This window comes from Podarcis filfolensis (assembly GCF_964270895.1).
Source record: "Podarcis filfolensis genome assembly, chromosome: 2".
NCBI classification, from domain to species: domain Eukaryota; kingdom Metazoa; phylum Chordata; class Lepidosauria; order Squamata; family Lacertidae; genus Podarcis; species Podarcis filfolensis.
Window position 1 is genome coordinate 115,163,212 of NC_139605.1, and position 72,089 is coordinate 115,235,300.

At 45.5% G+C, this 72,089-nt stretch overlaps 3 long non-coding RNA genes across 3 annotated transcripts; 1 reads left to right on the forward strand and 2 right to left on the reverse strand.

The window, feature by feature from the left end:
- Positions 1-6,314: 6,314 nt before the first annotated feature.
- LOC310756002 lies at positions 6,315-17,725 on the reverse strand. The gene is made up of 2 exons (XR_014544629.1): positions 17,575-17,725; positions 6,315-6,965 (listed from the first exon to the last, which is right to left on the reverse strand). It is a non-coding gene; the product is annotated as an uncharacterized lncRNA (long non-coding RNA).
- A 77-nt stretch (positions 17,726-17,802) lies between these two features.
- On the forward strand, positions 17,803-31,114 carry LOC310756015. The gene is made up of 4 exons (XR_014544645.1): positions 17,803-17,861; positions 26,625-26,747; positions 29,938-30,149; positions 30,691-31,114. It is a non-coding gene; the product is annotated as an uncharacterized lncRNA (long non-coding RNA).
- Positions 26,853-36,213, reverse strand: LOC310756019. Its single transcript, XR_014544650.1, has 3 exons — positions 36,128-36,213; positions 32,617-32,759; positions 26,853-26,962 (listed from the first exon to the last, which is right to left on the reverse strand). It is a non-coding gene; the product is annotated as an uncharacterized lncRNA (long non-coding RNA).
- Positions 36,214-72,089: the final 35,876 nt, after the last annotated feature.

Consider the following 72,089-nt stretch of genomic DNA (forward strand, 5'->3'; position numbering starts at 1 on the left):
GACTGAGGCCTTTTAGGGCTTTAAAGGTCAGCACCAACACTTTGAATTGTTCTCGGAAACATACTGGGAGCCAAAGCAGATCTCTCAGGACTGGTGTTATGTGGTCCCGGCGGCCACCCCCAGTCACCAGTCTAGCTGCCGCATTCTGGATTAGTTGTAGTTTCCAGGTCACCTTCAAAGGTAGCCCCACGTAGAGCGCATTGCAGTAGTCCAAGTGGGAGATAACCAGAGCATGCACCACTCTGGCAAGACAGTTCAAAGGCAGGTAGGGTCTCAGCCTGTGTACCAGATGCAGCTGGTAGACAGCCACCCTGGACACAGAATTAACCTGCACCTCCATGGACAGCTATGAGTGCAAAATGACTAGTTTTCTACATGCAGGGTATGTGTTCCAAAGAGGGAGAATTCCAAGATGTAATTTCCCACTGCCATTCTAACCGTACCTTTAAAGCACATGACTTTACCCAAGGCATCCTGGGAACTGTAGTTTGTTAAGGGTGCTAGGAATGGTAGCTGTGTGATGGGTAGCAAACTACATTTCTCAGGATTCTTGGGAGCAGGGGCGCAATGCACTTTTATACGGATGATGTTCAAGCTGCCTATGAGATACAATTCCAGGAGGGTTCTACCGCTTGCTTCCTCTGAATATGGAAACTGCTTCTCTTCCAACCATTTGAGAGGACACCCTTGAGAGAAGAAGGAAAGTCTGTTGTGTAGGAGTCAAAAAATAAACAGGAGGAGATTGTTCTAGCACCACTGCCATGTAACCTAACCTACATCTTTTGTACAGTTTCTTCATGCCACTGGAATGTTGTAAAGTAAATGGAGCCATTGTCTAAATAAGAACATTAACAATTTCCTTCCCCCTATATGGGACTTACGATTTAAAACCCAGAGGATTATTTTGGGATTCTACAGCTCGAATTCTTGCTACCAGGATCTAAGTGCTAATGTGTTAATTAGTACCCAAACCCACTTCCCCTTCTCCGTAATTTTATTAATCTAGATTTTCAAGATAGCCTACAAAAGAGAATCAGAAAAGAAATACAGTGGTACCTCGGGTTAAGAACTTAATTCGTTCTGGAGGTCCGTTCTTAACCTGAGGTACCACTTTAGCTAATGGGGCCTCCAGCTGCCGCTGCTGCCGTATGATTTCTGTTCTCATCCTGAAACAAAGTTCTTAACCTGAGGTACCATTTCTGGGTTAGCGGAGTCTGTAACCTGAAGCCTCTGTAACCTGAAGCATCTGTAACCCGAGGATCCACTGCATAAAACAGATCAAAAACATCAGAAACAAAAGCAATTATCATAGCAACAGTAAAAATACAAAAAGCAGTAGATATAAAATCAGTTAAAATCCTGGGCAATATATACATGAAAGTCTAAAACGTGGCTCTCTTGACAGCCCAGTCACATTGCGGCTTCTAAATAATAGTAATTATTATTATGTCTGGAAATAGAGGTCCTTCTCTAAATATCCCTGCCTCTCTGTAGGCTTTTCTCAAAACCTACCTAAAGTTTCTCCTAATCACATTGCAGCGTGGGGAAGCACTGAACGGGATTGAGCAAATTGATTTCCACCACACATACATAGAAAATAGCTCAGTTTATGCTAAGCCCATAGCCAAGCCCAACCAGACCCCATTGTGCCTCTCGTGATCTCAGCAGAGACCTCAACAAGGTCTAATCCTTCCCTCAAATGCCGCACAGTGTCCATCCCTCCCTCCTCCCTATCTACCTGCCCCCATTCCACCCAAATCCCTACCCCCAGTGGTGTCCAAACTTAAACCTATTGGCAGGCTGGATTAGGCCCCCCAAACAGATTTTGGACATACCTGCCCTACCCCGTCCCCTCCACCAGCTTAAAGGTAAAGGGGACCCCTGACCATTACGTCCAGTTGTGGCCGACTCTGGGGTTGCGCGCTCATCTTGCTTTATTGGCCGAGGGAGCCGGCATACAGCTTCCGGGTCATGTGGCCAGCATGACTAAGCCGATTCTGACGAACCAGAGGAGTGCACAGAAATGTCGTTTACCTTCCTGCCGGAGCAGTACCTATTTATCTACTTGCACTTTGATGTGCTTTTGAACTGCTAGGTTGGCAGGAGCAGGGACCGAGCAACGGGAGCTCCCCCACGTTGCAGGGATTCAAACCACCGACCTTCTAATCGGCAAGTCCTAGGCTCTGTGGTTTAACCCACAGCGCCACCTGCGTCCACCAGCTTATTTTGCTTGTTTCTCTGGTTATTGCAGATGGAGCAAGGATCGACTCTGTTTCCCACCCTTTCTCAGTACAGGAGCACTGGGAAATGCCTTCCATAGCAGGGCAGGTGCTCGGAGTGCTAGGAAATATATATAAATGCAGAGGGGTAGGAGGCAGAATGGTCTTCCCCATCCCAGCTCTGTTTTTAACAATACTGGATGCAAGCTAGGGCTGCCATACATCCAGAATTTCCTGGACATAGCCGGGATTTGTCTGTTGAAAATAGTGTCTGTTATAGAACAACAAACCCCTGTGTTGCAAACTTAACACAACAAACAACACAAGCAACACAATGACCAGTATACTAGATAGCACTGCATTTCTTATTGCATAATATACATAATTTAGTACAACAAAAACAAAAACAAATTGTGTACACTTGTAAATTCTCTACTATATTTGAATGACCAGTAAAAAGTTTTACTGCTTAGCCCACAGATAGCATCTATTACTTTGTTTCAACTATAGACTTATTATACTTCTACAGACTTTCAAAGATTGACAGATTGAAAAATTGACAGACGTGTGTTCATTTAATTTCAAATATATATTTATAGCGGGAGTAGATCTGAAAGTTGGACATGTCTGGTCTAGGGCATAGGCCTCTGTTCCTGGATTTTCAGACCACTTCCTCCTGCCCCTGATACCTGGCACTGTTTCCCAAATTGTCTCCAAAAGGCCACAACTCTTATAACTGTCTCAATTAAGTTGAGACATCCCATTTGGGGGGACCTATACTGTTGTCTCCCGTATGTTTCCAAGCACAGTTCAAAGTGTTGGTGCTGGCCTTTAAATCCCTGGCCCAAGATACCTGAAGGAGCGTCTCCACCCCCATCATTCAGCCCAGATACTGAGGTCCAGCTCTGAGGGCCTCCTGGCAGTTCTCTCACTGTGAGCAGTGAGGTTACAGGAAACCAGGTAGAGGGCCTTCTCAGTAATGGCACCCTCCCATCAGATGTCAAGGAAATAAACAACTATCTGACTTTTAGAAGACATCTGAAGGCAGCCCTGTTTAGGGAAATTTTTAATGTTTGATGTTTTATTGGATTTTAAATATTTGGTTGGAATCCGGCCAGAGTGGCTGGGGAGGCCTGGCCAGATGGGCGGGGTATAAATAGATTAGTATTAGTATTAGTATTAGTATTATTAGAGAGTATGCTGTCCAAAAACGTGGGAGATTGCGGCCCCCAAAAGACACACGTGTATTTGGGTGCTGTGCTCTCATGCAGGTCATGCAACACACTGAAGAGTAAGTTATATCCTTCAATTCCTCCCTCAACACACATCTTTTCTTATTACCCATCAGCACAACCCCCTAGTTCACACTTACCTTTTGCCGAGTTTGCACCTATAAGCTCCGTGTCTGAGTGTGGGGTTTTCTTGCTCCAAAGACTTCCCTGTGAATATCGACTCTAAAGCACTCAATTGGAGCAAGAGTCCATTTGAATTTTCAGTGGGTTGCCGTTTGCTGTGATTGAGATCGATTTGCTTGATTGAACCTTGCAGAGCCCTAGCACCAGGCAGTGAGGCATGGAGGGGGAAGAGGGGGAGATTATTCAGGCAGATACTTATTCAGACACGGATACTTTTGAACGGAAGCTGTCAGGAGTAAGTGTGTTGTTCAGGACTTGGAAAGGGTCTGGGTTAGGTTGGATTATGCATGGAGTGATCTGGTCTAAATCAGCAGGTTAGACCTGAACCCTGGTCTGCCAAGTTCTAACCACTGGACCACACTGGCTGGTATATAATAGGTTAATAATAATCATTTGGCACAAAGAATTGCCAAAGAACAGGATGCTGCAGTAGATGAGCATTGGCATGATCCAGTAGGTTCTTCTTTTGTTTGCACGTTCAAACATTTGCTAAACAGTCCTGCTAGACTGCAGTCTCAAGCTTGAGCCCGTTGTTTTCTCTGTGTGAATTACCTTTGGATTTCTATTTACAAAACCACAATCGAAATTGCACCACTCATCTATGCCCTGTTTCCCTGTGTGCTAGAGGACCTGTTATACAGTACTTCTTCCAAAAGGGTCAGTTGTGCTTTTATGTTGTTGTTGTTTAGTCGTTTAGTTGTGTCCGACTCTTCGTGACCCCATGGACCAGAGCACGCCAGGCACTCCTGTCTTCCACTGCCTCCCGCAGTTTGGTCAAACTCATGCTGGTAGCTTCGAGAACACTGACCAACAGTCTCGTCCTCTGTCGTCCCCTTCTCCTTGTGCCCTCCATCTTTCCCAACATCAGGGTCTTTTCCAGGGAGTCTTCTCTTCTCATGAGGTGGCCAAAGTATTGGAGCCTCAGCTTCAGAATCTGTCCTTCCAGTGAGCACTCAGGGCTGATTTCCTTAAGAATGGATAAGTTTTATCTTCTTGCAGTCCATGGGACTCTCAAGAGTCTCCTCCAGCACCATAATTCAAAAGCATCAATTCTTCAGCAATCAGCCTTCTTTATGGTCCAGCTCTCAAGCACATATTGTGTTGCCTTATTGTGCACCATTCCTCTTCTCACCATGTTGTACAGCAGGGGTCAGAAAACTTTTTCAGCAGGGGGCTGGCCCACTGTACCTCAGACCTTGTGGGGGGCCGGACTATATTTTGAAAATAAAAATAATGAACAATTTTCGCCCACCCGCAAAGAGGCCTGAAGATGCTTCGCTTTACCTGTCCCAGTTGTCGTCCCAATAGCCGCAGTTGGGCTTCTCCAGCCACCCAGGCGCTGTGGCGGGGTAGGAGGCTGTGTTGGCCAGCGAAGACAGATGCAGCAGCCCTGGCGGAGGAGCCATGGATGGAGGTAGGGGAACCAGGGTGTCACCAGAGCTTTTAGCCACCACCTGCTGCTGCTGCTGCTTCCCGTGAGGCACCGTGGAGAAGACAGAGCTGCCCGCCAACCTGCAAGTGGCAGCCATGGCCACTGCAACAACCCACCTGAATGCCATGGGAGGAATGAAGGAGGCAGGCAAGTGGCGATGAAGAAAGCACGTGAGGAAGCGGTGTGGAGAAGGAAGGAAGGGCGGACTGAGGGAGAAGGGAGGAGGAGCAGGAGGAAAAAGCAGCAGCAGCTGGCAGCCTGCCTCACACGCCGCTTTCACAGCGCCGCCCTGTTGATGTGGGTAGGTGGGTGAGCCGACTCTCACCGTCGACGGTGCCTGGCGTGGGACAAGATTGCTCCATCCCTGAGGAGAAAAGCTCCACCTTGTGAGGGTGAGGGAGGGAGAGGAAAAGAATGTGTGCGCGCTGGCGATCCATGCGGCGATTCCCGGACCATCCGCGGGCCGGATCTAGAAGGCAATTGGGCCTGATCCGGCCCGCAGCCCTTAGTTTCCTGACCCATGTTGTACAGGGTGCTCAACAACACAAGGTGATAGTTTTGCATTTGTCATATCTATGCTTAAGACAGTTGAGCAACCAACAATCGTTATGCTTAACCTGTAGAGGTGAGGATAAGAATCACGAAATATGTCTCATACAAAGACTAGGGCCCTGTGGGACTTGACATCTTTCCTCAGGGCCTGCAAGACAGAGCTGTTCTGCCTGGCCTTTGGTTTGGACTCAGTCTGACCCTTATGTTTCTCTCCCCTTATGGCTTTGATCTATGGGCTACTTTAAAATGAGGCTGCATTTTAAATTGCATTTTAATCTGTATTTTAAATTGGTGTTGGTTTTTTTCTTATTATGTTTTTACTGTTAGCCACCCTGAGCCCGGCTCTGGCCAGGGAGGACGGCGTATAAATAAAATTTATTATTTGTTATTATTATATTATTATTATATACTCCAAGATGTCACTGCAAAAAACTGGGACATGCTCCTGCACAAGTCACATGACCCATGCAAGATTGCACCTTGAGCTCAAACCCCGAAGTCTTTCAGGGCCACAGCGCCCAAAACCAGGATGTCCCAATTTAACTGGGGCATTTGAGAGGTATGATATCTCGTTCCTTCTTTTGAAGGGAGGCAGGATTAATTTATCCTGTGTGTGTACCTCAGGGTAGCTGCTTATCTATTATGCAAATGGTGTTTTTTAGATGCTTGCAATAATAGGGATTCTACAACTTCCACAAGAAAAATACCCCACTGCTTTGAGCTGCACAGGTTTCTTCTGTCTTCGACATTTAACCTGAACAAAGCAAAGCCTGAATGTAGAATTGGACAGACGTGCACATAGGTTCCTGCAACGTGTTCTTGGTCTTCTGACGGCCCATGACTTTGTAAGATCATTTTCAGAGCAGGGATGATTTCTGAGCAAATGACAAGTGAGCGGAAGGAGTGAGTGGATTGGCATGAGTACCCAAGAGGGCTTTGAGTCTGCAAGGCAGCCGGTTTTTAACTTTCCTCTCTGCTTTGTCCCTTTGACACTTGCAATAAAAATGGAGCATCCTCTTTCCTCCCCCTGCCCTCCCCATCTCTGCTGTTTATTTCCATCTGTCAGTCAGCCAATCAATCACTCCCACTCTGTCCCTTGGAAACATATGCATCAACTTGCATAACCCGGTGGTGTTAAATAATTAAGCTGTAGCACATAGTAAAAGCTAAAAAAAAAGAAAGATGCAAGATGCATCTTACAGCTGGAGGATAAGATCATTTGGCAACATTGGAGGAGATCAAATATCTGGCATGAGCAGAAGGAGGCGCAGGATGAGCTGATATCCATTGCGATGGCTAGAGCCTCTTTGGAATAGTCATTTCTCAATCTTCCTCAATGGCTTCTTCCTATGAAAGGTCAGCATTAAAGAGCTCTCTGGGTCCCCCCTCCTGTTTTCTTATGAAAGCACTTCGGATGTGAAGAAATTGTCATTCATTTTTTAGTTTCTTTTTTTAAAAAAGGAATAAAATAACAGCAGGAATCACACTATAGTACAGTGGTACCTTGGGTTAAGTACTTAATTCATTCCGGAGGTCCGTTCTTAACCTGAAACTGTTCTTAACCTGAAGCACCACTTTAGCTAATGGGGCCTCCTGCTGCCGCCACACCGCCGGAGCACGATTTCTGTTCTCATCCTGAAGCAAAGTTCTTAACCTGAGGTAATATTTCTGGGTTAGCGGAGTCTGTAACCTGAAGCGTCTGTAACCTGAAGCGTATGTAACCCGAGGTACCACTGTAATCTGAATCTATCGGTTCATCCATCTATCGATCCCTATTCAGGTAATGAAAAAATGTGTGAATAAAATGTCACACAATGTGTGAATAAATACAGTGGTACCTCGGGTTACAGACACTAGTTATCTCCCACTTGGACTATTGCAATGCGCTCTATGTGGGGCTACCTTTGAAGGTGACCCAGAAACTACAATTAATCCAGAAAGCGGCAGCTAGACTGGTGACTGGGAGCGGCCGCCGAGACCATATAACACCTGTCCTGAAAGACCTTCATTGGCTCTCAGTATGTTTCCAAGCACAATTCAAAGTGTTGGTGCTGACCTTTAAAGTCCTAAAAGGCCTCGGCCCAGTATACCTGAAGGAGTGTCTCCACCCCGATTGTTCAACCCGGACACTGAGGTCCAGCTCTGAGGGCCTTCTGGCGGTTCCCTCCCTAACTGTGAGAAGTGAGGTTACAGGGAACCAGGCAGAGGGCCTTTTCGGTAATGGTGCCCGCCCTGTGGAAGGCCCTCCCATCAGATGTCAAGGAAATAAACAACTACAGTCATACCTCAGGTTGAAGTCGCTTCAGCTTGAGCGTTTTCAGGTTATGCTCTGTGGCGACCCGGAAGTAACGGAACACGTCATGCGCATGCTCAGAAGCGGCGAACCACAACCTGTGCACGCACAGACACAGATTGCGTTCGCTTCAGGATGCGAACGAGGCTCCAGAACGGATCCCGTTCACATCCAGAGGTACCACTGTATCTGACTTTTAGAAGACATCTGAAAGCAGCCCTGTTTAGGGAAGTTTTTAGTGTTTGGTGTTTTATTGTGTTGGAAGCCGCCCAGAGTGGCTGGGGATAGATGGACAGGGTATAAGTATTATTATTACTACTACTACTACTACTACTGAATTATTATAATTATTTCCTACTCATCTGCGAAGCACTGAGGGAGATTCAAAGAATGTTCACCTGAGAGTGCTTAGAATCCTTCCCGTGTGCGGGAACTGTGCTCAGGATACCTGACTGCAGGGAGGACTCTAAGAATTTGTGCAAAGAATTTCCCTTCAGACCGTCTGCCTTAATGTGCAAATATTGGGGGTGGAGTCTGCAGGGATGAACACCTGAAAGGGTGTCTACTCCTCCATCCATGTACTTGTTTTTTTGTATGTATAGCCCACCTTTAGCTATTACTTATTTATTGCATTTATATCTTACCTTTTTCTCCAAGGAACACAAGGTGTACACATGGTTCCTCCTTCTTCCTCATGGAATCCCCACAACAACCCTATGAGGTAGATTAGGCTGAGAGGCAGTGACTGGCCCAAGGTTACCCACTGAGCTTCATGGTCAAGTGGAAGGTTCAGCATGTCCCGTTTCACTGCTCTTTCGCTGCTGCTGCTGCTGCTGCCTGTGCCACCCGCACCCGACCATCTCTGTCTCTGGTGGAGAAGTGGTGCCAGGAAATATCAAGCTTAAATCTCATGTGCTCTGCAGTTGTTGGTGTTTAGTCGTTTAGTCGTGTCCGACTCTTCGTGACCCCATGGACCAGAGCATGCAAGGCACTCCTGTCTTCCACTGCCTCCCGCAGCTTGGTCAAACTCATGCTGGTAGCTTCGAGAACACTGTCCAACCATTTCATCCTCTGTCGTCCCCTTCTCCTTGTGCCCTCCATCTTTCCCAACATCAGGGTCTTTTCCAGGGAGTCTTCTCTTCTCATGAGGTGGCCAAAGTATTGGAGCCTCAGTTTCAGGATCTGTCCTTCCAGTGAGCACTCAGGGCTGATTTCCTTCAGAATGGATAGGTTTGATCTTCTTGCAGTCCATGGGACTCTCAAGAGTCTCCTCCAACACCATAATTCAAAAGCATCAATTCTTCGGCGATCAGTCTTCTTTATGGTCCAGTTCTCACTTCCATACATCACTACTGAGAAAACCAAAGCTTTAACTATATGGACCTTTGTCGGCAAGGTGATGTCTCTGCTTTTTAAGCAGATCATGGATCACTGCCTTGTTGTGGCAAAGGGGCTTGAATAACTCAGAGAAGCTATGAGCTATGCCGTGCAGGGCCACCCAAGACGAACAGGTCATAGTGGAGAGTTTTGACCAAACGTGATCCACCTGGAGCAGGAACTGGCAAGCCACTCTAGTATCCCTGCGAAGAAAACTCCATGGACAAAGACAACAGGCATATAAAAGTGCTCTGCGGTATCTTGTGCAATTTTGGCAAGAACTTGCCAGAATTGGCACGGATGCCAGCACTGCTTCCCCACCAGTGGGGATTTGAACCCCAGTCTCCCAGCTCCTAGTCAGACACTCTCACCACTACACCATAATGGCTCTCTTTTCCGAGGGAGAAAATAGAAAGGCAGGTAACAGAAGTGTAGAATACAGACGGGTCAAAGGAACAGCAGCAACCTCAGAAAGTGCTTCTCTGCTTCTTCTTCTGCAGCTTTCTTCAGCTGCTGGTGGAGTCTGGAAGGCGGAAGGCGAGGGAGGGCCCAGTGGCAGCTGGTCGAATGGACTAATAAGGGCATAATGCATTTTGTGTGCCAGCCCAGCACTGGGAACTGAAATTGATATGTAGAACAATAAAGGGCTATAACAACCTGTCAGGGACCTGTTTCCACAGCTCCACACTTAATAACTGAAATAAAACAATGTTATTAGGTACTTGGTTACATTAAGCATCTTGATACAATGCTTATTTTTTCTCCACTGATGTGGTGACTGGCTGGGTTGCCATACCTTGGTCAGGTTAAAAAAGGGCAACCCAGGTGGTCAGGTATGAGATGATCTACACAACACCGGATAGTCTTGAGCAAACTGATTTTGGAAAAGCAGGAGGTAGGCGAAGGGGTGGATCTTGTTGTTAGTTATTCCATAGATGCTCTTATGTTCTCATGATTTTATCCTGACAACAGCCCTGCAAGGTTGGCCAATATTACTATTTCCCTATCACAGTTAGGAAGTGAAAGCTTTAGTGCAGGCTTGGGGAACCTTTGGCCTTCCAGATGTTACTGATCTACAATTTCCACCATCCCTGGCCCATTGGAGCAACATCTGTAAGGCTAAGGGTTCTCTACACCCCATTTAAATACTAGTGGCTTGCCCAAAGCCTTTGTTCTCTGGAGGACTTTTTAGCTGCCTTCCTCCCTGGACCCCATTTTTCAGACTTAAGGGCATGGCATGCATTATCATTCACAGCCTTAGTTTACATGTAGCTTAACATAGGTCAATTTATTTTGAAATCACTTTTTTATGGCTCTATTGAACTATTTGCCACATTATTTATACGTTAATGCGATGGATCCCTCCGGATATCCCACCGTCTAATAAATAATGTGACAAATCATTAAGCAAGGTGATAAAAATCAAGCCATTTAAAAATACATCAACCTGTGTTGCCTTCATGTAAAATGAGCTCCAGGGGCCTATCACAAAGATGTACACATTCAGAACTTGGCGAAACTTGGCTCATTGAGTAAAATAGACCAGAGAAGCAGATAGCATGAGCTATGGGAAGGTTTTTTTGGTTAAAGAAACACGATCGAATCCCATGGTTGACGCCCAATGCCCTGAGGTTGGAGAACATGGTTTCCTAGTGCTGGCAAAGGGTTCGTAGTGTGGTGGAGTTATATACTGTGGGGCAAGAAGCACATAAGCAGGTCTCACGTCATCTAGCCCATCTGGAGATTCTTGCAGGCACTCTTATGCAATTAATGAAGGTTCTTCCATCTTTATTTTTGTTGCTGCCCTTGCTCCCAATATTAAGAAAGCTGTTTGTCCAGAGATGGAAGGGAAGGGGAAGCTGATATCTTCACCAGAGGGTCGGAAAGGTAAAGGTAAAGGACCCCTGAACAGTTAAGTCCAGTCAAAGGTGACTATGGAGTTGTGGCGCTCATCTTGCTTTCAGGCAGAGGGAGGCGCTGTTTGTCCACAGATGGCTTTCTGGGTCATGTGACCAGCAGGACTAAACCGCTTCTCATGTGACGGGAACCAGAGCACATGGAAATGCTGTTTACCTTCCCGCCACAGTGGTACCTCTTTATCTACTTGCACTGGTGTGCTTTCGAACTGCTAGGTTGGCAGGAGCTGGGACAGAGCATCGGGAGCTCACCCCGTTGTGGGGATTCAAACTGCTGACCTTCCAATTGGCAAGCCCAGGAGGCTCAGTGGTTTAGACCACAGCGCCACCTGCACTCTGGATGCAACAGTGCTCTCTCTGCTTGCGATTTCCGGAAATTGACATTCAGAGGCATGCTGCTTGCAACAGTGCAACTACGGTAGAACCTAGCCGCTGTCCATTTCTTATTTTCCAAATTTTTCACTCTCCATGTTTCCATGTCACTTGGCAATCTTTTTAAAAAGTCCTCCTGAAAATTCACCAGCATTTTACTGCAAATTTCTCCTAAATTACATGTTTGTAAAGGCATGTTTGTAAAGGCATGTTTGGAGACTCAGGCCTGGATAAGTAGTAGAAGGAGATGCATTGAACAATTCATCCCAACAAAGGGATCAAAACACATTGGAAACCATTTCTGAATTACAGTTGTTCCTTGTGCTCTTGAAATGTCCCAGTTATCAGTTTGGCTTTCCTCCGCTGCTTGAAATGTTTGTTGAAAAGGAACTAGTTTGAGTTCATCCCTTACCAAAACAAACTATGAGTTCACGTTCATGCAAATGAACATTTTAGTTCATAAAAAGTTGATCCTTTCAATAAAAAATGAAAAACCAGTATTCGGAATGGTACAATCTGCTGTGTAAAATTATAGGGCTTAAAAGTAAACAAGGGGCCACACACAAGTAATAAGATGTCTGACAGACAGACTGTTAACAAGTGAAACTTTCCCCATAGTTGTGTTTCCATACTATAAAAGGCTTCACCTGTTCAAATTGTGCCAGCCAGGCACCATCCTAAAGCCCTTTGGCTGTTGTTGGACTACAGCTCCCATAATCCCTGACCATTGGCCAGTCTGGTTGGGGCAGATGGGAGTTGGAGTCCAATACCTTGTGGACCACAGATCCCCTGCTCCTGGTTTTGAAATGAGCTATGTAAACTCTTTGTTCCAAACTTTGTTCCAAACTTTGTTCAAGTTGTATTTACGGTGGTGATTTACTGCTGCTGGGTTTAAAAATAAATAAATCTGCTTCTTGTTTTACATGTATGTTGTTTTATGGTGCTACTGTGTTATGTGCTATTGCTTTAATTCCTTTTCAGCATACGAATGTGTTTTAGATTATGTTTTTCTAGTTTCACGGCCTGTTATTTGAATGGTTTTAATATTGTGTGCCGCTTTGGCAAAGGCGACCTGAATTTTTTGAAAATAAATTAAATACTAGAAAATAACATAGCTGTCAACGTTTCCGTTTTTTAAAGGGAAACTCCCTTATTCTGAATAGGATTCCTCGCAAGAAAAGGGAAAAGTTGACAGCTATGGTAAATAACCCTGACATCTAAGGACATAACTAAAGATGTTACCAACAAACATGGAGCCAGCGCTGCTCCCAGATTTGTTCTCTCAGGTAAAGTGTGGTTCAGGGGTCAGCAACCTTTTTCAGCTGTGGGCTGGTCCACTGTCCCTCAGACCATGTGGTGGGCTGGAATATATTTTTTTGGGAAAAATGAACGAATTCCTATGCCCCACAAATAACATTTTAAATAAAAGGACACATTCTACTCATGTAAAAACATGCTGATTCCTGGACCGTCCGCGGGCCGGATTGAGAAGGTGATTGGGCTGCATCCGGCCCCCGGGCCTTAGGTTGCCTACCTCTGGTGTGGTTCTGTATAAGACAACAATTGATGTGACATAATCACTCTGTGTGTTCTCCATCCCTTGCCTCACCTAATTGGCTGCTGGCACCAACCCACATAGGTAATGTTTTGGTTAGGAACTTTACCTCTTAGTCTGGCCTTCAGGACTCTCCCCAGACCACATCCACTCCCGAGCCACACCCCTTCTCCTCTAGCCACACACCTCACCAACCCTGATTTGCACTCTTGCTGTGTGTTTTTGCTTACTTGGATTGTGTCCTGGAGCTCTGATCTTCCTCATCTAGATGGAGGACGGAGAAGGGTGTGTGAGTGTGGGTAGAAACTAGCTTACCGTACACAGGTAAAAATTTCTATTTCTATTACTATTATTTCAATTTATATACCGCCCTTTATCAAAAGATCCCAAGGCGGCGTACAACATTAAAAACACATTACAGAACATCATTAATAAAAACACAATGAAAACATAATAAAAAGCTGACTGACTGACAGCCTAATAATTAAATACAGTGGTACCGCGGTTTGAATCCCTGCAACGGGGTGAGCTCCCATTGCTCGGTTCCAGCTCCTGCCAACCTAGCAGTTCGAAAGCACGTCAAAGTGCAAGTAGATAAATAGGTACCGCTCTGGTGGTAAGGTAAACGGTGTTTCCGTGTGCTGTTCTGGTTCGCCAGAAACGGCTTAGTCATGCTGGCCACATGACCCTGAAGCTGTATGCCGGCTCCCTTGGCCAATAAAGCGAGATGAGCGCTGCAACCCCAGAGTCGGTCACGACTGGACCTAATGGTCAGGGGTCCCTTTACCTTTACCTCAGTTTTTGAATGACTTGCAAGTTGAATGTTTCGGTTTTCGAATGCCAAAAACCCAGAAGTAACTGCTTCGGTTTTCAATTGCTTTTCAGAAGTTGAAAGTGCCACACGGCTTCCGTATTGAGGTTTTGTAAGTAAATGCTTCGGTTTTCAAACATTTTGGAAGTCGAAGGGTCTTCTGGAATGCATTACGTTTGAAAACCGAGGTACCACTGTAGTTATCATAATAATTGTCCTCTCCCCGACATTTTCACAGGTCATAAATTATTTAAAGAGCCATAGGGTAAAGAAGAATGTTTTTGCCTGGTGCCTAAAGATATGTAGCACCAGGTGAGCCTCTCTGGGGAGAACATTCCACAATCAGGGAGCCACCACAGAAAAGGCCAGTTCACTTGTTGTCACCCTCCGAACCTCTCTGGGATGGGGGACATAGAAAAAGCCCTCAGATAACAAGTGCAGAGTCTGGGTTAGTTCATATGGGGAGAGGGAATCCTTGAGGTATTGTGGTCCTGAGCCATGTAAGTCTTTATAGGTCAACACCAGCACTTTGAATTGGGCCTGGAAATTAATTAGCAGTCAGTGCAGTTGTGCCAGGATTGGTGCTACATGATCAAATTTATGTTCATGGCTCCATCCTATTTTCCTTCTGGCTTTACTCACCACTGCCCAGTGGCCCCCAGAACATTGCTCAGAATGGAATGTGGCCCTCAGATGAAAGAAGTTCCCCACCTCTAAGTTTGATGAACAGACAGTTATTAACCTAAACAAGGGTAGAGAGTGTAGGGTATGAAACACAGAGCAGTCAAATACAACATTCCTGGAATGGACATGTTTAGACAAGAAGAGGGATGTTTGTCCAGCCAGTAGATAAACTTTCTGTTTCCTCCTGTGCTGGGACAAACTTCCTCTACATGTGACCAGAGGTGGGTGTGACCTCACCTGTGCAGGTAAACAAAAGCACAGGACTGGCCACCACATCTCTCTCTTCTCCATTTTGCTTTCGTAGAAGAAGCATCAGCCTGAGATGCTTCCAGCCAAGAGAGGACAAAGGAACTATCTCCTTATGGGATAGATTACAGGTGTATATATTTTGTAACTTAAGTCTGCCTTCTGGGATCCATCTGTGAACAGAATGAGTGAGTAAACTATTTTATACTTTTATACAAGACTGTGTTGCGTCTATTCTTTTTAGGAGGGAATGAAAGGGGAATTACCAGGAAACTTACTTTAGAGGCTTAAACAAGCCTGGCAAACCTATCTGCTGTGTAAGTTTAAAAAGGAGAATGTTACTCTGCTAAATTACAGAACTTGCTAGCGCAGTTGGAAAGGATATAATTAAACAATATATTCTCTCCTGACTCCCTAAACATTCCCACAGAGAGCACCTCATTTTAGTACCCACCAAAATTCAAAGGTTTCCCACCTGAAAGGCCAAAGACAAAAGCAGTTTCATCCCAAATCTCCCCATCATTCGAGCTGAACTTCCCTTGGGTAAAGGTAAAGGTAAAGGGACCCCTGATTTTTAGGTCCAGTCATGACAGACTCTGGGGTTGTGGCACTCATCTTGCTTTATTGGCCGAGGGAGCCGGCGTACAGCTTCCGGGTCATGTGGCCAGCATGACTAAGCCGCTTCTGGCGAACTAGAGCAACACACAGAAACGCTGTTTACCTTCCCACCAGAGTGGTACCTATTTATCTACTTGCACTTTGATGTGCTTTTGAACTGCTAGGTTGGCAGGAGCAGGGACCGAGCAACGGGAGCTCACCCCGTCGCTGGGATTTGAACCACCGACCTTCTGATCGGCAAGTCCTAGGCTCTGTGGTTTAACCCACAGTGCCACCCGTGTCCCTTTTCCCTTGAGTAGGAGAGTTTTAACCCAACCGTGAAATTCCACACATGCATGGAGGAATGTGGGCTGTCCTCACACTTGCAATGATCTTCCACTTCCCTCCATTTTCAGTTTTCATTAAAAGAAAAGCAAGGCATGGCCCTCTTACTTAAAGAGTGATAGGACAGAAGATGGATGGTGGGTGGAGTGGGGTGGAATCATGCAAGTTGGTTTTGATCCAGCTGTTTGATAAGAAATAAACCTGCTCCTGGCTTCCAAGATCCAGATTGATTACTGTCAAGTATTGGTCATTTAATTAAACTTCATTACAGTTATGTAATAAATGAAACAATTTTAAGCATCCCCGGCTACTCACATTTAGGTTTCCCACTGACTTACAACACTCCTTACCTCCTAGAAGTTCTTTATACCTCCTTCTCTGTGTACTAACCCACCGTGAAACATCGAGATCAGGCTGAACGGTCAGGCTTAATTAATTGGTTACATTCAGCAAATTGGCAGCAAGCATGTTAAATTATACAAATTGCAGGAGGCCAGTATTTTTTGTAATTTAATCTAATGAAATAATTTTTTTGATTTATTAGATGCAAATGCCAATCATGGCAAACAGCAAATGGGAACCATTTATTTAAGACCATGAGATGGAGTCAGTTCTCTGACTTCATGGCTACAGAGTGGGACAGGCAAGGAGGAGGAGCAAGAGGTAGGGGCTGTGGCCAAAAAAAGGAGGGCGTACATTGCCGAAAAAAGAGGTCAATTTGCATGTGGTAATTTATATGGAAGGACACACATTTTAAAATAAGTATAATAATTTTAAAATAAATGCAAAGCATAGTGGAGAAAACACCAAGCGACCAGTAAAACAGGTTTAAAGTCCATATTGTGATATTGGTTTCATAGATTTTGACCTGGCAATACAGTGGTACCTCGGGTTAAGTGCTTAATTCGTTCCGGAGGTCCGTTCTTAACCTGAAACTGTTTTTAACCTGAAGCACCACTTTAGCTAATGGGGCCTCCTACTGCTGCCGTGCCGCCGGAGCACAATTTCTGTTCTCATCCTGAAGCAAAGTTCTTAACCCAAGGTTCTATTTATGGGTAAGCGGAGTCTGTAACCTGAAGCGTATGTAACCTGAAGTGTATGTAACCCAAGGTACCACTGTATATCACAAATCATGAGGTGTGTGAGGGCTGGGCGATATATCACCCAAAACTAGTTTCAAATCCATATCATGATATTAATTTAATAATTTTTGACCTGGAAATATATTGCGAATCAGTCTGTCTCTGTTTCTTTCTCTCTCTGTGTGTGTGTGCTATGCAAAAATCACAATGAAGCCAGCCAATCCATAGCTCCATCTGCATAGCTCCATCCTTATTTCAGACATGGTGATATATCAGTATATCAGGATGTTTAGCTGGTGATATGTCATGGACAGTGCCGGTTTTACGTAGAAGCTAAACAAGCTATAGCTTACGACCCCACTCTCCTGGGAACTCCCAAAAAATTTAAAGGAAAATAACAACACTGGATGTACATTTCAAAAAACCCTAAAACAAATAAAATAAAACATGCATGCAGAAAGAGTGTTTTGTGTTGTGTAGGCTTCTATGATGTAAGTCATGGGCCCCGCCTGCTAGCCTGCTCCCTAAAATGTCACATATAAAGGGCCCCATTACCTTCAGTAGCTTAGGCCCTCATCAAACCTAAATCCGGCCCTGATCATAAAGTTGAAAACCAGATATCGCCCAGCCCTAGTGACCAGTTCTGCCTGTACCTTGTGCTCACCAGGTGCTACTCACTGTTGGTGGGATCTCGATCTCCTTTTTTAAATGGTTCTTTATCTCTAAACCAGACTCAGACTGGATAAATAGCTCTCCAACAGAGGACACCTTCAGAGAACTGTTCTCTGATAGTCCATCAAAACAGGAGGCTGTGCTTTTCAAAGCAGGAGATCTGGCTATCCTAGCAACAGGACTCACCATGAATCATAAAGAAGTGGTGGGATATGTCACCATGTTATGTCACAATGTTACTGAAGGGGAGGCCATGAAGGCAAGCGGCCCCAGCCACTTACTTAAGCAGAAAGGTGAGGAGCTTGCATCATTTAAAAGCAAACGCTGGCATTTTTAAGGGTGTGATGAAGGGAACTATCCTAAACTTTGTGGTAAGATAGGAAGGCCTACACAATGTGACTTTGGTGTCTGATTGAGAGAAGCTGATATGGTGGCGGCGGCAGAGAGAGAGACATACAGGCTTTTTGGGGGGGGGGTCTCATAGTGCCAAGGGCCTTCTGGTGGTTCCCTCGCGGCAAGAAGCCAAGTTATAGGGAACCAGGAAGAGGGCCTTCTCGGTGGTGGCACCTGCCCTGTGGAACGCCCTCCTACCAGATGTCAAAGAGAAAAACAACTACCAGACTTTTAGAAGACATCTGAAGGCAGCCCTGTTTAGGGAAGCTTTTAATGTTTTATTGGAAGCCACCCAGAGTGGCTGGGGAAACCCGGCCAGATGGGCGGGGTATAAATAAATTATTATTATTATTATTATTATTATTATTATTATTATTATTATTATTAAAGAAGCTGGACACAACATCTGGAATAGGTCAGCTGGTAAAGCTTGAGACTCTTAAGCTCAGAATTGTGGGTTTGAGCCCCACATTGGGCAAAAGATTTCCGCATTGCAGGGGGTTGGACTAGATGACCCAGCGTGGGGCTGGAACTCACGACCTTGAGATTAAAAGTCTCATGCTCTACCAACTGATGCCACCTTGTACCACTTTCACACTGTTATAAACTTTTTTTGTTTTGTTATGGTCTGATGAGTAGGTACGAATAAATGAATCTGAATCATCTATACGGATATTGTGGGATGTGAAACACAAGAGCAGTCAAGTACAACATTCCTAGAGTGAACATGTTTACACATGGGGAGGAATGTTTGTCTAGCCAGCAGGTAAACTTCCTGTTTCCTTCTGGGCTGGGACAGACTTCCTCTGCATGTGACTTGAGGTGGGTGTGGCCTCACCTGTGCAGGTAGTGACAAAAGCATAGGGCGGGGCAACCATCTCTCTCTCTCTCTTGACTATATGCGTCGAAGAAGCAACATCTGCTTAGCCAAAGATGCTCTCTTGGCTTCCAGCCAAGTGAGGACAAAGGGACTGTTTTCTTATGAGATAGTTTCTAGGTATATGTTACTTTTCTAAGCTAAGTCTGCCTTCTGGGATCCTATTGTGAACAGAATGATGTGTGAGTAAACCTTTTTATACTTTTATAGAAGACTGTGCCGTGTCTTATCTTTTATGAGGAAATAAGGGGAAAATACCAGAACAGTTATTATAGAGGCTTTAGCGAGTCTGAGCAAACGCATCCGCTGCAAGTTTAAAAAGGGGAATATTACTCTGCTAAATTGTGAACTTGTTAACACAAGTTGGAAAGGCTATAATCGAACAATATATCCTCTCCTGCATCCCTGAACATTCCCACAGATATAACATAGGCTGGGATCAATTTCATATGTGCCACTTTAAAAGCTTTCAAGCCTTTCTCCCTCTATTGGTGTGCATGTGTGAAAGACAGATACACCATTTTAAATAGCCTTCTATACCAGTGATTGATGGTGATGCAGGAAAGTAAATTTACAACTGCATTTCAACTTCCCTGCACTTTTGGTGCTGCCTGCGAACAGATGTTTTCTATCTGAAGCACATTTTTTAGTTCTCCACCCAGCATTCCCCCACCTCCTCCAGAAATGTACACACTCAAGAATGGTTTCCCCCACTCGCTTCACATTTTGACCTCCTCTCTCCGTACAGAAGTGCCTCTCCTTTGGTTACAGTGAGCAAACAAGACTTGGTTCCCTTACAAAATCCTCCTAGCTTTCCATGTCAGTGTGCATGTCCGTGCCTTCTGCCCTGTGATATGCTTTCCACCCTTAGTTGCACTCACTTCAATTTTCAGAGCTTAACTGAGGAGCCGAACTTTTGAAAAAGAGATGGGGAAGCTGTGCCCTTCCCTATGTTGTTGGACTCCAACTCCCATCAGTCTCAGCCGGCATGGCCAAGAGTCAGGGATGATGGGAGTTGTAGTCCAGCAACACAGGGAAGGGCACAGGTCCCCCTTCCTGGTTTTGAAACAACATTTACAGGGGAGATTTGCAGATCCTCCAAGTGTCCCTATTTTCCAGGGACATCGTTGATTTAGAGAAGCCATCCTGGTTTCTGATTTGATCCTGGAATATCCCGCTTTTCCATAGGATGTCCCTATTTTCATTGGAGAAATGCTGGAGGGTATGGTAAAGGTAAAGGGACCCTTGAGCATTAGGTCCAGTCGCGGACGACTCTAGGGTTGTGGCGCTCATCTCGCTTTATTGGCCGAGGGAGCCGGCGTACACCTTCTGGGTCATGTGGCCAGCATGACCAAGCCGCTTCTGGCGAACCAGAGCAGCGCACGGAAACGCTGTTTACCTTCCCACTGGAGTGGTACCTATTTATCTACTTGCACTTTGACGTGCTTTTGAACTGCTAGGTTGGCAGGAGCCGGGACCGAGCAACGGGAGCTCACCCCGTCGTGGGGATTTGAACCGCCGACCTTCTGATCGGCAAGCCCAAGGCTCTGTGGTTTAACCCACAGCACCACCCGCGTCCCTTGGAGGGTATGGTAGGATGCCCCTATTTTCACTGGAAGGTATGGAGTTATCTGACCCCCCATGCCGCCTGAAGGCAATCCTGTACAGTGGTACCTTGGTACTCGAATGACTTGACTCCCAAACAAATCGGCTTCTGAACGCCGCAAACCCAGAAGTAAGTGTTCTGGTTTGTGAAGATTTTTCTGAAGTCGAACATCCGACACGGCTTCCACTTGAGTGCAGGAAGCTCCTGCAGCCAACTGGAAGCCACACCTTGGTTTTCAAACATTTCAGGAATCGAACGGACTCTTGGAATGGATTAAGTTCAAGAACCAAGGTACCATTGTATAGGGAAGTTTTTTTAATGTTTAATGTTTTATTATGTTTTTATATATTTCGGAAGCTGCCTAGAGAGGCTGGGGCAACCCAGAAAGAGATGTGGGGTATAAATAGTAAAATTATCATTATGGAATGGGATGTCCCTATTTTCATTGGAGAAATGTTGGAGGGTATGGATTTGATAGGTGGGAGAAGGGTTAAGCACCCCTGCAAACTTGTCAGTTTTCGTCTGCAAATGCTGCTCCCTGAATTATAAACAAAACATTACATTGAGGACCCTGCATTTCCCTTGTAACATCATTGTACATCTCCTCCTTGAATATATTTTAAAATTATAAGTTTCCCCTATAAAACCTGTTTAGTTGATTGACCATGTTAAATTAGCAAGATTTCTCTAGAAGTCACAGTGGTACCTCGGGTTAAGTACTTAATTCGTTCCGGAGGTCCATTCTTAACCTGAAATTGTTCTTAACCTGAAGCACCACTTTAGCTAATGTGGCCTCCTGCTGCTGCCGCACGATTTCTGTTCTCATCCTGAAGCAAAGTTCTTAACCCGAGGTACTATTTTGGGTTAGCGGAGTCTGTAACCTGAAGTGTATGTAACCAGAAGCATATGTAACCTGAGGTACCACTGTATTTGATTTTTCCCTTAGCATCAGTGAAAGGAGAGGCTAATGACCAAGATTAAGCCACAAAAAAAGTATTTTTGGGGGTGGTTGCTTTTCTATATCTTGCAGATGTAGATGAATAATTGCATGCAATCTAAAATGGGGTGTGGGGTAACTGCCCCTTATGTCCTCCCCAAGTAGTACCCCTCATTTACAGCCCCATTTTCCCTGTGCTAGGATTCCACATTCTTCAAGATGTTTCAGGAAGTATCTTACAGATAGAAGGGTTGTGCGTGTGTCCTTTTAAACTGGTGGGTGGGTAAGGAATCATTCCACAATAACATTTGCTATTCTGAAACATTTCCACTGATTCCCCATGCTGACTGTTGGTGAAGGTATTTGCATGTGTTGGCAAAGTTAGCGTAGTCTTAATTCCATGCATGTTTCTAACATTAAAACTGTATTTATCTTGGAAAGATGCAAATGTTCTGTGTACTCAGTAAACATAAGTGACCTCCTCAGTATGGAAAAGGACTTGCAGTTCAGCAAACGTGTCAGAATAAAACAGCAACCCCTTAATGATTTATTTGGGCTTCCCAAAAGTTTCAAATAATGCAGGTACTTTCCTGGATGCCTTAGGAACTCCCCCATTATGCTTCTATATTTCTAAATCAATGGATAGCCAGTAAAATTCTATATATATCTACTCAGAAGTAACCCCTATTTTAATATTGCATCTACTACTTGTTTTATAAGCCACCCAGCAAATGTGTGCAGCCAAATGAACCCAGTAAAAAATAAGCTTAACTAAATAAACGGAGTTCAATGGGAATTTCTCCCAGGAATGTTTGTATAGGACGGCTCCCGTACTATCCCTTTATTTAGAACTATGGAAGCTGAGAATGGGGGAACGGATAAGGTACACACACATACCAAGGCCATTTCTCTCTGTGCACAAGAAATATACAGTGGTACCTCGGGTTACATACGCTTCAGGTTACATACGCTTCAGGTTACACACGCCGCTAACCCAGAAATAGTGCTTCAGGTTAAGAACTTTGCTTCAGGATAAGAACAGAAATCGGGCTCCGGCAGCGCGGCAGCAGCAGGAGGCCCCATTAGCTAAAGTGGTGCTTCAGGTTAAGAACAGTTTCAGGCATAGCTGTCAACTTACAGATATGAAAATAAGGGATCAGCAGACAAAATAAGGGATTTTAGTCAACCAGCAGCCAAACAAAGCCTCAAGTGGTGGTTCCCATAGCGCAGCAACCCGGCAAGGGGATGCAGCAAGGAAAACCACCATCACCTCTCTGCTGGGAAGCGCTGAGCAAAGGTGAGTCCCCAGGCAACGCGGCCGATTTGATTGGCACAAGGCATGCAAGCTCCACCCCCCAGTCGTTCTTAGTCTCCTTATTGGGTGAGCAACACAGCCAAGCAGCACAGTTGGAGCCTCTCTCCTCCCTGGCTGGCAGGGAGGGAGGGAGGGAGAGGAGCTGCTTCCTTTGAAACCCGGGAAATTTAAGGGACATCATCAATAAGGGACAGCAGCGGGACACAGCGCTGGGATAAGGGACTGTCCCGCCAATTAAGAGACGCTTGACAGCTATGGTTTCAGGTTAAGTACAGACCTCCAGAACAAATTAAGTACTTAACCTGGGGTACCACTGTATCCTGTAAGATAGCTGCCCGTGGAATATCCTCGAATCTGTGAGTGCTTGGAAGACCTGCTTATGGTGGGAAATGCAGCAGTTCAGCTCTCAGATAACTCCTTCATGTGAAATCCAGAGCAAGTTAACTGAGACTTTGCTTTCCCCCACCCTGAAAAAGGACCATTGGCAGATTTCCCACCAAATACCCCCCCCCACTTCCCATTTTATTTACTTATTTTGTGGTCGCCCCTGTTTTGCATGCTTCCTTCCAGTAACTCTGGCAGCCAAGCTGGTGCCACACGCATTGCTCTGCTTTCCTTTGGATCGCATCAGTGGGGCCGAGAGGAGGGAATCTTGTCATCTGGGCAGCCCAGGGCCTCCCTACGCACTGCTCAGGCTTGCGTCCCCGAGAGGTCACTGTGGTGCTGCCAAAGCAGCAAAAGCAACTCAGGAGGCAGCAGTTACGAGTTAGCAGTCTCTGCAGCCACAGCAGGTGCTGTGAAGTGGTTTGACTTCATCACCCCTGAAGGCACACTCCATTGTCTCTCGAGACAGGTGGATGCCAACAATAGGTAGCTACTGCCAGTGTAGTGTAGTGGTTAAGAGCTGTAGTCTCGTAATCTGGTGAACCGGGTTCAATTCCCCGCTCCTTCACATGCAGCTGCTGGGTGACCTTGGGCTAGTCACACTTCTCTGAAGTCTCTCAGCCTCACTCACCTCACAGAGTGTTTGTTGTGGGGGAGGAAGGGAAAGGAGATTGTTAGCCGCTTTGAGACTCCTTAGGGTAGTGATAAAGCGGGATATCAAATCCAAACTCTTCTCCCCTATGGTGTTCCAGAATAATGCTATTTACAGTGGTACCTCGGTTTTGGAATGCCTCCGTAGCAGAACGTTTTAGAACTCAAACGCTGCTTCCGTTTCGAGTCTTCCGTATTGAGGCTTCGGTTTTGAGGCTTCTGTTTTCAGTTTCCGAATGTTTCAGAACTCGAAAGGACTTCTGGAAAGGATTACGTTCGAAAACCGAGGTACCACTGTACTACCACCCTTTTGCTCTTCCTCTTTCTCTCCCCACTCCCCTAATTGTTTTCTGCCGCACCGTTGGCACTCTTATTTTCCATAAACTGCTTTATTACAATCAAGCAGTACATAAATCTTGTGAAATAACTACGTTGTGCAACAAATATTTCAAGCTCCTTGGGGCAAGGATCTGCCTTTTTGCACTGATGGTGTAACAAGGTCGCCGTTTTTCTGAACCTTAATCCGTACATGTTCACTCCTTGTGTTCTAGGCTTACAGACACTGAATGAGTGTTTGGAGAGAAAACGTAAGGAAAGCACTGTAGCTGTTTCTGGGCTGTGCCCCTTAACCTACATTGTAGGGTAATTGCGAGGCCCTGAAATGTCCTCGCACGGAAGGCTGTGCAAAAGGTGAATGTGCCAACTGGGCTGATTTCCTGAGCAAAAAAAAGATATTCTCTCTTCCATTACATTTACGAGGCCGTAGGGAAACCCCCGTCAATGCACACATTATATTTCATTATGCAAATATAAAAATCTTCCGGGTTTGTTGCCTGTGAATGTTGGCAGGTATGAAGGGGATTTAATAGAAATGAGGAAGTGGTTCTCACCAATGAAGTATATTTTGGATTGCTTGCCACCCCTCGCCCTGCACTGTATTTTAAAAAATGAACCGTAAACCCACTCAGGGTTTCGAAACAGCTGCAAGAATTTGCAAGGCGTAGGCTTGTTTTGCCTCCCTGGCGTTTACTCCACCATCTTGCCCTTGGGTTTTTGCTGTGAGCGTTTTTTACCTAAGGTCTTGTGCAAGCATTCATTGCTTCCATGAGATGTAATTGCCTTTTGGCATTCTGCGAGAGCGGCTTTGCCAGAACAGTGTTGCAGCTCAAATCCGTGGCTCATTCGTTACTCCTCTGCAGGTTAACTGACCACCCTTTAATAAGGAATTGAATTAATTCAGATCTGTATGCTAGGCAAACGTGTTCTGAGATGACTTTATTTGGAAATCAGCACAACAAAGGTAGCTGAACAGCCTCTGATATAGGTAGAAAAGAGGTACCAGAGCTGCTATAATAATAATAATAATAATAATAATAATAATAATAATAACAACAACAACAACAATTAATTATTTATACCCCACCCATCTGTCTGAATTTCCCCAGCCACTCTGGGCAGCTTCCAATCGAGTGTTAAAAACAATACAGCATTAAATATTAAAAACTTCCCTGAACAGGGCTGCCTTCGGATGTCTTTTAAAGATAGCTGCTTATTTCCTTCACATCTGAAGGGAGAGCGTTCCACAGGGTCGGCACCACCACCAAGAAGGCCCTCTCTCTGGTTCCCTGTAACCTCACTTCTCGCAATGAGGGAACTGCCAGAAGGCCCTCGGCGCTGGATCTCAGTGTCCGGGCAGAATGATGGGGGGTGGAGATGCTCCTTCAGGTATACAGGACCGAGGCCGTTTAGGGCTTCAAAGGTCAGCACCAACACTTTGAATTGTGCTCAGAAATGTTCTGGGAGCCAATGCAGATCCCTCAGGACCGGTGTTATGTGGTCCCGGTGGCCACTCCCAGTCACCAGTCTAGCTGCCACATTCTGGATTAATTGCAGTTTCCAGGTCACCTTCAAAGGTAGCCCCACACAGAGTGCTTTGTAGTAGTCCAAGTGGGAGATAACCAGAGCATGCACCACTCTGGTGAGACAGTCCGCAGGCAGGTAGGGTCTCAGCCTGCATACCAGATAGAGCTGGTAGACAGCCGCCCTAGACACAGAATTAACCTGCACCTCCATGGACAGCTGTGAGTCCAAAATGACTCCCAGGCTGCGCACCTGGTCCTTCAGGGGCACAGTTACCCCATTCAGGACCAGGGAGTCCCCCACACCCACCCGCCCCCTGTCCCCCAAGAACAGTATTTCTGTCTTGTCAGGATTCAACCTCAATCTGTTAGTCTCCATCCATCCTCCAACAATCCCCATTGTTGCGACGGGAGGGGTTGTGTGTGTGCCTTTTCTGTATATTGTAAGGACTGATGCAAATCCAGCTTGAATCTCCACATAAGACTACCCTGTGTGATCCAGTTCAGCAAAAGCCAGGACCTTCTGTACTGGGAGTGGGAGGCAACGTTTGCTTTCATTGCAACAGCACCCTAAAGCACAGCTATACCATTTCCACATAGTGGTGAATGGTATCCATTCAGTTATGTGAAAGACAGTGAAGAGGTACACACAGAAACACTCCTGGGGTGTGGCTAAGCCAGCCCTCTGTGTAAACAGTAGTTAAGAGCACGAGCTGAAGGTTAGAATCTCTTTTTTGCAACCTGATCCTCTATTCAGAAGGCACACTGATTTTATTTAAGCTTCCTTTGAGATTACAGTCTCAGTCAAGTTAGAGTGTGACAAAATGAAAATGTTGGGTGTATGCATATATCAGAGGTTAAGGGCCACTTTCCCTTCTGGGGAACCTCCTAGGTACCATGGGCCAGTGCTAGGGTTGCCATGTGCCCTCTTTTTCCAGGACATGTCCTCTTTTTCAGGGGATAAAATTTGAGACAAATTGCATTTATTTGCTTTGAATGGCCATCATAGCGTCCTCTTTTTTTGCTCTTCAAAGTATGGCAACCCAGGATGAAAAAGTGGCCTCTTGGACCATGCCCTTGGCCAGAGCCTAATCTGTATCAGAACGCTGCAAGGAGGCTGTATTCTTCTGGAAAGACTGTATACTACAACTCAGCTGGTAAGATGCTTCTGGGACAACCACAAGCTGGACGTGATAGAATTGGCCATTGTCTGTTGCTTCTCCCCAGGCTGATACGTTTTAGGTCATCTCCTCCTTGGAAGGTAATGGAACAAGTCACCATACAGCCCTATAAGGGTCTGGTAGCCTTTGAGGAGCTGGCTGCGTATTTCTCTAAGAAGGAGTGGTCTCTGCTGGGTCGTGACCAAAAGACTCTGTACAGGGGTGCAAAAGTGGACAGAGCGATGAATGTAAATTTAACTTTGTACGGTAGGCTAATTTCTTTTCTTTTCTTTTTTTGAAATAATTTTTATTTGATTTTGCAAGTGTAAGATTATAACAATACCAAATACATATCCCTATTCAGAGATTTCTCCAAATCTCTAGACTTCCCACCTTCCCCTCCATTGGTCCTATTATCAACCTCTTCAACTGCATATTATTTCCTCGTCTAAATTTTATGTCTCTCCATTTTGTCCATAATAATTTCTATATGACAGTGGTACCTCTGGTTGCGAACGGGATCCGTTCCGGAGGCCCGTTTGCAACATGAGCAGAATGCAACCCGCGTCTGTGCGGGTTGCGATTCGCTGCTTCTGCGCATGCGCACGGCGTCATTTTGCGCGTCTGCGCATGCGCAAGTGGCGAAACCCGGAAGTAATCCTTTCTGGTACTTCCGGGTCGCCGCAGGACGCAACCTGAAAACGCTCAACCTGAAGCAAACGTGACATGAAGTATGACTCTACATGTGTGTCAGGGAACTGCCATCAGTGCCGGAGGGAGAGAGCAAGCTCCAGAGGGATTCCAGAGAGCGTCCCGGGATGGGGGGAGGCAGCCCATCTTCTGGGGAAGAGAATCAGCGTAGCACCAGTGGAAAAGGGGGGCAGATGGGGGAATCGGCGAGGCGGTCCCATGACTCCTTGCCGGGGACCAGCGGGGAGAGTAAGGGTCCTCCGCTGCCTACGCCCTCATTGCGCAGAAGGCTTCCGTGCAGGGAGAGTAGGAGGAGACTAGGCGTCAAAGAGCTTCTTTGCTGGAAGAAGTTTAAGAAACGCCCACTGACGGATTCTGCCAGCGACTGAGACAGCCACGGGTGAGTGGCTGTCCGGACAGAAAAGGTTCACTCAGGCAACCCAGCCAGGTGTTGGCACCGGCTTACGCACGAGCAACCCCTAGAACCATTACAATGTGTTATTGCAATCCTGCTATTGTTTTCATCTGCTTACAGTGGTCTCTCAAGTAAATTGAAATTTCCCCCCATTCTTTATGAAAGTTTTGGTCTTCTTGGTTCCTGAGCTTTCCGGTCAGTTTTGCCATTTCGGCATAGTCCAACAGCTTAGTTTGCTGTTCTTCTCTGGTAGGGACTTTGTCTTCTTTCCATCTCTGGGCAATGGCAGGCTCATTTCTTCACACACTCCTCTCTGTCCTCCAGTCAGAAGAGCAAGAGGCGTCCAAGTTCAAGGACACATTCAGACCAGCACCAGGGTTTGAATTACGGCTGCCTAGGGACAGTCTAAGGGACGCGGGTGGCGCTGTGGGTAAAAGCCTCAGCGCCTAGGACTTGCCGATCGCATGGTTGGCGGTTCGAATCCTCACGGCGGGGTGCGCTCCCGTCGTTCGGTCCCAGCGCCTGCCAACCTAGCAGTTTGAAAGCACCCCCGGGTGCAAGTAGATAAATAGGTACCGCTTTATAGCGGGAAGGTAAACGGCGTTCCGTGTGCTGCGCTGGCTCGCCAGATGCAGCTTGTCACGCTGGCCACGTGACCCGGAAGTGTCTGCGGACAGCGCTGGCTCCCGGCCTATAGAGTGAGATGAGCGCACAACCCTAGAGTCTGGCAAACTGGCCCGTACGGGCAGGGGTACCTTTACCTTTACCTTTAGGGACAGTCTGGAGGGCTAGATAGAGAAGCCCCTGCACCAGAGGCCCCCACCCCCGGATATGCATAGCTAAGTTACCCTGAGATGATACCATGAAATAGAACTGAACTTGGCTGGCAAAAATAGATCTTCTGACACACCAGCCACCTTACGCAAACTAGAAAACTGGCCCCCTTCCATTGAGCCTGCTGTTGTCGGTCCTCCTAGCTTGCCTCCGGCACTTACAAATGATGTAATGGGCTTGCCTTGTATGACAAAAAGACTAATAATTATGATTAACATCAGACAATTAGCTTGGACCAAAGAGTCTTTCAAAATAGGCCTATCTCATTATGCTACTTATTCTTTGCTATGTACTGAGTTGAATAGGATCCAAACTGCAGCAGTCTGATTGGTCCTAGAACAATAGGATCCAAAAGGCAGCAGTCTGATTGGTCCTAGAACAATAGGATTCAGAATGCAGCAGTCTGATTGGTCCTAGAACAATGCAGCAGTATGATTGGTTGGCAGGAACCACCCAATCATGCTCCAGATAGAAGTGAATCCACAACCTGATTGGCTTACAGTAGAATTCCAGAATTAGCCAATCATGTGCAGCCCATTGTGTAAATAATGTATATAAAGCAGATACTTTGAGGGGACATTCATTCATTCCTCCTCACCACTATGAGCTGAATAAAGAGCATGAAATCACTTTGCGACTCTGAGTATATTTCATTCTTATTCTTTTTAAAACAGCTCAACAAGGTTCTAGTATTCCTGTCATCCCTGATTGGCTATACAGTGGTACCTCGAGTTACACACGCTTCAGGTTACAGGCGCTTCAGGTTACAGACGCTTCAGGTTACAGAAGATTCAGGCTACAGACTCCGCTAACCCAGAAATCGTACCTCGGGTTAAGAACTTTGCTTCAGGATGAGAACAGAAATCGTGCTGCGGCAGCACGGCGGCAGCGGGAGGCCCCATTAGCTAAAGTGGTTCTTCAGGTTAAGAACAGTTTCAGGTTAAGAACGGACCTCCAGAACGAATTAAGTACTTAACCCGAGGTACCACTGTACTGGCTGGGGCGTATGGGAGTTGGAATCCCAACACCATCTGCAGGGCCACAGGCTCCCTGATCCTAGTTAGTAATGAAATAAAACCTCAGGCACAATTTTTATTTTTGAAGGGAACCGTCTACGAAAAGCCAGCTATGAATTTGGCTCTGCTAGCAGGAGAAGGTAGCAAGGCAGGTCATTCTGTAACATTTCAGCGGCTGAAAACAGAAGGATGTTGGGTGATAGTCTTTTTTCTTTTCTTTTTCTTTTAAAAGATATTTCATGGTGTTTGAGCAAGGTCTGAGAAAACATGCCTGCAATGAGGCCTAAGCCAGAAGCCACATTAAAAAAAGAAAAAAGAAAACAAGCCCTCCAGAATATAATTTTGGAAAGCCTCAACATATTTTTGGAGGCAGGCTCAGCTCGTGGGTTTGGAATATTTGAGAACAGCCATGCTGCAGGTGAGGGTTGTTTTCATTGGGATTTTGTGGTAGCTCCAATTCTGCATTCAGCTTTTTTTTTTTTATAAGATATTTATTGTGATTTTACAAAAACATAAGTTTACAAAATAGAAAAAAGTCACATAGAAAGAAAAAGATACAAAAAAGAAAACATAGAAAAGTACATAAAAGAAAAAAAGAGGAATAAAAATACAAGATACAAAAAACAAATAGATAAAAAAGAATTAAAAAACAAATCCGTTTTTAGTAACTTTAAACTCATTAGCTTATTTCCTTGGCCTCCTCACACCTCCCCTTTTTGTATTCCCATTTAAATAATCAAATCAGCAAATCCTTACCTTCTTTCGTTTGTCTTAACTCTATATCTTAACATATTATAACTCTATATTTTCATCCATTTATCAATTCATTTTTGCATATTCTTATTAACTTTGTTGCTGATGCCACTTGTTTTCAGTCCAACATCATTTTAACATTCATTAATTTTACAGTGTTTCTGAAGGTAGTCTTTAAATTTCTTCCAGTCTTCTTCCACCAACTCTTCTCCCAGGTCTCGGATTCTGCCAGTCATTTCCGCCAATTCTGCATTCAGCTTTAAAGCATATGATCCCATAGGAATTCCCCATATAACCCGTGACGGTATGCCTTTATATCTGCTTGCTAACCCCAACCCTCCCAAATTCCAGCATCAAATTAGAGACCAAGTGTCAAAGATATAGGAGTGCCATAGACTCCAGCAGAGCAGAAGTGGTGTGAATTCACATCGAGAAATGTTTTGGAAAATAAATGATTGGCATGGACCCTGGGCATTTTCTAGGTGGCATTTGTTAGGTGAGATTTTAACTTTGCCACTTCCTACCTTGCAACATTCCCCCCACATCCCCTAAAGCATGCTCAACCTCATCAGAACCATTTGGAATGTGGTAGAATTCCTGTACTTTTAATGAGGGTGAAAGAGGAGAGCGCAAAATATGGACTGAAGCTCAACATCAAAAAAACGAAGATCATGGCCACTGGTCCCATCACCTCCTGGCAAATAGAAGGGGAAGAAATGGAGGCAGTGAGAAATTTTACTTTTTTGGGCTCCATGATCACTGCAGATGGTGACAGCAGGGACGAAATTAAAAGACGCCTGCTTCTTGGGAGAAAAGCAGTGACAAACCTAGACAGCATCTTAAAAAGCAGAGACATCACCTTGCCAACAAAGGTCCGTATAGTTAAAGCTATGGTTTTCTCAGTAGTGATGTATGGAAGTGAGAGCTGGACCATACAGAAGGCTGATCGCCGAAGAATTGATGCTTTTGAATTATGGTGCTGGAGGAGACTCTTGAGAGTCCCATGGACTGCAAGAAGAACAAACCTCTCCATTGTGAAGGAAATCAGCCCTGAGTGCTCACTGGAAGGACAGATCGTGAAGCTGAGGCTCCAATACTTTGGCCACCTCATGAGCAGAGAAGAGTCACTGGAAAAGACTCTGATGTTGGGAAAGATGGAGGGCACAAGGAGAAGGGGACAACAGAGGACGAGATGGTTGGACAGTGTTCTTGAAGCTACCAGCATGAGTTTGACTAAACTGCGGGAGGCAGTGGAAGACAGGAGTGCCTGGCGTGCTCTGGTCCATGGTGTCACGAAGAGTCGGACATGACTAAATGACTAAAAAACAACAACAGAATTCCTGTGCATGCTGAAAATATATTCTGCATGCACAAACTCATACATTATACAGGCGTATCTTGGATCCCGAACGCCTTGCGAGTCAAACGTTTTGGCTCCCGAATGCTGCAAACCCAGAAGTGACTGTTCCGGTTTGCAAATGTTCTTTGGAACCCGAATATCTGACATGGCTTCCGCGGCTTCCAATTTGCTGCAGGAGCTTCCTGCTGCCAATTGGAAGCCGCTCCTTGGTTTCTGAACATTTTGGAAGTCAAACGGACTTCCGGAACGGATTCCGTTTGACTTCCGAGGTACCACTGTATAGTGCATTTCTATCCAACTAAGGAGGGACGCGGGTGGCGCTGTGGGTTAAACCACTGAGCCCAGGACTTGCCGATCAGAAGGTCGGCGGTTCGAATCCCTGTGACGGGGTGAGCTTCCGTTGTTCGGTCCCGGCTCCTGCCAACCTAGCAGTTCGAAAGCACGTCAAAGTGCAAGTAGATAAATAGGTACTGCTCCGGCGGGAAGGTAAACGGCGTTTCCGTGCGCTGCTCTGGTTCGCCAGAAGCGGCTTAGTCATGCTGGCCACATGACCCGGAAGCTGTACGCCGGCTTCCTCGGCCAATAAAGCGAGATGAGCGCCGCAACCCCAGAGTCAGTCACGACTAGACCTAATGGTCAGGGGTCCCTTTACCTTTATCCCACCAAGGAACTCAAGATAGCATACATAGCAACTCCCCATTTTATCTCCACAACACCCCTGTGAAGTATCTTAGGCCGAGAGATAATGAATGACTCAGGGTCACCCAGTGGACTTCATGGGTGAGTGAGAATTTGAACCTGAGCAGGCTTGGTGGCCACCGTCGTCCCTTCGTTGCTGCCCCAACCTCCTCTCCAGTTGCAATACTGCTTCCACTTCCTCCATCCACATTGCAGGCATTACCACGACTTCCTCTTCTCCTTCTCAGCAGTGTGACATCTGTCTGCCAATAGCAGGGTGGGATGACAACAGAGATGAGATGGAGCTGTCCAACACCCATTGAGATTGGTGTGTGCTTGTGTTAGAATGACACACAGAAGCCCCATCCACTTCAATGTCCTGTCCTACACTCTGAGAGCCAGTGTGGTGTAGTGCTTAAGAGTGGTAGTCTCGTAATTTGGGGAACCGGGTTCGCGTCTCCACTCCTCCACATGCAGCTGCTGGGTGACCTTGGGCCAGTCACACTTCTCTGAAGTCTCTCAGCCTCACTCACCTCACAGAGTGTTTGTTGTGGGGGAGGAAGGGAAAGGAGAATGTTAGCCGCTTTGAGACTCCTGAAGGGGAGTGAAAGGCGGGATATCAAATCCAAACTCTTCGTCTTCTCTTCTACATCTGTATAGTACCAGTTACTTGTCATCAAGGTCCTCTCCACACCATGCATTTAAAACACAAGGCTTCCCCACAAGAAACTTGGGACCTGTAGTTTCCCAAGGATGCTGGAATTGTAGCTCAGTGAGAGGAGACTGCAGTTCCCATAATTCTTCGGGGGAGCTGTGTGTTTTAAATATGCATTTAATATCTTTTAAATGTATGGTGTGGGTGTGACTCAGCTCTGCTTGCTCTCAAACACAAATCAGCCTAGGAACTCTGTGTATTACAGTAATGTTTTAACACATGATTTCTATTAGCTTTCCTGTGTCAAGGGAACCTAACTCCTGTGTCGAAAAAAGGGGTGACCTTTCTAGATCAGGGGAAGGAGAAAAGTAGCTAGTGAGATATTTCTGGGTGATTTGCAGTAGATCAGCCAGGTTTCTGCTTAATGTTCACAAATTTGCAAAACATTTGTCTCTCACTAATCTAATACATTTTGTGTGCCATTTTCACTAATTATGATATATGCCCATTTTCACTAATTATGACACTTCACCCTAATATACCCTAATTTTTGTACTGCTTACTTGGCTGGAGAGCTGCGTTGCAAAATTTGGAGAAGTGCCAGTTTCAAAGAATGGGCGTGGTTTCGATTAGTGTATTCTTTCAGAAAGTGCAAAGTAGGGATGTTTGCTTTTAAATGTGAACAGAATGGAATTTCTTCCCCAGTCCCTAGCCCTGTGGCAGCTGAGGCAAGGCAACAGAGTGGAAAGAGCACTTGTCTAAAAGCTTCCAGAGATGTTAGGTCAGCTGAGCATCCTTGAACCTGCAGTGCACCCTGAACCAGGAATCAGGTCATAAGCCAAGGATGGGGAATCTGTGACCCTCCACATGTGGTTGCACTCCATCTCCCATCAGCTCCAGCAAGCATAGTCAATGGCCAAGGATGGTGGGAGCTGGAGCCCAGCAACATCCCTGCAAAGGGATATCAGATGGGGATTCAGACTGTGACCTAGACCAGCAAGAAACATAAGTCATAAGCCAGAGTCTTAAAACCTTCCTGGGCAGATTTATCCATTGGTCAATGAAGCGACTCTTGTTTATCTGTCCTCAGCCATCTTGCCTTGTCTTCACGGTCACCCAACTTGACATAAACTTCATGGAGGATCAGCTACTATCCATGACGGCAATGTTGTACCTCCACTGTCAGAGGGATTATGTCTCTGAATACCATTTGCTGGGAATCACATACCTGAACTTACCTTTCACATGAACGGTCACCTCTCCAACAATACCCGCTTTTGTATTCTTCCATGTTGCCACCCACAAAAGAAATGCCTGTGTTATGTTTCAGTTTAAGTGCATGTTTATGTTACTACCTTTTCGTTGGTACTTAATTGAAAAAAAATCAATAAACGAATATTTTTTTTAAAAAAAACCCAATGGGGAGTGTGCTATTGCACTCAAGTCCTGCTCATAGGCATGTGCAGAGGGTGTGTGTGGTTGCATTGTATGGAGTGGCAACCCAGCTGCCAGGATCCTCCTGAGGATGAATCATGGTTGCCCACAGTTGTGACCTTCAGAAAAAAAAAGCTTATAGCCATCAATGCTCAACCCTTCCCACCACGACCCACAAAATTTAGGAGATGTGATGTTCTTTAGTCGTTTAGTCGTCGTCCGACCCCCTGGACCAGAGCACGCCAGGCACTCCTGTCTTCCACTGCCTCCCGCAGTTTGGTCAAACTCATGCTGGTAGCTTCGAGAACACTGTCCCACCATCTCGTCCTCTGTCGTTCCCTTCTCCTTGTGCCCTCTATCTTTCCCAACATCAGGGTCTTTTCCAGGGAGTCTTCTCTTCTGATGAGGTGGCCAAAGTATTGGAGTTTCAGCTTCAGGATCTGTCCTTCCAGTGAGCACTCAGGGCTGAGTTCCTTAAGAATGGATAGGTTTCATCTTCTTGCAGTCCATGGGACTCTCCAGAGTCTCCTCCAGCACCATAATTCAAAAGCATAGATTCTTCGGCAATCAGCCTTCTTTGTGGTCCAGCTCTCACTTCCAGAGATGTGGTAGGTATGTAGAAATCTCTCACATTTGGGCAGTCAAACCACAGAAGCCACAGAGCTGGAAAGTCAAGTTATAGTTTGATGGGGAAAAAATAATGTCCTTTATGATTATGAGTATGCATTCAGTAAATGTTCACCTTAAAAAAATATCTAGAATGAAATGTGCTTTGGATGCCTCTAGCCTTGCTTGGGGGCTTCTCATAGCCATCTGTTTAGCCACAGGATGTTGGATGAGATCGGTCTTTGGCCTGATCCAGCAGGCTGTTCTTAACTGGGACTGAAAGTGAAGAACAACTAGCACCCACTATATTGCTTTCCGCAATATATCTTCTTACTGCTCTGATCCAGTTTCCTCCCCTTCTTCCTTTGAGCCATGCTCATGCATGTGGCATGAGCTCAGCCTAGAGGAGCAGCAAAGTCTTTCTTGTCTCTCATTTAAAATAAAATGCAAAAATTGACAGCTCACTTTATCATCTCAGTGTCTCCAGACCTTTCCCTCCCCGCCCCATATGCAAAGCAGAGAGAGGTTTGGCGGAGGACAGCCAGAGCTAACACACAATGTGCCTGCAAAAAAAAAGAGAGCGAAGGCGTCTGCCATCAATTGCCTCCATGGATGGGAAAACAAGAAATCTGCTCTCTTGACACCGGACCTGTAGGGAAAATCACAAAAATATACACCGCCGAGGGTTTTCTTTTCTCAAGGCTCATCCAACCGCACGTTTATGAGCAGAAAGGGACTACTTAGAATAGCACCAAGTAGCATTATAAACATGCAAACTCATAACAAGCAACCAGATGCAATTTTCACCAGCATGTGAAAGTACTGCAATATCGTTTCCCCTTCAATACACAGAGCCAGTCTACGCAAATAATCAGCCATAAATACATACAAAAAAAGAGAGTTATATACGGCCTCCTCGAGGGCAAGGCCGTTCACTATAAATGTGAAGCTCCTTGCGGAGATCACCAGGGTGGAAAGAAGACTGTCAGCCATGCTAAAACTTCTCGCAAAGATCTGTGCCAGAGGGGTGGGGGTGGGTGGGGGGGACATCCCATGTCTCCTTGCTAATCGTGGAATGAGATGGCAGCTGCTAGGAGCCTGTGCAGTTCTGACATCTGCTGGAGAGAACCAGAGCTTCCCAGCCATATGTCATAAACCCAATAAGTCTGGACACTAATGGGGAGTCGCTTTTTCCTCAAGCTCTCAACCGAGGTCACTTTTCCTGCTGTTCCCGGGGTGCTCTGTAATTCTACCATTCCACATGAAGCAAAAGCAAAACATTCTTCCCCTGGAAGAGAACCCCTGCCTGATAAATATATATATATGCAGATCTGAACAAATGAGCTTGTTTCACACAGTTTGAATTGCTATAACCCTGATTAGTTTTGCAGGGTTTTGTTTTTTTAAATAACAATAAAATGTAAGACCTTTTGATCTGCAGGATTTGGGATTAAAGGGAATAAGGTTTATGAAACTAGGAAGATTTGCAAGAGGGAGCCAAAAGTTGTGGATAAGCGATTGGGTAAAGTGAAGAGGACCGAGCCCACAGAAGGCAAAGCAATGGACATCATTATTGTAAGGATGGGGCAACTGTGGTTCTCTAGATATTGTTGGACACAAATTCCATCAATCCCAACCAGTTAGGCCAATGATTAGGGGTGTCAAGACCTATGTGGAGGGCCATAGCTTCTCCATCCCTAGCCTAAAAAGTTAAAATGGAGGGGATCCATTCTGAAATACATTTGGGGGTGGCAGTTGGGGGAGTAAAAATGCACTTCAGATAGAGCAGATCTGTTCATAGGAGATACAAAAAAAAAAAAAGACTGAAATGAAATTGGCACTGGCACTGGCAGGAAGAGGAGGAGGAGGAGAATTAATGCTATGATCTAAAGGAAAGACGAGGGTGGTGCTGTGGACTAAACCACTGAGCCTACGACTTGCCAATCAGAAGGTCGGCAGTTCGAATCCCCGCGACGGGGTGAGCTCTCGGTCCCAGCTCCTGTCCACCTAGGAGTTCAAAAGCACGTCAAAGTGCAAGTAGATAAATAGGTACCACTCTGGCGGGAAGGTAAACAGCGTTTCTGTGTGCTGCTCTGGTTCACCAGAAGCAGCTAAGTCATGCTGGCCACATGACCTGGAAGCTGTATGCCAGCTCCCTCGGCCAATAAAGCGAGATGAGCGCCGCAACCCCAGAGTCGGCCACGACTGGACCTAATGGTCAGGGGTCCCTTTACTTTTACCTTTAAAGGAAAGAGCCAGTACTTTATACTGGATTTCTGTTAGCAACAAAAACCCAGAACAGAGCAGAACTTTCTGACCCAAAAGTATGTGCCATGAAAAATTGAATTTTCATGATGTTGCGTTCTGTAGCTATTGATTAAAAATAAACTAACCAGGTTCTCGCCTGGTTAAGACTGCCAGATTTAAAACTGGAGAACATTCATGCACCCTCCGCATCAGGGGTAGTCAATGTAGTGCCCTCCAGATGTTGTGGACTACAGTTCCCATGATCCCTGATCCTTGGCCATGACAGCTGGGGCTGATGGGAACTGCAATCCAGAATCTGGAGGGTGCCATATTTGCTCCCCCTGCTCTGAATTTTCCAAAGCCATAAGAGGTAAAGTGGCCATGGACTCTCCTGTCCCTCCCCTCCCCAGCCCTGTCATTTACCCTTCTCTGCAGCCTGCAATAACTGATGGGGTCTTCAGGTGTGCCATACATCAAGTTGGTGGTGCTATGTTTGTGTGTGTATGTAGCAACTGGGAAGCAACAGGCAATGGAATCTGTGACTGCCTTGTCCCCTGATGCATTGAAGGATTTAATGGTGTATGGCTGTTTCCCGGCTTTGAAACGTATTGCCTAGAATATACACAACCTTGAATATGACATGATGAATAGATGTGGGAAGAGCCATTCAGCTCAGAGAAGTGTGGTGTTCCCAGAGAGATCCAAGGATGCTTTAAAGGCTCCAAAGAACAGGGGAAGAACAGGCTTTTGATCTACACTGGAAAATTCTGAGACAATTCAGCCCAAGTCCTATGCCTATGTGATTCACTCCAGATGCTTTTGGACTCGAATTCCCATCAGCCTGAGCCAGCATGGGCACTGGACAATGATGGGAATTGTAGTCTGTAATATCTGGAGGGCACCATGTTGGTTTCCTCTGCCCCACACGGAATGCCTCCCATCTCTCAAATGTAGGCCATTTATCCTTTCTGTTTTGGGATTTCTTTTTGCTACTGTGCAGATGAGGGGATCCACCCTGAGAGAATGGAGAGGTGTGTGTTGCGAAGCTGGGAATTGGTCCGGGAGTCCAAAGCCTCTGGCTTGAACCTTTCCATTGTCCCCTGGGCCATCTGCCTGGGGCAACTGTTGCTGCACATGTTTCCTTCCACAGTTTCAGCTGGTGATGCATGGAAACTGCATCTTCCTTGTCGGGAGAACATGCAGGCTTGGGCAGCGGATGAGACAAGAGAACGATAAAAGCTGGATATTGCTCTGGTGTAGAATCTTGGAAGTTTTTTGTCGTATTTGAAAGATCGTTTCAAGGACGTGAGGGAGAGAGAAAATGAAATAAAAAGTGGCTGGGCGGGTGGAGGGGGAAGAAGAGAAGCAACAACAGGCGGGAAACCAGCTGTGGAACATCTGCATTGTATTACGAACATGTGGATCCCTTCAGACAAGTTGCACACTTCTGAAGGCTGCTAAATCCACCCCTTTCCAGAGGGTGCAAACATTCACCCCACCCTCTCCCAATGCAGGCGACGGCCCAGCTCTATTAAAAGCAGCCGCCGTTATAAGTAGCAGTTGAAAGGGTCTGGATGGGAATTCACCTTACTTAACACGGCTCGATTTAGCCTGGGGGTTTGGCAACGCATCTCTACGAGACACAAGCCTGTTCCCAAACTGATGGTGTAACCGTTGCTAGAAGATGAGAGGATTTGACAGTTGTCTTGTTTTTGTCTGGTTGCGCCAGAAAAATCACTTTTATAATCTGATTATTTAGAATAACAATGAAATGTCTTTTAGTATAGGGAAATGTCACAAAGGGAAAAGGTGCCTGTCTGTATCAGAAATGGTAAAATACAGTAGGATGTGCTACTTATTTGTCGTTATAAGGAGGGTGTTTTGTTTTTAAGGATTGGGTCATTCTTTTCCCTGGAAGATGCCAAGAAGCAGTGATTTCAATGATTCCTCAGAGAGAAACGAGATTAAACAATTGTTAGGAAGAGATGCAATGGAAAAGATAGACTCATTTGAATTAATAAGCACAACTAAAGGTTCCTTGATTTCAGTCGTTCTGCTCTGTGTAGCAGTAGCATTTGGATATAACCCCTAATGTTTTTTTACTGGGTTCCCTAGGCAAAACAGCTCATGGACCGTACCACTGCAGAATAGATGCTAGGGATGGCTGAATGCTCCTGATATAATGTGTATGGGGTTGTACATAGAGAACTAGGTACAGTGGTACCTCGGGTTAAGTACTTAATTCGTTCCAGAGGTCCGTTCTTAACCTGAAACTGTTCTTAACCTGAAGCACCACTTTAGCTAATGGGGCCTGCTGCTGCCACCGCACCACCGGAGCACAATTTGTGTTCTCATCCTGAAGCAAAGTTCTTAACCAGAGGTACTATTTCTGGGTTAGCAGAGTCTATAACCTGAAGTGTCTGTAACCTGAAGCATCTGTAACCCAAGGTGCCACTGTATAGAAGAGAAGGGATTTTTTTGTCTAGTTTCCTCCCTGACATTCTCCTTTTCCAAGTGTGTGTGAATGAATACTTAGTCACGGGGGAGCTTTCAGTCATGCAATCTGCCATTTGCCCCCATAGTACAGTTCAGGAAGGGAGTGACAACAGGGCAAATTATTTGTTTAGAAATTTGCTGAATTTCGTTGTGCTCATTCTTAGCATTCAGAGATAATTCCCAATATTTGTGATGTTATCTTTTTTTAAAGAAAAGAAAAGAAAAGTGTGGTTTATAGGTTCAGCACCACTAATCTGCCAAGCACATGGTGCCCAACCATTTACTGATCTGTCACCCACATAATTTGGCGGAATCCTGGGTCACATCCCAAAATGTCCCCTAGATCTTTCCTGAGTGCAAACTACTGGGACATTTTCCCAGGATAATGTATGGGTACAGTGGTGCCCTGCAAGACGAATGCCTCGCAAGACGGAAAACCCGCTAGACGAAAGGGTTTTCCATTTTGGAGGTGCTTCGCAAAACGAATTTCCTATGGGCTTGCTTCGCAAGACGAAAATGTCTTGCGAGTTCCTGCGGGTTTTTTTCCCTCCCCCCCTTTTCCCAAGCCGCTAAGCCGCTTAACAGCTGATCCGCTAAGCTGCTTAACAGCTGATCGCTCAGCCGCTTATCAGCTGATCCGCTAAGCCGCTTATCAGCTGATCCACTAAGCTGCGTAACAGCTGATCCGCTAAGCCGCTAATAGCGCTAATCCGCTAATCCGCTAATGGGCTTGCTTCGCAAGATGAAAAAACCGCAAGACGAAGAGACTCGTGGAACGGATTCTTTTCATCTTGCGAGGCACCACTGTATATCCATACAACCTCCCCCTTCCAGACATACCACATGGATACTTAAACATCAGAGTAGCTTAATGTGCTATGTTAGCCCTGGATGGCGAGCCGCTGATCTGCCCAAAGTCCTGACGACGAGTAGTTGGTTGAAGAGTTCTGAGCAAACATCAAGCAACATAGGTGTGGCGCCCAAATATCAGATTATTTATTAGTCCATAGCTGAACAACTTGATGTGATTATCAAAACACTGTAACTTCCCACAGTCATGTATTGGCTTCTGCAATAGCACCAGGAATACTCGATCTTTAATATTTAATAATACTTAGCATTTAGATAGGGCATTTCAAGCGTTCACATCCATTATGTCAATAATCTTTACAACAGCCCTTAAGGCACGAGCAGTGTTACATCTCAGCAACTCTGAAGTAGGTTAGAAATGAGAAAGAGTGACTGCCTTAAGCTCACCTGGTGAGCTTCATGGCTGAATGGCCTCACCAATATGTGCTAAATGCTGTATAAACTAAGCTGGTGCCCTCTCTTACCTGCCTCCCCAGATGGCGTTGGACTACAACTCCCATTATCCATGACGATTGGGCACACTGGTTGAGGTTGTTGGGAGTTGTAGTCCAACAACATCTGGAGGACAGCAGTTTGGAGGTGGCTGATTTAACATTCATGAACACCCCCCCCCAAAAAATTGGAGGTTATTCTGACCCGCAAAAACAACACACTCCTGCCACAGGTAAAACAAGAGCAATCAGCTCTGCCTGTCAGCCATCTCCTTTAACTCAGAAAGGATGTTAAAGGCATAAAAACTGTTGTGACTCTAGTTGCTAATCACATTCATGTGCCCATCGCCACTCACCCAATGTCCACACACATCAGCCCTCTTCGTACATCTGGGTTGAACCTTCATGCCCTAGAATACCTGAAGGAGCGTCTCCACACACATCGTTCTGCCCAGACACTGAAGTCCAGCTCTGAAGGCCTTCTGGCGGTTCCCTTGCTGCAAGAAGCCAAGTTACAGGGAACCAGGCAGAGAGCCTTCTCGGTAGTGACCCCCACCCTGTGGAACACCCTCCCACCAGATGTCAAAGAAAAAAACAACTACCAGACTTTTAGAAGACATCAGAAGGCAGCCCTGCTTAGGGAAGCTTTTAATGTTTAATGGACTATTGTATTTTAAGATTTTGTTGGAACCTGAGTTCGGAAATAGGCCTAAGCACAAGTACTTCTCACTTTATTGATCAGCCATGGAGGATTCTGGGAGCCTGAATAGAAAAGTGGGCTGGGAGACACACTAACAAATAAATATGAGGGCTATCAATAGCAGGATCCTGTCAGTAGTGAACACACAGGATTCTCCTGAAGGAGGGGTGGAGAGTGGGCAAGAGAGAGAGAAAGAGAGGCTCAGTTGCCTTAGCCACTTGCACGGGCTTCTCTTGGTGTGGCGATGCAGGCAGAGAAGAAACACAGAGCGATTGTTTGGGGCCTCCAGAAAAAGGCATCCCTTCTCCCAAGCTTTTCTACCCAGTGCTGCTTGTGAGGTATCCACCTCAGTCTAGTAATTATGAGGGTCATATTAAGGACCAGAGGCGGCACCCGTTGAGATGATCTCATCTGATGGAATTTTCCATTCTGACGTCAACAGACTTAGCGGCTACTGCGGGATGGGCGTGTAAAGACCTGGTGTCTCAGACCAGCCACAAATATAGAAGCGCAGAGCTGGGTGAGGCTCTGAGGGTCATCAAGTTAAACATCCTCTGTCAGGCCTGAACTGCCTTATAACAACAAAAGTTGGTTTAGCAGCCTCTTCTAAAAAGCCCTCTGAGGATATCTCACTGCTTCGACAGGCAACTCGCTCTACTGCCCAGTTGTTCTCCTCTGAGAATTTCAGATGACTTTTGTGCCATTTGATCCCCTACCCACCCCACTATTGTATCCAAACCCATAGTGTTTCTTGGGGGGTCCTTAAGGAACAGACAGAAAAATTTCCTCTGTTTTCCTCTTTTTTTAATAATAATATATTTATTAAAGTTTAGGAATTTATATAAAACAGAATAAACAGAACAATAAAAACAAAAACAATAACAATACATACAATCCAAAAAAGAAAAAACACACATACAAAACAGGTATAGTTTCCATCCCTTATATTCATAAAACTTACTTTTCCGACCTTCTCATACCTCCCCTTTCTGTATTCCATTCTCTAATTAAGTCAATTCAACAAATCCTTTCCCTAATTTCTATGTACTTTTTAACCTTTCTTTTCTTAATCCCATAATCATTACAGCTTTTAACTCCTTAATTTCTGAATCAACATCGTTCTAGCCTTCAATAATTTTGCAATGTTTCTTAAGATAGTCCTTAAATTTCTTCCAATCTTCTTCCACCGTCTCTTTTCCCTGGTCTCGGATTCTGCCGGTCATTTCTGCCAGTCCCATATAGTCTATCACTTTCATCTGCCATTCTTCCAAGGTGGGTAGATCTTGTGTTTTCCTCAGTGTAGTCTTCTACCCATAAACTGGTGTGAGTGCATTCTTCCAACAGCCTTTTAAAGCCATTCAAAAATCTGAGTATCTTCTAAGGCTGCAGTAAATATTCTTCTATTTTGATTCTTATGCTGGAGCTCTTGATTTTTCTGGGCGATGGAGAATAAGAAATATATCCTGGAAAGGCCCTCAATTGTGAAAAATGTCATATATGTAAATCTGTTTTTAGTTGTATTTCCCTTATCAGTTGATGCCTTAGCAGCAGTCCCTCCACCCTCTGCAGCTTTCTGATTCTTCCTTCTTCCTTCTGGACCATCTTTGTGACCAATTAGGGATAACATAGTGATTGAGATGAAGACACGATGCTTTCATAGCCAACCATATCTGACTACAGGATTATGTCAGTGAGGGCAACTAATGTCAGTTGAGACAGGGGGTAGTTTTTTGTGAATCAGTCATGTGGGTAGATCCAGCCAATTGGGGACCACACAGTAAATGAGATTATGTGGCCTAGTGATTACATAGTCACGGGGCAAGAGAGGGCAATGTATGCCCATAGACAAATATTTTAATACACTGAGCACCTTCATATTCACCACTTATTCATCCAAGGTTTCAATGGAAGTGTTGACTAGAACTGGAGCCACTGTGGAATACCCGGTACTTTCTCTTACCCCTTTGAGGATACCCTTTAAATGATCATGGGTGCATTCATCTTATAACGTTGCCATTTAATCAATTTTTCTTCCGCGTTCACCAGGGAGAGTCTTTTCCGTTGTTTTTGTTTAGGAAAGCATTCGCTGACGATGGAGCCACTTGCTGCACAGATGCTTTTAATTTATGTAGTTGCTGGGCTTGGGAGACTGTTGACTTTATGACTTCTGTTTAAAGTGTTGATTGTTTTATATGATGATTTTATGACATTTTATGGATGTTATCATTGGTGTGTTGCTTTGGGTGTCATATGTATATATGCATTTCTATACTTTTGGGGGGGTGGGGAATGGGATGTGTTAAGTTTCAATAGGCCAAATTTGATAAATATGCTGGGGTGCTGAATTTTGCACCCAGTCCAAAATTCTGCATTCTGCAAGGTGCAAACACTGTATTGGGGAGCAGAAGAAAGAGGAAGCTATTGTCCTCCTCCTCTGCTTGTTGGTTTCCTGGAAGCATCTGGGCTGGCCTCTTTGGTACGCAGGATGCTAGAAGGGATGGGCTTTTCTTATGTTCTTGTTATTATGTTCTTGTTCCTAACAGATTCCTGCCTGTTCTTTCCTTTGCAGGGGTCCCTTCAGGTGTCTTTTTTTACTGTGTGCCATGAAGATTGTGCTCATGATATTGAGGCAGAGTGTGGTGTAGTGGTTAAGAGCAGTAGACTTGTAATCTGGTGAACCGGGTTTGCGTCTCCGCTCCTCCACATGCAGCTGCTGGGTGACCTTGGGCTAGTCACACTTCTCTGAAGTCTCTCAGCCCCACTCACCTCACAGAGTGTTTGTTGTGGAGGAGGAAGGGAAAGGAGAATGTTAGCCGCTTTGAGACTCCTTCGGGTAGTGATAAAGAGGGATATCAAATCCAAACTCTTCTTCTTCTCTTCTTAACATCTCCAGATGCTGCCTGATGAAAGCTCTCCTCACATTCAGAGCATTCCTTGTTTCACCCAGCTGATCTAAGCACTCAGTCCTGCAGTAGCAGGGCTGGGGGCTAAGTGAATCTGACTTGCTTTCTGTGGTGTGATTCCATCCCCTGTGTGGAAAAACAAAGGTGCGTTCCAACATCATTGATCGAGAAGGCTTGCAAAAATACTCATTTTACAAGGAATTATGTTCTTTGGCTTTTCCCTCTAAGGGGCAATGCCCTCCCTGTTCTTCTCCGCCCTTTTGACATGTCTCCCAAAGAGTGAAAATGAAAAACACACACACACAAAAAAACCACCCCATAATATTTCATCTCTGACCTTCCAGTTTGCAGCCAAGAGAGACAAAACTGCCTTCCATTTGTCTAGGCCAAGAGAACAGAACATTATAAAACCTTTTCAGACCTTTAAAAAGTTACTTTTTAATAGTCACTGTGGGTTCTCATTCTGTCTTTTTTTAAACTATCAAAAAAAAAAAAAAGCTCCCCAAATCTCACAATTTCAAGGATGTGAAGGTAGCCATCTTTCTCTGCCGCCCAGCTCCCTCCCTTGAGATTTGGATGCAGAAAGTCTTTAACCTTCAGATCCCATTGAGTTTCTTCCAAGTTCGTATTTATGCCGCATGTCAAGGAGTGCAGCCTCATACCTCTAGAATGACACCATAACATCAGTGCACAGCCACGCGAGTTCATGTGTTTGCAATTTACAGCCCTACACTTCTTCACATCGAATTGCATTTGCCATTTTATTGCTCGTTCACTCAGTTTGGAAAGATCCTTTTGGAACTCTTCACAATCACTTTGTTTGAACCACTCTGAAGAGTCTGGTGTCTCAGAAAACGTGTCTACCTCACTTTGCAAACATTGCTAAGCAGTTTACAAACCACTTTTTGAGGGACACATGAACCCTCCCTTTTATTGTTTCGCTCCTAGAAATCAGCGCATCTCAGACTTTGGGTACACCAAACCAAGGACCAGTGCTGGGCCCAGGGGTAACCTGTGAAATACGGTCCAGGTCCAGTACAGAATCCGAAGGTTCCGCTGGGAGACAGTCCAACAGGGCCAAGGCAGGACACAAGGCAGGAAGCCAGGCAAGGACAGGTACAGGATCTCAGGCAGGATCTAGCATACAGCAATGTTGCTCCCGCAACCTGGAACAGGGTCTGACAGCCTTTTATCTTTGTCGGGGTAGCGGCCGGTCCTGATCCCCCAGCGACTCACCTACCTGTTTCACCCGAAGGCAAACACTCCTCCTGCGAGTACTCAGGTCTCTCCTTCTCTCAGACCTTAGTCTCTGCAGCTCGGGAGACGTCGGTGGGTTACTAGACCCAGAGGCCGCCTCAGCCTCCCCTGACCAAACCGGTAGTGGAGCAGCTGTAAGTGATGGCCCAGCTGCAGGCAATGAGGTAATCCCCGCATCTGGAGCCAGGGCAGGCTCAGGCCCCTGACTCGGCCCAGCTGGTGTTTGTTGCAGGGGAACCTGTGCAGACTGGGACTCTTCACGATCAGGCCCCAGACTTGGTTCAGGTGGTGCCTGAGGCAAAGGATCCAGTGCAGACTGAGTCTCCTCTGGTTCCGAGTCCAAGCCTGAGTCCCAAGCCATCACAGGACCCTCTCCTACTTATTGCCTCACCCCAAATGTACTTAATGCGTGAGGATGAGATTATCCTTTTTTATACTGCAGATGGATGGTAGTAGGTGCACAGGTGAGGCTGTGTTTCTGGAGCTTGGGACCCATAAGGCAGACTGAAGCGGCTGCTGCAGGTGGAAGAATCCCAGTGGGGTGGCATCCCACTCTGCCACCAGAGATGCAGCAGCAGCAACAAGAAGAAGAAGGTTCTGTTGAGAGCTCATGAGATTTTGCAGAGTCCTCACATGATCTTGCAGGGCTCTGTGGGAGAACTTGCTGCTGCTGCCATGTCCCTTCCCTTCTCGGTGCCGCCACGGGCACCTCCCACTCCTCACGTAGAGAAACAGCTGCAGAACTCGGTTTCTGAGTTCTGCAACCACTTTTCCCATGGGAGGCTGTCCCTGAAACCCAGAAGCCACAGCAGCAGCCACACAACCCTGAGAAGCGAGGCTGTGATGGTGAGGCAGCAAGGGGGCAGCGGCACTGTACTGTTTTGCCTCAGGTGACTGGGAGCAGCCACCGAGACCACATAACACTGGTCCTGAAAGACCTATGTTGGCTCCCAGTATGTTTCCAGGCACAATTCAAAGTGTTGGTGCTAACCTTTAAAGCCCTAAACTGCCTTGGCCCAGGATACCTGGAGGAGTGTCTCTACGCCGATCGTTCTGCCTGGACACCGAGGTCCAGCTCCGAGGGCTTTCTGGCAGTTCCCTCATTGCGAGAAGTGAGGTTACAGGGAACCAGGCAGAGGGACTTCTCAGTAGTGGCGCCCTCCCTGTGGAACGCCCTCCCATCAGACGTCAAGGAAATAAACAACTATCTGAGTTTTAGAAGACATCTGAAGGCAGCACTGTTTAGGGAAGTTTTTAATGATTGATGTTTTATCGTGTTTTTAATATTTTGTTGGTAGCTGCCCAGAGTGGCTGGGGAAACCTAGCCAGATGGGCGGGGAATAAATAATAAATTCTTCTTCTTCTTCTTCTTCTTCTTCTTCTTCTTCTTCTTCTTCTTCTTCTTCTTCTTCTTCTTCGACAGGCTGCCCCTGCTGGTGATAATTGACTGGCTGTTTCATCTCCAGGAGATGTGGTCTTGGAGTGCACCAGTGAAAGAAGCTCTCCATTCTCACCCATTTCTGGGTTGTAAATTTAGTCCTGGACTTCAGCATTGTCCTTGACATCTTACCGCCACCCACCCTGTTGCAGAATTCAGCAATCAGCCTGTTGACTGCCCCAGACATGCCAATTCTGGCATGACTGCATTGGCTGCCAATTACTTTCTGGGCCCATTTCAAAGTGCTGGTAGTGACCTCTCAAAGCCTTGTGCAGCTCGGGACCCCAACTGCTGCCTCTCCCCACATGAACCAATGCAGACCCTGTATTCATCACCCAAGATGCTTCTCTGGTTGCCTCCTCCAAGGGAGATGTAGAGGGTGGAGACACAAGAATGGGAGCTCTCAGTTGTGTCTGCCACTGGCATGTGAGCCCCCCAAAATATGCCTGAAGGAGAAGGTTGTCCTCAGGCCGAAGATGTTGCCTCCCTCGCCTGCCTGCCCTGTGCAGTGCTAAACTCTGTGTAGACTGTACACAATAAAAGTTGTGACCACCTAAATGGCTTTTCCTTTGGTCAAGCCATTCCTACTCTCCCTCTCCATCCCTGTTCAGCGCTGGGAGCACAAAACTGCGCTGAAAGATTCTAACAATATCCAACCTCCTGTGAGCCAGCAAGCGACCGAGTGAGGCCTGTGCATCTGTGCCTAGAAGGACTCATTATCCAGACGGATATTGGGGGTGTTTAAAGAGATGCTTTAAGTACACTCTAATATCACAGAAGACAAACTGTTTGTTTTCAGGTTTTATCCCCTTCCGTTCCCACACTGAGGAAAGGTCCACTGTGTATGTTATTATGAACGTGATCGACAGAGTTATAGCTGGCACTGTAAAAAAGTAATTACAAATTATGAAGGAATGAATACGGTTGTTACAACATTTGAATGAGGTGCCCCAGCTATGTGTCTTGCAAAGATTTAAAGCCTTCTTCTTTATTTTCTCTATCCATCCATCCATCCTTATTAATATGTACATAAAAGGTAAAGCACTAGCGTATGCTATTAAAATGGCCTTTGAAAAGAGGACCTGTCAGGGTGACACTGTGGTCTACAGTACAGGAGCTGTGAATGTATGGTAGCAATGTATGGTGTTTTCTGTCTTCTGGCTGGAGAGCCAAGCAGCCAATGCTCACACAAACAATTTACAGTCTTAAGACCAAGAAGAGCTATTCTTCTAAATGCCACATTTTAGGAAACTTCTTTTTTCATCTATATTTTATTAAATCTCAAAAATTGTTATGCATACACTCCAATACATGATCATTTTTTCTTTTCTTTTTTCAACTTCCCACCCCATTTCCCATGGTTTTTTTTAATTATTTCTCCCCCGTGCTGCACCTTATCTTCTTTTATATCATAACAACAATACAGTAATCTCTTAATTCCTTCTGTTGCTCACAGTTCAAATCCTGCTTGAGAATTCATCATACTATAGTATTTCTTTAAATAATCTGAAAAAGGCTTCTACTCTTCCACAAAGCAGTCATCATTAGGTTTTCTTATTTTTTACTGTTAGATTTGCCAATTCTACACAGTCCAATTTACTTTTTCCAATCTTCTTTGGTGGGATCTTCTTCTTCCTTCCATTTTTGTGCATGAAGGTCCTAGCTGCTGTTGTTACATACATAAATAACTTAATCAATTAGAAAACTATTTTAGAATAACTAGCAGCCTTGTACTCAGCATTGCTTGGAAATGCAAAGTAAAATATCCACTCTACAATTCTATGAGTCTATAATTCTATGAGTCTATGATTCCTCTATAAAAGAAAGCCAAGTTATGTTTGCATGTTGCCTCTGGCTGGATTGGGATGAATGTTTTTTCCCCCTGGCTACTGAATTTAGAAACCCCGCTTGATTGTTCCCGTTGAATCTTTTAAATATATACAAAGTGAGTTGTTTTTGTATTTTATTGTGTCATACTATTATAAAAGCTGCTTGGACAACACCTCCCCCAAAGTGTGGAAGTTGAAAAAATTATCCTACTGTCTTTGGTTCTTCGCTTCTCAGTTATTTGTCTCTGTACTCTGATTCTACCCCAAGTCCTGACTCCGAGAAAGGTACCGGTACCGGTTAAAAAGAACTGTGTTTATTTATATGACATTAGGTATCAGATAACTTATCAGGGAGAGATTCCTAGGTGGTCTGTTTTGAGCTATTCTTCCTGGTTTGAGCTATTCTTCCTGGAAACACAGCTACAATGATCATTTTAGATGTGATTTCCTAATTGTGTGTGAAGACCCCCAAAACCACCCCCAAATGAAGACACAATAGACACAGATTTTAGTTTAAGGTTTTTGGCATTGAATTTTGGCCACAACTTTATTGATCACAGCATGTGAGTGGTTGCTTAGGCATTGGTTCCAGACTACCTGAACCTGCACAGTGGCAGGAACAGGACTGAGACAGGGCACCACCATATGGCAGTAAGGGAAAGCATCCTGGGGGAGCGAGAACTCCTTCAATCTCACAGCTCACCCCAGATGCTCCCAGGGGCTCTGGCGTGGCCCTAGCCCCTTGACAGGGCTTGGACCAAAGCAAGGCAAGCCCCTGGATTCCTTTAATGGAATTCCCTAGCAGCAGCAATGGAGGGGCAGGCACAGCCAACCATGTCCCCTCCCCAAAACATTGAACCAAATGCCTAACCGCCAACCTTACAAAGTTGTGGCGATTTGCTACACGGTAGTCAAAAACCAAGTGGCACCAGCCAATCAGCCAAATGGCAAAAAAAAGGCCCTGCTCCAAAACAGACGACCCCTAGACAGGCATAGCAAGGCCGTAAGAACAACCCTTAATATAGGGAGAGGAGGACGGGTGATCTGCTGCACGTCGCAAGAAAGTGAAACTCTCCAGTGACGTGCAGCAGCTAAAGTAGCCCCTCAGCAGCCAATAGCCAACCCAACTGACCAAATTTCTGCCCCAGCAACAGAGGGGCAACCAATGGGGCGTTGTGGCCATCCAAATGGCCCCGCCCCCAACAGGGAGGCAGTTTCTGGTGATCTCACCGCAACACGTGCCCTCCATGATGGAGGACCCGACTTTCAGGATTCTGATATTCAGACTGGAAATAAACTCATGTATAGGTGTGCACCTTTCTGATTCTCAAATGTTGTGTATGCACATGGAAACCCAGCTTCCTGACCTGGAAATGCATCCATTTCAGAGTACTGCAAAATAGGACGATGGCTCTGCTGTGGTGTCCTTTGGGAAGAAGAGAAGTCTGTGCTCCCTACCTAATATTCTGCTGCTATCAGACTGTGCAGCCTCAACTCAAGAAGCAACAGGCCTCCTTCAGTCTTTATGTCTGGCCAATCTAAAGTAATCCTATTCATTGTATGTGTTTTATTGTGCTATAAAAAGGTGGAGACCTTTGCAGTTCAGCTTGTCAAAGAGTGGGGGAGAGGGGAGGGGGGAGGAAGGAGAATCCTATTGAGATTAATGGATAGAGCAGAAAATAAAAAGCAATGAAAGCTTCGGTGTGAAAGGTATGAGTTTAGGTAAACGGCCATGCCCTTTGGAAGCAGAGAAGATGATGTTCTTGCTATTAGGCACAGCACTCTCATCTCTTCTGCCCCTCAATAGCTGAAAAGAGAAGACGGGGGAGTTAGATGCCTAACTTCACAGATCTCCCAAAATTGGGAATGGAAGGTGAAGCTCCCAAGCTGGCAATAGAACCTGAGATAACCAGTTCACACATGCAAGTGGACAAATTGTGGGTAGGTTTTACTGAAAAGCACCAGACAAGTGCAGAAAATCCATGTGATTCCAGATGAGGTCGTAAGTTGTTCATCTGGGCTAGTGCTACCGTATTGGGCAGTTATCTTTCCACAAGGGCAGACATTGATGCCGAAATCCAGCTTCGCCTGAGCTCTGCGAGTGCAGCTTTCTCCCGATTGAAGTGCAGAGTGTTTGAGGACCGGGACATTCGCAGGGAAACCAAAATGCTTGCTTACAAAGCTATTGTACTACCAACTTTACTGTATGCTTGTGAAATGTGGACCACTTACAAACACGATCTCCAACTCCTCGAAAGATTCCATCAACGGTATCTCCGAAAATTTTTACAGATCACTTGGGAAGACAGGCGAACTAATGCCAGTGTACTGGAAGAAGCAAAGATCCCCAGTGCCAAAGCAATGATTCTTCAACATCAACTTCGTTGGACTGTTGATGTGGTGCGGATGCCCGAGCAACTACTCTAATCCAAACTTAAAAATGGTAAGCATAATGCTGGTGGTCAACAAAAGAAGTTCAAAACTCTCTCAAGGCAAATCTTTAAAAATGTAGTATAAACACCGACAACTGGGAAACACTGGCCTACGAGCGCTCCAATTGGAGAACAGCCTTTACCAAAGGTGTCATGGGTTTTGAAGACACTCGAACTCAGGACGCAAGGGAGAAACATGCTAGGAGGAAGCCACGCTTGGCAAATCCACACTGTGATCAACTCCCGCCCAGAAACCTATGTCTCCACTGTGGAAGAACGTGTGGATCCAGAACTGGCCTTCACAGTCACGGACTCACTTTTAAAATCGTGTTTATGGAAGACAGTCTTACTCGGCTATGAGTGATCACCAAAGAAGAAGAAGAAGAAGATTGGGCCATTACATCTGGCTACCATAATGTGTGAAATGGAGGTAGGAGGAGTCAAATAATAATGGCTGTGTGTACAGGCCCCAGATCCCACAACTGGCCCCTCTGCGCTGTGATCCAGCCAGTTGTAAGCCCACTGGTGGCCCCACACATTTCCACAGAGAAGCATTAACTTGCCTGGACCAGGCCACTGTATATTTGAGGTGACAGGAGACTTCGGCCTGTGTTGCTGGATGTGTGCAATGGTTCATTTCCATGTGCAATAGGGGTGAGCTCTGAATGGCTTCCCACTTCCCAGAACATAAGCAAACAAGAGCTCAGGCCTTTTCTGAAGCTGGAGGATTGCCAACAATCTAATGTTTTTACTTGACCATTCAGTCAGTGGCGTAGCGTCGGTTGTCAGCACCCGGGGCAAGGCAAGTAATTTGCGCCCCCTAACCCGTGGATTTGCGCCCCCTAACCCATGGATTTGCCCTAACCCCAGATGTTGCGCCCGGTGCGGCCCGCCCCCCCTGCACCCCCTCACGCTACGCCACTGCATTCAGTATCAGCCAGGCCATTTATTGAATCAACATGGTATTTTGAACTGGGATTGGTTAAATTCCCATCCCTCTCATTGGCCTCACACATTGATCCTCTAGGTTCTGCCCCTTGGCAGGCCAAAATTTTATTTATACCCCACCCATCTGACTGGGTTGCCCCAGTCACTCTGGGTTGCTTCCAACATATATTTAAAAAAAAACATTTAAAAAAACTGACATTAAAAAAACTTCCCTATACAGAGTGGCCTTCTGTTGTCTTCTAAAGGTTTTACAGTTGTTTATCTCCTTGACCTGAGGGTTGCATAACTCCATTTATCCGATGAAATTGGATAAATCCAACATTTATCCAATGAAAATAGGGACGTTCTAAGGAAAAGCGGGAAATTCTGGGATCAAATAAGAAATGGGATGTGAATCTGTAAATCCGGGACCATCCATGGAAAATAGGGTGCTTGAAGGGTTTAAAACACGGGTAGGCAAACTAAGGCCCAGGGGCCAGATCCGGCCCAATCACCTTCTAAATCCGGCCCATGGACGGTTTAGGAATCAGCATGTTTTTACATGAGTAGAATGTGTGCTTTTATATAAAACGCATGTCTGGGTTATTTGTGGGGCATAGGCATTCATTCTCCCCCCCCCCTTGTTCATTCTCTGGCCCCCCACAAGGTCTGAGGGACAGTGGACCGGCCCCCTGCTGAAAAAGTTTGCTGACCCCTGGTCTAAAATATGTGCTGTCATCAGATATGTGTGGGTTTCACAGGTTAAACCATACAATGTGAAGCAACTAAGCCTCACCACAAAACAGACCCAGGAATTACAGACACATTTATTTTCTAAATTAGATTTTGCTCCCCCCCCCCCCCGCCCAATAACAATGCTGGAAATGGACCCCTCTGGTTCAGAGCATCCCACAAGGCTTGCCTTCTCAAACTGGGAATGCAACCAGAACAATCTGTGGCCTGCCCTCCTGGTCTAACCACTAGACCACACCTCTACACATTTGTAGGGGAAGAGATTTACTTCTTCTGGGCAGCTGTTGTGCTTTGAGGCCAGTTCTAATGGGGAGCAAAGAAAACTGCTCTCTCTGTCCGTTAATAGGCAAGGTTCTTGTATTAGTCAGGTTGACTGGCATTGATAACTGTGCCGCGAACCGATTTTCCCTTTTTTATTGCTCATTGTAACTCATGCCAGAGGAAAAGAGACAGAGAGCAACATATCAATAATGTACAGAGATAGGGCCCGAGCCAATTGCTCTGCCTTCTTCACAAAGGAACATCATTTTCTCATCTCTACAGGCAGCTGGCTCGCACCCAGACACCTGCAATTTGGATGGCATTATCTTCATATGCATAACTACAGGTAGTATTATTGGCCATAAAACTTTCCAGGCCTTTGTTAAACGAGGGAGGGAAGAAAAGCATCAGAGATGTGTGTGTGTGTGTGTGTGTTGGCATTTTAATGGGAACCTACCTAATTCGCAATTCCCAAAGCAATGCATGAACTGAAACACATAACCAGCCTTCGATGTTTGCTTTTCTTTGAATTTTGCAATGCAGTTCTCTAGCCAAAATGCATCTGCCAAAAAGAAAGAAAGAGAGAAAAGCATCTGTTAGGGGAAATTGGGCCTAAAAATGCATAAATTTGTGGAAAAAACAAAACAAAAATGCATTATGTATATTGGGAACTGCTTGCAAAGGTGGGTATATTTGGCAAAATTATTTCTTTATCTGGGAGTGTTTCTAAGCTGCTTCCTTTTTAAAAAAATTAATAACCAAGCGGTATACAAAAATATCATTAAAAAGACAAGAGAGTATAATAGCAATGGCAAAATGCCATGATAAGAACAGGTTAAAAAAAAAAAAGATGAAAAGAGGAATTCAATAACAACAGGGTCCATTCTCATGGTTAGGAAAAGCCTGGGCAAAAAGGTATGTCTTCAGTAATACACCTGAAATAACTAAAGATGATGTTTTGTGTTACGGTTCCAAGGGGTTGCTCGTGAGCAAGCAGGCAAATATCTCCCTGGCTGGCTGGGGATACCTCGCTTGGCTGCCAAAGTAAACTTTATCTGTCCGGAGCGCCACGCACCCGTGGCTGACTCAATCACTGGCAGAATCCGTGAGTGGGCGTTTCTTGAACTTCCTCCAACAAAGAAGCTCCTTTACGCCCAGTCTGCGCCGTCCCTCTCTGCGCAAATGCCTTCTGCGCAGAGAGGGCGTGGGCAGCGGAGGACCCCTCCCCTCCTCGCTTCTCCCAGGCAAGGAGTCCTGGTACCGCCTCGCCATTTCCGACTCCTGCGCCTCCTTTCCACTGGAGCTGCATTTATTCTATTCCCCAGAAGATGAGCTACTTCTCCCGATCCCTAGAGGCTCTCTATAATCCATCTGGCTTTTGCTCTCTCCCTCCGGCACTGATGGCAGTTCCCTGACATTTTGTGTATGGCAGACAAAAAATGGGTATATTAATTCTGGCGAACATTTGCGTGTCCAGACCTTTAAACCTCCCCCTTCGATAAATTCAGACAAGACTCAAATTTTGGTTTGGTTTTTGGCAGAATTTGGGCCACAACTTTATTGATTACAGCAAGTGAGTGGTTGCATAGGCTCTGGTTCGATTAGCTCCCTGCACCGTTGCAGGTAGCACTGACGCAGGGCACCAGCCTAGGTCAGCCTAGGGTGAAACCCAGATAGGCGGAAAGCCGGGAACAGGCTATGTCCACCACCCAGATGTCCCCCTGGACTCAGGCATGGGCACAACCGTCTCACAGGGTTGACCAAACCATTGAGTCCCTGGATTCCTTTAATGGAATACTCTTCACATAGGGATGGCGAGAGCGCTCCCCCATCCGTATCACCTGAGCCAGAGCCTATCCGCAACATTACAAATTGTGATGATTTGCTACATGGCAGGCGAAACACAAATGGCACCAGCCAACCAGCCAAGTGGGGAAAATTCCTGCCGTGCCCCTGTCCCAACAACAGATGACACACGACGGCATAGCAAGGTCAAGCGCACAAGCCCTAAAAATAGGGAGAGGTGGGCGGGTGTTCTAATGCATGCACCAAAAGAGGAAACTCTGGGTCATGTGCATGGGCATAAATAGGTCCCTTGAACCATTTAGACTGTGTCCCATTGGCCTGATTGAACCCTGCATCGAGAGACCTACCAATCGGGTGTTGTGGCTATCCAATCGTACCCACCCACAACACAGGGTTTGGTTGCCAGGTCTCACCACAACACATGGCCTCTTTAAGGGAGGACCTGATTTGTGCATTAAAAAAGAAAAGCAAACTGATATTGAAATGTGGCTAAGTGAACTGTGGAAAAATAAGACAAGGAGAGGAGAGGAGCCAAAATTGTCAAAAATCATCCATCCCTAAAACACACACACACACACACAGTGTGAAAGATTCCAGCAAATGACTTACTGTTCCCTTTCAGTCAATTTACTCTGTTTACTGCTCACTGTTGATTTCATTATGTTGCTCCCTTGCCTATGCATCATATTAGAGAGCCTACACATCTCAGGGGCTGATAGCACTCTGCTAAGGCTTGTTAGTTGCTTTTTAACGTCCGGTAAGAGATTTTCTTCTCCAAGCACCATTAGGGGAACCCCACATGGTTGTTTACAAAAACCAGGTCCTCCCTTAAAGAGGGCACGTATTGCAGTGAGACCTGGAAACCAACACCCTGTGTTGTGGGTGGTTCGAGGGACCTATTTATGCCCATGCACGTGACCCAGAGCTTCCACTTTTGGTGCATGCATTTGGAACACCCGCCCACCTCTCCCTACTTTTAGGGCTTTGAGCTTGACCTTGCTATGTCATTGCGTGTCGTCTGTCGTTGGGACAGGGGCACGGCAGGAATTTTCCCCACTTGGCTGATTGGCTGTTGCCATTTGGGTTTCGCCTGCCACGTAGCAAATCATCACAACTTGTAAGGTTGTGGATAGGCTGGTTCAGGTGATAGGGATGGGAGAATGCTCTTGCCACCCTTATGTGAAGGGTATTCCGTTAAAGGAATCCAGGGACTCGAAGGTTTGATCAACCCCTGAGAGGTTTGTGCCCATGCCTGAGTCCAGGGGGACGTTTGGGTGGCGGAGATAGCCTATTCTCGGCTTTCCACTTATCCAGGTGTTCATCCTTGGCTGACCTGCATGGCAGGGAGCTAGTCAAACCAGAGCCTATGCAACCACTCACTTTCTGTAATCAGAAAGTTGTGGCCTAAATTCGGCCAAAAACCAAAACCAAAATTTGAGTCATGTGTGAATTTATTTAGGGGGGAGGTTTCTGGGTCTGAACACGCAAATGCTGACATTTCACAGTATCATGTTTTTGAGCATGTGAATAATTCCTCTTCCCCAAAGGGGAAAGACCCTTTACTCAAAAAGGGGCTTACAATCAAGGCATCCCTTGCCCCGTGCTCTTAGGAGGCAGCCTGGGATGAGTCGGCAAGCAGGCATTCAACAGAAAGCAAAGTTCTGATTTGGGCTGTCATGGTGGCTGGAAGACCAGGGCCCAGGGGCATAGCATGGGGGACAGGGAGATTGTGGCCCTAGGTGCACAATTTTGAAGGGGTGCCAACCAGTGGCCCATGGGTGTTCAGCTGCATACCTCTCAACCCCTTAAGTTTTCTGAGAGAAATGCTACTTGGAAAAGATGCAGAGACATCACCTTGCCAACGAAGGCCTGTATACTTAAAGCTATGGTTTTCCCAGTAGTGATGCATGGAAGTGAAAGCTGGACCATAAAGAAGGATGATTGCCAAAGAATTGATGCTTTTGAATTATGGTGCTGGAGGAGACTCTTGAGAGTCCCGTGGACTGCAAGAAGATCAAACCTATCCATTCTGAAGGAAATCAGCCCTGAGTGCTCACTGGAGGGACAGATCGTGAAGCTGAGGCTCCAATACTTTGGCCACCTCATGAGAAGAGAAGACTCCCTGGAAAAGACCCTGATGTTGGGAAAGAATGAGGGCACAAGGAGAAGGGGATGACAGAGGACGAGATGGCTGTACAGTGTTCTCGAAGCTACCAGCAGTTTGACCAAACTGCGGGAGGCAGTGGAAGACAGGAGTGCCTGGCGTGCTCTGGTCTATGGGGTCACGAAGAGTCGGACACGACTAAATGACTAAACAACAATGTCACAACAGCAGGAAGACTACTCCTCACACAGAGATGGAAACAACAGAATATTCCGACAATTGAAGAATGGCAACAGAAAGTATGCGGTTGGAGTATGCGGAAATAGCAAGGCTAACTGGAAGAATCCGACAGCAGGACGATGAGAAATTCCAAAAAGAATGGTCCAAATTTATGGTATACTTAGAGAAAACTGTACATAAATAAAGACACTCACAGGACTGAAACAAAACTCATAATATTTATTGCAAACATTTGGTTAGACCACAAGATGTAATGCTGTAACATAATAAGGAATGTATGTCTAAAGTATAATACAAAAATTTATTAAGGAATTTTAGACATTTATAGAATGTATATATAGTAATCACACTTACCATATTTTTTGCTCTATAAGACTCACTTTTTCCCTTCTAAAAAGTAAAGGGAAATGTGTGTGCGTCTTATGGAGCGAATGCAGGCTGTGCAGCTATCCCAGAAGCCAGAACAGCAAGAGGGATTGCTGCTTTCACTGCGCAGCGATCCCTCTTGCTGTTCTGGCTTCTGAGATTCAGAATATTTTTTTTCTTGTTTTCCTCCTCCAAAAACTAGGTGTGTCTTGTGGTCTAGTGCATCTTATAGAGTGAAAAATATGGTAAGTAAGAGCAATGTAGAGAAGCCAGAAGAGGGGTCACACCTTTTTCGTCACACCTTACCCAGTACAAGCATTTCTGTACATGTTACTTGGTTGTGGAACTGCATTGCAAAATTCAGAGCAGTGCAAATTGCCTTGGTTCGCCTTTAATGGTGAACTGAATCCATTTTCTCCCCCACCCATAGTTTCAAATAGACATTTCCTTACCGGGAATAATAAACCAGGGCGAAAGAAATATAACTTTTCTAAAATCACTCGAGTGGCTAGACAAGCTGGGGAGGAGGAGGCTGGCTTCTCTGGTGGCTTCCCTGAATATGAAGGGTGGAGCAGATCAAGTTGCCAGATGGCCTTTATCTTAAATCCCCTCTTTCTAAAATAGACTATCATCATGGCTTCATAGCGGTGTAGTGAGACTGACAGTGCAAGCCTATATGTGCCTACTCAGATGTAAGCCCCGTTCATTTTTCACGGGGCTTACTCCCAGGTAAGTGCGGATAGGATTGCAGCCTAAACCGCTTAGGTTACATGACGTGGGACCTTCCATGATTTCGGGATGTCCAAGTTTCCATCGCTCTCTATGGCAGTGTAATTGCAAACGACACTGGAAGGAGGTGTTTTGTTTTTATCGTTCTTCAACTTATCCTGCACTTGAAAGCTCCCTTGGTTTGTTTTTAGAAACATGTTGATTCCCCTCCACCCCACATCTGACAAGGTGTGGGCATATCTGCTTCCATTAGGGACAATTTTGTCTTCCGCTGTAGGCAGATAGAAAATGGGGTACGTGGGGGGGGGGGGGAGATGGCTCTAGGACAAATGATGCACATACATTTTTTGAGGGACTCCAGCTTCCATCGTTGGCCATGCTGATTGAGGATTCACAGGAGCTTCAAATCCATTGCCATGGGCCCAAAAATGGAAAATGAGCAAGGTCCCAACTAAAGAAGAATGGCAACTTAAGCTGATGGAATACGTGCAGCTTGCGGACTTAACACATAGAACAAGAGAACAAGAAGAGCATATGTTTAGAGAAGATTGGAAAACGTTTATTGAATACTGTCAGGGAACTGCCATCGGAACTAGCGGAGGAGGCGAGGCTCCACAGCGATGCTGGAGAGGGGCCAAGCAGGGAGAGAGGCAGGTCTCCGGCTGGGGAAGAAAATCAGCGCAACACCAGGGATAGAGGGGGGCCGATGGGGGAAGCAGAGAGGAGGCTCCAGGACTCTTCGCAGGAGACCAGCGAGGAGAGCACAGGTCCTCCGCTGCCCACACCCACCCACCCTGCGCAAAAGACTTCCGCACAGGGAAAGTAGGCGGCGACTTGGCGTCAAAGAACTTCTTTGCTGGAAGAGGTTCAAGAAACGCCCACTGACGGATTCTGCCAGCGACTGAACAGCCACGGAGTGGATGGCTGTCCAGCGAGAAACGGTTTAACCAGGCAACCTAGCCCAGAGCGGCGGTAACTTACGCACAAGCAACCCCTAAAGCCATTACAAATACATGGGGGGGAAGTTGTGTATGCTTGAAAACGTTGGCGGCATTAAGATAAATTCAACAGTGTAAATAAGTTTGGATGGATGTAATAATGGAATACTGAATGGTTTAGTTTTTGTACAATATGCAGGGATTTATGATATGCAAAATGAACCATGGAAAGAGGAAAAGGGAAGTCATGGATATTTTATGTATGTTTAAATTTTAAATTGTAAAACAGAAAATTTAATTTAAAAATATATATATCCATTGCCATGGATTTCAGGGCCACAGATTCAACATCCTTAGTTGAGGGGCAAAAGTGCTTCAGCTGTACTCCTACCCACACTTAGAGACTGGGATTCCCTCCGGCCAAAGAGACTTTCACTCCCATGGTCATTTGGGATGTGTTGCAATAATACTTGGTTGAACAACATGGTGGCTTAATTTGAACTGCAGCTCTAAGCACATTTACTAGCAGTGAGCGTAATGAATGTAATGAGACTTACTTAAAAGTGGAAGAATAGTCAGACTGCTGGATCAAGCCACCAGCCTCCTGTTCTCACAGTGCCTATGGGAAACCCACAAAGCAGAATGTGAATGCCACAGCGCTCTCCCTGCTCGTGATTCCTGTGGAATAACCAGTCTCATATAACCAACCCGCTTAAATCTAATTAATGCATGAAAGGGTTAAAACCACAAAGTATTCTGTCCTGCCAGGCTTAGCTATGTCACTTCCCTTTACCTTGCGAAGAAATATTTAAGCCTTTGTTCCTTCCAGGTCACCCGAGAAACTCAGTGTGTGAGGAGATTTGAGCTGGTTGCTCCAGCTCAGCTGCATGGCTCTCTCCAACCATTCTTGTGCTCCTGTACCAATAATTTAGGAACTTTCACCCCTTTGTACATTTTACTGCCTGTGCACATGCTACCACAATCATGCAATGAATCTGACCTTTGGTGAGTTGGTAAGTAAATCTTTTTTAAAAAATAAATAAATAATTTTTATTAAATATTCCATTTTAACAATCCAATCAAGTAAGTAAATCATTCTTTAGCTTACCAAAGACATGTCGTCTTTCCCTATATCAGGGGAAGAGGAAAATTTTGAAACTCTCTTGGAAGGGCAATTTTTACTCAACAGCCTATATTTCCACAGTTTTCACAGCTGCATGTTTTGTGAATTTAAATCTCTGCTGGGGAGAGCACTTGCCCCAAACTTGGATCTTCGCATCCATGAATTCTCCTTTATATATTTGGTTTTTTGCATCAACAATTCCCAGCAACTGACATTTAGAGGCTCACTGCCTCTGACAGTGGAGACAGAAGACAGGAATTAGGTCTTGTCCCCATACTTAGGACTGTAGTATTAACAGGAATTGTGGCTTCTTTCCTGAACCCAGCCTAACCCCATCATGACTTCATTTGGTATAAAGAAAAGGGAGACATGAGGTCTGATTATGCCCATGGTGTATCTCTGATCAGCTGGAGCATCCTTTGCGTTTGGCAGAGAACGCATATGACGTGGCTTTGTCCAGTGATATATTCCTTTTTCTCTGCAGTTGTTACTTGCATCAATTTTGTATTGGGGAAATTCTTGATATTTGCAGATGTTCGTGTACTTTTGAACTGTACTCCTGTAATCTAGGGATTAGCAGCTGGGTGACAAAAAGTGTGTTTTGCAACCTCTTATAGTTGCTCTGAGCCTGGAAGGATAAAAACCCACAGTCTATTATGCAATGGTCTTAGGACCTCACTGCCCTGGCGAGTCAAACATATTTCACATAGGTATCAATGTTGTGTGGATATCTATGTGGACATCTGAAGGGCTTATATTAACCTATATGATTAATTTAGGAATCCTGTACTGATGGTAACTGTATCTGCAATGTAAACTTATGGTGGTTTACTATTATTAGTAGTATGATTATTGTTATTTTCATTATGATATTATGATAGTAGCATTATTTGGAGTGTAAGGGTGTTAGGGGAGAGTCTTTCCAACTGTCAGATGGTTGAGGGAGAGGGGGCATGCTCTGGCACAGAGCTGCTTCCTTTGTTACCTTTCCCCCCCCCAATTTTTTTATTCATTTTATAACACAAATAAACAACACAAACAGAAAAACAAACAATACAAACAGATTCTTGTCTTATCCTTATTTTTTCTAAACATTGTTAGGTGGGCTTCCCCAAGTCCCCCCATCTGCTTTTCATTTTACCTCATCTTTAGCAGTTTACCTATATCATAATTTCTAACCATTTTTTTTATCACACTTACTTTAACCATAAAAATCTTCAAATTTTATCACTTACAAATAATACTGTTTTAAAATACACTATCTTCTACTTCTAACCTTACAGCCTAAATCCACTTCCAAAGCTATTCTAAGATTTAAATATTAACATATTTTTTCAAATATTCCTTAAACTTCTTCCAATCTTCTTCCACCGTCTCTTCTCTCTGGTCTTGGAGTCTCCCAGTCAGTTCGGCAAGTTCCATACAGTCCATCATCGTCATCTGCCATTCTTCTATAGTTGGTAAATCTTGTTTCTTCCAATCCTTCGCTAGCAAGATTCTCGCAGCTGTTGTGGCATACAGAAAAAAAGTAACATCCTTTTTGGGGATTTCACCCCCCACTATACCAAGTAAAAAGGCTTCTGGTTTTTTAATTAAAGTGTTTTTCAACACTTTTTTCCAGTTCATTATAAATCCTTTCCCAGAAGTCTTTTACCTTGGGGCACGTCCACCACATGTGGTAAAAGGTTCCTTCTTTTTCTTTACATTTCCAGCATTTATTATCATGCTTCCTTTGTTACCTTAATGACCATCCTCAGGCCATTGTCTCTTCAGAAAGCTAGCCTGGCTATTCCAGGAATTTGAATCCCTGCTTAGATTTTGGCACTTGCTGGATCCAGGAAACAGAAGGGTCTCAGCATACAGCCTGCCACCACCACCCCATCCAAACTCAAAACAATACAGTGGTGCCCCGCAAGACAAATGCCTCGCAAGACGGAAAACCCGCTAGACGAAAGGGTTTTCCGTTTTGGAGGTGCTTCGCAAAACAAATTTCCTATGGGCTTGCTTCGCAAGACGAAAATGTCTTGCGAGTTCCTGCGGGGTTTTTTTCCTTTTCCTCCCCTTTTTCCCAAGCCGCTAAGCCGCTTAACAGCTGATCACTAAGCCGCTTATCAGCTGATCCGCTAAGCCGCTAAGCCACTTAACAGCTGATCACTAAGCCGCTTATCAGCTGATCCGCTAAGCCGCTAAGCCGCTTATCAGCTGATCTGCTAAGCCCGCTAAGCCGCTAATAGCGCTAATCTGCTAAGCCGCTAATGGGCTTGCTTCGTAAGACGAAAAAACCGCAAGACGAAGAGACTCGCCGAACGGATTCTTTTCGTCTTGCGAGGCACCACTGTACTAAGCTTTAAAGCCAGCCTCATTCTGATGGCTTCTCTTTGGGGGCCGGACAGCCAATTTCTGCAGCCCACACAGACACAGGTCTATGCAGTTGGCAAGAACAAACATGGAAACATCAAAGGATTTGTACCTGTGCCTCCACTGCTCGCAGTTGGTGTATCCAAGAAGGAAACATCCCATGTGGTTTCTAGTTGAACTCTAAAAATCTTAGCAGGGGATCTGTCACCTGAACACCCAAAACAGTCCAGCATGTTTCATCTCCGCAAAGCTGAATGCAGCTACAACAGCCATGATTCCATGTAACCCGTCTGCAACTGCTGTCTTGGTTATAGTTTTGAAAGTATGTTTAATGCTGATTAGGGACACAGGTGGCACTGTGGTCTAAACCACAGAGCCTAGGGCTTGCTGATCGGAAGGTTGGCAGTTCGAATCGTGGTTCGATCCTAGCTCCTGCCCACCTAGCAGTTCAAAAGCACATCAAGTGCAAGTAGATAAATAGGTACTGCTCCGGCGGGAAGGTAAATGGCGTTTCCTTGTGCTGCTCTGGTTTGCCAGAAGCAGCTTAGTCCTGCTGGCCACATGACCCGGAAGCTGTCTGCGGACAAACACTGGCTCCCTCAGCCTATAGAGTGAGATGAGCACGCAACCCTAGAGTTGTCCGCGACTGGATCTAATGGTCAGGGGTACCTTTACCTTTAATGCTGATTAACGTCTATATACCACCCAAAACAGTGCTTGCATTCCCCATAACTGCAAATCAAATGGAGAAGCTGGCATATAGATTTCATTCAAAGTTAGTTCTCTCCAGCTAGCCTCTAGCCCCGTGGTTCCCAATGTGGGGCACACACCCCAGAGGGGGGCAATTTGATTTTAAGGGAGGCAATTCGAGAATGTGTTAGACCAAGTTAATGGCCTTATAGACTTCCTCCATGTGAAAAGGAGTTCACTTTTTGAATAATATGTAACCGGGGGGGGGGCGGGGTCAGGGTTTTAGAGATGCTTAGGTGGGCATGGTCAAAAAGGTTGGGAACCACTGATCTAGCCTCACTTTTCAAAAGACTTCTTAGTGCTTTCTGCACTGGGAAAAGCGGTTAAGGGATTGTGATTGAGCCAACTATATATGCCCTATCATGGATAAGAAGCAAGGACAATGCCGTTTGAGACTATGCATCTTTGTATAAAAAAGATGACTTAAATAGAATTAAGCATTTTGAATTCATGTGCTCCCTGGCGGAGGTTCAGGGTTGGGAATGGAATTTATGCCTTGATAAAGAAATACAGCAAGAGGGAAAACAAGCAGCAGAAAATTGCAGCCGGCAAGGAAGGAGACACAAAGGACTGGACTTGTCTGAGGCTCGTGGCTCCATTCTTTTGAAACTGTTATCTCTCCATCTAGTGATCAGAACATGCATAGCAGGACACCGTGAGAGCAGATAGCAAAGGGATCCAGACATACCTGAATCAGTCTTAAACTGAAAAGCCACTTTATAAAATCTGCAAAATCAAGCAGTAAAGCTTTCCCCAGATTATACTATTTCAGGCAGCAGATTTTGGGAGGCTGTAGGGTGAGAGTGTTGCATGTTTGAATGTTCCACACATCATCATCATCATCATCATAACCTCCCCGCATATAGAAAGAACGGGGAAGGGGAAGAGGTATTATTAGAAGGAAGCACAATCAACTGAACCTGCCACCTCCTGAATCTTCAGCAGTGTTGAGAAAACAGAGGGGAGGGAAAGCTCTCACCTAGGGACTGAGCCTAAAGAGGGGAGCTTTTTTCAGATAAGCACCTGTACCCAGTACTTATTGCAGGGGTGTTGTGAAAAAGGATGTGTTCACCCATTCAGAATGAGGGCAGAAAGAAGTGCCCTCACTCTCGGCTGGCTTTGTGACATCATCACATAACCAGATCTGATTGACTGTGTGGGGTTCAAAACATGATTCCTGATTGGTTGGGATCAGATTCGTTATAAGAAAAAAGGACCCCAAACAAGCAGCAGATGACCAGGCGAAGCATGCACACAGGGGCAGCAGAACAGGTGAATATGTAGTATTCTCAGAGAGGAATTCAGCTCCCCATTTTACATATGTAAGTGAAACAGGCAAACATTTGGCGCATTACTAATCTCACGTCACTGTTTCTAAACTTCCTGTTTATGCCTGGCATGCATCTCTTTTCACATCAGGGGAGATCAGAAGCAGCAAAGGTGACTCACACTGCTTTGGTCCAATGGGAATATACCTCAGGAGGCTCAGATCAGATCTTACTGGAATTTACAAAGAATGAACTCCTCAAGCTTCCCTGTGGTTCTCCTCCTCCCAATTTCTAAAATGCAAATAACAGTAACCCAGTTAACCTAATTATAAGGATGGTCTATGTTTAAGAATAGAACATCATTTTAGAATTTTGCTCCCTAGACTCTGATCTGGCCCAGCTTGTGATATGAACCTCAGGGATTCTGACAAGACAGGAATTACTCTTCCTACTGATGAGCTTAGTTGAAAGCTGGATCTAAGTGGCAAGGCGTACTACTCACAGCACAATAGGAGAGGGTGGCGCTGTGGTCTAAACCACTGAGCCTCTTGGGCTTGCTGATCGGAAGGTCAGCGGTTCAAATCCATGCAACGGGGTGAGCTCCTGTTGCTGTGTCCCGGCTCCTGTAAACCTAGCAGTTCAAAAGCACTCCAGTACCACTGTGGCGGGAAGGTAAATAGCGTTTCCACACACTGTGGTTTCTGTCATGGTGTTCTGTGTGTGGACAAACACTGTCTGTGGACAAACAGCGGCTCCCTCAGCCTGAAAGCGAGATGAGCACCGCAACCCCATATTCGGCTTTGACTGAACTTAACCGTCCAGGGGTCCTTTACCTTTACCTTTTACTCACAGCACAACAACTATCCATGCAATATCTGGGTAACTCACACTTTTCAGATCACGTTAGACATGTTGGAGTCAGCTGAAACTTAGCATGCTAAGTCATTCACATGCTTCTATCCCATCGCATCTGCAGATCATAACTCATGTCACATTTGGAAGCTTATCAAGGGTTGTGGCGAGTTGTGATGTGGAATTGTATTAAAATGACTGCATGGCTGGTTTATCAAGAGGTGAAGCCAGCTTGGGCCAACTTCACACATTAAGTCTAATTCACAACAGGGTGTTGTCGGTGAACTTTCCGCTGCTCTGCGTGTTCTTAAAGCAGATTGGCAGCTCCTCCTATTTTTGCAACTTTCTCCCTACTGTTGCAATCGTTCAAGAGATTATCTTAAAGCTGTTGAACAAACAATATGGCTGGAGAAGCTGTTTGCAGCCAACTGAAACAATCAGAACTAGTGAGCCCAAGATCACACCTGACCCAATATTTAGTTACTTGATGTGATGGGCAAAATTTTGCCCTCTCCCTTTCCACATGAAGAAATCAACTATTGTGGCACCTCTTTTTCTAGAAAAATAGCACTGGGTGCAACCTACTTGGAATACCAAATGAAGTTCTTTTCACTTCACTACAGTACAGGATATTGTAGCATTGGAAAAGGTTCAGAAAAGAAAAACCAAAACGACTGAGCGGTTGGAGCGACTCTGTGAGGTATGGCACGTTTAGAGAAAAGATGAGGAAGAGGTGATGTGATGTGAAAAAGCCCTGGCTTTCTCTGCTAATGTGACCACATCAGCACGCAAAAACAAGAAAAACCCTAGAGTCAATTGAATGTCTCTGCTGTAGATTGTTTTGAAGAAAGGACTGCTTCTGGTAGATTTTTTTTGCTACAGAACCAGCTCCCAGCTCACACAGTCTACTGTGCACACATTCAAGTGAATGTTTCATGTTGACACTTCTAATTGAACTAATTGTGGGATAACCAGCCTCATAAAACCAACATACAGTGGTACGTTGGGTTACAAATGCTTCAGGTTACGTGTTTTCGGGTTGCGCACCACACCGAACCTGGAAGTACTGGAACGGGTTACTTCTGGGTTTCAGCGCTTGCGCATGCGCAGAAGACCAAATCGCAACCCGCGCGTGCACATATGCAGCCCTGCAGGTTGCGAACGTGCCTCCCGCACGGATCACATTCGCAACCCGAGGTTCCACTGTACTTAAGTCCAATTAATGCATAAATGAGTTAATACCATACAGTACACTGTCCTGCTAGGCTTAGCTACGTCCACTTCCCCCCACCTTGGGAGAAACTAGGTACTGGTAATCAAGCCTATTCTACAAGTGAACTTTGGTATGTGAGGAGATCCAAGCTGCTCTCTTCAGACTGCATGGCTCTCACAAGCCTCTCTAGAGTTCTTGTACCAGTTGTTTAGGGACTTTCACCACTTTGTGATGTTTTACTGCCTGTGCAACTTTTTGACTTGTGCATGGAAAAGCACACGAACCTGACCTTTGCAGAGCTTGTAAGTAAACTAATTTTTAACTTACCAAATGTATGGGCTTTTCCTCTGCTGGGGGAAGAGGGAAATTTTGGAACTCACAAGGGCATAGTTGAAAAGTCAAACAGCCTATATTTCCACACCTTCTTTGCTTCATATTTTGTTATTTTAAATCTCTGCTGGGGTTCTCTCACCAAAGAGTGCCTGCCCCAAACCTGAATCTTGGCAGAAAGGAATTCTCCTTCCTACTTTTTTCTTTTTCACCTACACTAACAACTGGAAAATGTGAGGCAAGCATGAATTTGGCAGCAACGTTTCTTTCCCTGAACTCTCTTCCAAAAAATGGCATAATCACTTGGAAAGAGCAGCGGGAGCAACTAAAGTGAGACTCATTCTGTTTGGTTAAACTTAACAATGGCAATTAGTAAGCAAAAGAGTTTACTAGAAGACAAAAAGAATGTGCTTTGCATGGAGTTGCTCCATATTTCGCGTTTCATGACATACAAGTAATTATAGGTTAAAATAAGTGGCTTACATCACTGCATTATTATTGTCTCTTGTTAATTTCACATTAAGGTATGTCTGGGTGATTATTCCGCTTTGCATGCTCCTTAAAAAAATCTGAGCGTTCCAGTTTATGGCCTGCCACAAGTGGGTGGTTTGGGTACGTGAAATGTGTGCTTCAGGAGGAGGGCTGTGGTTCAGTGATAGAGAATTTGCTTGGCGTACAGAAGACCCGAGGTTCAACCCAGAATCTGCAGACTTGGATTGGGACCATGGCGAAGGTGGAGGGAATGTAACCCTTGTCACACTGCCATTTTACTAATAAAAATCAGTCTCCCCTCACCATGAGGCAAGTAATTTACAGTCAGGATGCCAGCAGCAAAAGGACTCTTACAGCTTAGCTGTCTGTGAGATGACAGCATCACTGTTGCAAGGCTTTGTTCCTATGCAACCCTGCTCTGCATTCTTGGGATGTGATTAGATGCTAGAACATTATATAGTTACTAGATATTATTCTTTCCACACATTTGTGAGTTCAGCAGAGTGCCATCCCTTTGCAGCTTGAAAGGGAAGCTTAGATTAGCTCAGGGATAGGCAACCTAAGCAAATGTCCGTATAGTTAAAGCTATGGCTTTCCCAGTAGTGATGTATGGAAGTGAGAGCTGGACCATAAAGAAGGCTGATCGCCAAAGAGTTGATGCTTTTGAATTATGGTGCTGGAGGAGACTCTTGAGAGTCCCATGGACGGCAACATGATCCAACCTATCCATTCTGAAAGAAACCAGCCCTGAGTGCTCACTGGAAGGACAGGTCATGAAGCTGAGGCTCCAATACTTTGGCCACCTCATGAGAAGAGAAGACTCCCTGGAAAAGACCCTGATGTTGGGAAAGATGGAGGGCACAAGGAGAAGGGGAAGACAGAGGGCGAGATGGTTGGACAGTGTTCTCAAAGCTACAAGCATAAGTTTGACCAAACTGCGGGAGGCAGTGGAAGACAGGAGTGCCTGGTGTGCTCTGGTTCATGGGGTCACGAAGAGTCGGACATGACTAAATGACTAAACAACAACAACAACAATGCAACCTAAGGCCCGGGGGCCAGGTGCAGCTCAATTGCCTTCTCAATCCACCCCGCAGACGGTCTGGGAATCAGCATGTTTTTACACGAGCAGAATGCGTCCTTTTACTGAAAATGCATCTCTGGGTTATTTGTGGGGCTTAGGAATTCGTTCATTCCCCCCCCCCCCAAAAAAAAATAGTCCGGCCCCCCACAAGGTCTGAGGGACACGGGCCCACGGCTGAAAAAGGTTGCTGACCCCTGGATTAGCTTTTAGTTTCAGTAATCCAGGATGCTTTTAAGGCAGACTGGATTTTCCTGCCATTACACCTGTTTCTCTCCCTTAAAATAATAATTACACACAAACAGTCTTGTAACTAACTCAGTTCTGCCTACACTGACTGGCAGCGGTGCTCTGGGATTTCAGAAAGAGATCTTTTCCCCAGCCCTACATGGGGATGCCGGGGATAGAGTCAGTGACCATCTGCATGCAAAGTGTGTTCTCTACCACTGAGCCACAGCCCTTCCTAAAGGCTGTATCTCATTAATCCATAGTCAAGCCTCTCGCCTTCTCAGAGCCCTGCTGTCAGCTGGGAAAACTTGAGATGCAGATATTCTTACAGGTCCTACATAGAGCCTCTGAGTTCAGGTCAGTCCGCTCTGGCTTCCCACATCCCTAAGTCCCACTTCAGCTGGGTCAGACTGAAAACCTGGCAGCCACCCATTCCTTGCAGAAGCACATTCATGTTTTGTGGTTCTCTAAAGGGTGGGGTTCAATCACAGTCCTGCTTTAACCTTAAAGAGCAGCCTGGGGACACTTTGTCCATGGACAATTGCCAACTCTTGAATTATTATTATTAATTTAATAAACCCTCCGGCTTCATTTCCAGGTCCTGCCCACAGAAAATGCTTTTAAAAATAAATGAATCAAAGGGTGGAGAAACATTGTCAGGCCAGGGATCCATCAGGACAGCCTTCTGAGAGTCACATGATAGTTGTGGGCAGGGCCAAAGGCAAAAGTGGGTGTGGCAGCAAATGTAATTTTTTTCTTTGCACAAACATTCCTCTCCATTCTCTGTCCAAGCAAGTGTCATCATTAGAGTGCAAGGGTCATTCCAGCCAGGCAAAAAACTAGGAGGGTGAAGCAAGGTCACTCAGAGGTGTGGTCTAATGAGATGCTGTGTGGCGTGAGACACTTCTGAGAGCCAGAAAGAGAAATTTGGAGGCCCACATTCAGGGCCGGATTTAGGTTTGATGAGGCCCTAAGCTACTGAATGTAATGGGGCCCTTTATATGTCCAGCTGTCCTTTGTCAACAACAAATTGCTGCTGTTTTTTGTGTTGAATATATGCTATATGGTCATTTATGGACCTAATAGGTATCTCAAGCCATTTGCACATAACAAAACATGCATTTTATCAAAGTAATTGTTGAACTGAAATACAATTAAGAAGAAGTATGTTAAAGCCTCAGCGCCTAGGACTTGCCGATCGAAAGGTCGGTGGTTCGAATCCCCGCGGCGGGGTGCGCTCCCGTCGCTCGGGCCCAGCGCCTGCCAACCTAGCAGTTCGGAAGTGCCCTCGGGTGCAAGTAGATAAATAGGGACCGCTTTATAGCGGGAAGGTAAACGGCGTTCCGTGTGCTGCGCTGGCTCGCCAGATGCAGCTTGTCACGCTGGCCACGTGACCCGGAAGTGTCTACGGACAGCGCGGGCTCCCGGCCTATAGAGTGAGATGAGCGCACAACCCTAGAGTCTGTCAAGACTGGCCCGTACGGGCAGGGGTACCTTTACCTTTACCTTTTATATTAATAATGAAATACAATTAAGGAAAAGTATATTAATAGTGAAATAATTATTAAGCTCTAACTTAAAATGATTTTTGTATTCATAACAAACTTAATAATGTAAACACATTGGCATTTGGCAATAACAAAAGTTCCTTTAGAAACACAGTTTTCAAAGACTCATAATCTAGTCTCTAGAAACTTGCTATAACATGAAATAATAATTGTGGGTTTTATTTTATTTGTTTTTTATCTTATATTTTGGAAATGTACAACCAGTGGTTTTTTTCCTTTTAATTTTTTTGTGGCCCCCAAGAGTGTGGGGCCCTAAGCTATAGCTTGTTTAGCTTATACGTAAATCTAGCACTTGCCACGTTTGTGCCTGAGGCCTGAGATACTCTATTCCTAAGGTGTACGACTACAGCACATGCTGACAAGTACCGTACCACCAAGCCATACTGTACTGATCAACGCAATCTACCGTATTTTTCGATCTATAGGACGCACCGGACCATAGGAGGGGGAGAACAGGGAAAAAAATATTCTCCCCCTCTCTGCTCAGTGCCCCTTCAGCAAAGCAGCAGGAGAAACAGAGCCCCTTCCATTTCTCCACCCGCTTCACTGAAGGGGCGCTGCGTAGCGTTCGCGCTACACTCTGGGGGCTTTAGGCTTCAGGTGGTCATCTGCAAGCCTTCGGAGCGCGGCAGGAACTCCTGCTGCACTCCAAAGGCTTGCGGATAGCTACCTGAAGCCCCTGCAGCGCAGCGGGAGTTCCCTGCGCTCTGGGGGCTTTAGGCGGCTTCAGCGAAAGCAACGCAAAGCCTCCGGAGTGCAGGGGGAGCTCTCCCTCTGCGCTTCGCTGGCTTCGTGTTGCTATCGCTGAAGCCAAGGAGCCTGCTTTCACTCCATAGGACACATTTCCCCTTCATTTTTGGAGGGGGAAAAGTACATCCTATAGAGCGAAAAATACGGTAGACTATGGCTGT